A 72,089-nucleotide genomic window follows, 5' to 3' on the forward strand; every position below is an offset into this window, starting at 1 on the left:
CTCACATGCAAATTCAACTTATTTAAAGTAGGTACAGAAATAAAAATTATGTCAACACGATAGGTTGCAAACCTTAAGTCGTGTGCTAGTGACAAATTACAGGTCTTACTCTTGATTAAATCTTGAAACTCTTTCGGGATCTTTAAGGCTCCCACTGTCCCCTTGACATATAAGTTTCCCTAGTCAAGGACCATTCCTTGAAAAAACAAATATTCAAGGGATAATGCGGATTCTTATCAAGATAAACACTTCACACAATTGGTCTTAGTTGGTCTTTGTCTTGTCCAAGACATCACACTTACCAATTTCAAATGTACATGAGTAGAAAACATTTTACACTACATTTGATAAGTGTTTTAAACCTTACTTTATGTTGCTCAATGTTACAATCTTGGAGTATGACTCTAAGAATTGTTTTGGAACGAAGTATGACTCATCTTCTTGATTTTAACCAATGCAACAATTCATGACCTCTTTTCTTAGCCATAACAATGCACTAAGACGTCCTTAGAGTATGAATTCGTGATATGGTTTCATAATCATTAAGATGATCATGAAATATGATGCTAAAGTACTCTCCCATCTTTTCAGATTTGAGAAACTTTTATCTTTCTACCTAATTTGATTCTTCTCATTTGTTTTGTCATACATTGTAACCTTTCCAATGTAACAGAATTATACTTAACCTTATAAGTATAATCATACTTACTAATCATTAGTAAATCATGACAAATCAATCTTTGTGGTGGACCTTGACCAGCGCACACCCAGTGTACCTAATTCCTTAGTCCTTCAATTGACTCACATATACATGTGATCAAAGAATTAGTCTTAATTTTCAAAGATGAAAATTCTCATTCATCATACAATACAATTTGTATGATTCCAAGTTTCTGTCCAATTGAAACTTGGGTGACGAAAAAAACTTTCTTCATTTGGTAAATTCAGACACTACCACAAATGAAAGAATCAAATCTACTTTCCAATATTGCTATACTGGAAACATATAAGCAACAGTTTTCCACAGATGCCATTGTAAGGATATTTTTAAAATAAATAAAATTAAAACCCTTTTTTCTTTTATTTTAAAACTTTGCGGAAAAACTTATCCTTACAATCCACATGAAAACCTTGTTGTTATCTATTCATAAGCAATATATTATAACTCTTAAGCAACAACTCAAAATTCTAATTACCGAACCATGCGATCGAAACCCACCTTCGCAATCAGAATCAACATATACTTACTTTAAGCTTCCTATCTTACCTTTGATTCTTAAAACCATCAACATGTGACCCATTCACATTATGTAATAAGAATCTCCAAATAGGAACTTAATAGAGTTAGTCAGTGGACTTTAACTGAAGTAGAGTCAAACTTTTTGACTTAATCAATCATATGATCTTTCAGTTAAATATGGCAGCTTCGCAATCAGTGTCCCTCCCTTTGGCAACAAAACACATGGACCCTTTGGTAATGGCACATGAGACTATCTCAGACTTAGCCTTTCTCTTTACCATTTGGTCAACCGAGTTGACTATGGCCGATCCCTTTCCATTGGGAAGAGAAATGCTTTTCTAGATATCCAATGCTACCATTTCCAATGTCCATTTAAGGTTTGGGAAGTTGATCTTTTAATAAAATTTGCTTTACTAGTGTTCCGAATCATTGCTGAATCTGCAACACTGAGCAAATAGATAAGATCATTAAGGCTTGTGTCATAGTCTGTCTCATAGTAGTCCCAAAGAGACTCACTATGTTACTAAGAAAGTGATTAAACATCCAACTTTCACGATACTTTGACACCCAACTCTCCCAGCTTGTCAATATGTGACTTTATCTCCAAGATGTGAGCACACATAGACTATGCTTGCCAATAGGGATTAAGTGACTTTAAACTTTTCAAGAACTTATGGGTGAGGGAGAATAATTGGAGGAGGTGGAGTAAGTGAAGCATGATGTTGAGTGACACCATCTTCAAGAGATTTGGGAAGATCATAGTTGTCTAAACCAGACATCTATAATGGGCGAAAATCAAGTTAGTTGATTCAAAATCCTTAATATAACACCCAATATGAAATATTAAGGCTAGGACCCTATTGGATAAGGTGTCTAAGTCCATAACTATTTCTGGTATGTACTTGACCCGACCCGGCATGGTCCATTTGGGTTGCATGGCACCATGCAATTGGATAGACTAAATGAGAGAAATAACACTTGGAGATTATTAATATATTATAAGTTCTAATATATTAATAATATTATTTGATCAGTTTGATCAAGAATTAATTTAGAATTAATTAAGTGATCAAAAGATAACTAATTAAATATATGGGTTGATTATGTAAATCATCCATATCTTGTATAGTGGGCTAAAAGGCTCCATGGACTATCAAGTTGGGTTCCACCCTTAGGATGCTCCATGGATGCTCCATGGGAGTTACAAACCCATGGGTCATGGAAATGAAGAGTCATGACACATTAGGGTTTAACCCTAGATGTGTCAACACTATATAAGTAACATGTTCTCCACCTAAAATCGGCTACACTAAGAAACAAGAGGGCTTGGCCGATTTTGAGAATTGTGTGTTCTCTCATAAGTTCTTCCAAGAGCATTTGGTGTTGTGTGAAGCATTTGAGGCATCACACTTGGGGTGCTAGGCTCACAAGGTTTCAAGGGACACAAACAACAACAAGGTAAGTTATTCTATCTATACATTAAGTTAAAATTGTTCCCCATGTATGCTAGATAGGAATATAACCTTGGAATTCAACTTTGCATGACAATTAGACAAACATAGATCCAAGGTTATTAGGGTTGCATGTACACTTAGGAAGTGTTAGAATGCTCAAAACCCATCAGTGGTATCAGAGCCTAGGCTTGTTTGCTCTTATTTGTGCTTAAAAGTTGAAAACAGAATCGGAAATCTTGCTGTCTGTGAATGGACTCGTCGAGTCTATAGGGGGGACTCGTCGAGTTCATGAGTATCTTCAACCAACTCGGCGAGTGAGTTCATGCACTCGGCGAGTAGGGTCGACTGAGTGCAGAATTTCGATTTAGTTGCTGGAAATGAATTAGAAACATTACCCTAAACTGTTTTGGTAATTGAAAACTTGTTTTTGGTGGTGTAATGTCTTTGCTAATTCATTTACAAACAACTAGTTATCAAAATTACAAAGTTTTAAATGTAATTTTTTGATTGTGTTCATATTCATGTTCTTGTTCTTATGATGTTTTAGATGATCATAGGAATTATTTGTAACCTATTTGGTAGATTAATTCTTGATCATAATGTGTTTTAATGGAGTCCATAACTTATCCTTAAGTTATGGAAAACCAAGAGTCACACTTGAGTTAAAACCATTAAAACAAATACAAGAGTTAGAAAAATGAAGAGTCTTCATTTTATTACTCTATTAAACTCATAAGTTACAAGAAATGAAAAGTTTTGAAAGTTACAAAACTTGCCCTCAAGTTTTGGAACAAGTAAAGTTAAATTAAAACTTTAAGTTCCAACCCCTAGAATTTTAAAAGTTAAAATTCAACCCTTATACTTATATTATGATGATTTAATAATTATATATATATGTATAAGAATAAAGTCGTCTTACCGCTAGTACGCCTCATTCACGAAGCCGGTGTATAAGGTGGGTATAAGGTTGTTGCCTATAAAATGGTGACTTAATGGGTGTATATTCTCACCCACCGCTTGCTTGACTGGTGGAGGGTCGTTAGCCGAACGGGTAAGACAAGGACTTATAAATTCTCATTCAAAGTATGATGAATATAATAAAGTAACTAAATGTTTTATTAAATTCCCAATCTTAGTTACTTTAGGAAAATGTGAATAAGGTGCTAATCCATGAAATTACACTTTACACTTTGTCTAAGTCGTTGGTGGAGCGTGTGTGGTTAACCGGCACACTAACTTGGACTTAACAAGGTAGGTAAAGGGTGACTTAAGGTTTATTATAGTATCGGTGGAGCGTGTGTGGTTTACCGGCACATCGATTGAGTGATAAACTTTAAGGGTACCAAGTGATTTGCATGGTTACTTCACACCTCGTTTTGTGATCCTCGGTATCCCAGTCACAAAACTTGGAGGGCACTCTCGAGATTGAAACATGCCTTTGAAAAGTTCATTGGATCTCAAAGAATCTAGGAATTTCTAAAACCAATAAAAACTAAATATCTAATATTTCGGTTTTCGTGGTGGAAATTGGTGAATCGTCATTCACCTACCTTTCAAATATGGTATAGCTTAGATTACGGCATACCTCTTCTAAGTTATATTATATTGTGATTGGATCCTAGCCTTAATATTACATTTGGGTGTTTTATTAAGGACTCCCTTAAATCTATACTAAACTTGTTCTTCTCTTTCAGATGTCTTCAAATAATGCTTCTGGCTCGAATCCTAATGGCTCCTTTACTCTTATGAGTTTGTGTGGGAAAGTCACCTTTGATGGATCCAACTTCAATAAATGGATCAGAAACATCAGGATGATTACCCGCTACGAGGACAAAGAATATGTCCTTGACAAGGAGCTTAAGGAAATTGATGAGTCCACTGCAACTCCACAGGAGATCGTTGACTTTCATACTCATGAAAGAGATGCAACCAAGGTGGCTTGCATCATGTTGGCCACAATGACAGCTGAACTCCAAAAGTCTTATGAAGATTTCTACCCTTATGAAATGCACCAAGATTTGATGGAAAGATACCATCAAAGTGCACGACAAGAGAGGTACGAAGTCATCTGCTCCATGATAACAACCATGATGAAGGACGGAGAGTCCGTCACGAGCCACATGCAGAAAATGCAAAGGTATGTGGATCGTTTGCTGAAGCTCAATGTGAACTTCCCTGAGGAGCTTGCAATAGATATCATTTTGCACTCCTTACCATCGTGCTATGATCAATTCCGCATGACATATCACATGAACAAGGAAGAGGTCACCCTCAGCAAACTTCAGGGACTTCTCAAGACCGCAGAAACAGGTCTTAAGGGGAAGTCGGTTGCTATCACTGCTACTCCAGACTTAACTCCGGTCTTGGCAATCGGGCAAAGTCGAGGGAGGAAGAGAAAGAGATCTTCGAAGGGTACCAAGGCTCGGACCCTTGATGGCTCTTCTTCAAGTGGAACCAAGAAAGGTTTCATTAATCCTTCTTCTGACCCAAAAGAGGCTGAATGCTTCTATTGCCATGAAAAAGCTCATTGGAAGCGGAACTGCCCAAAGTACCAGCAGGATGTGAAGGATGGGAAAGTCAAACCCAACCATGCAGGTATTTACACTATCATTTCTAATAACTCACCCCATTCGAAATCTTGGGTCCTTGATACCGGTTGTGGTATTCATATTTGTTGTGACTTGCAGGGACTAGGAAGAAGTAAGAATGTGGAGCAAGGAAGAATAAACTTAATCATGGGGAATAGGAAAGTTACACCTGTCACCAAGATTGGAGTTTATACTTTATCGCTAAGTAGTGGGTTAAATTTAGATTTGAATAAATGTTGTTATTCGCCAGAAATGGCAAGAAATATTATTTCCTTTCATGCATTGTACAAACAAGGTTTCACCTTTTCGTTTGATAATGAAGTTGGTTCGATTAATGCTTTCTTTAATAATGTACTTTATTTTAAAGCATTACCTTGTGATGGTGTGTATGAAGCTTTATCTGTTGTAGATGACTTAGGAAATAATGTTTTGTGTATTGATTCTACTAATAATAATAACTTGGATAAAGCATCATTATGGCATTGTCGTCTTGGACAGATAAGCAAGAAACGCATAGGCCAACTCCAAAAGGATGGAGTCTTGGAGTCGTTTGACCTAAAGTCAAATGATAGTTGCGAATCATGCTTACTTGGAAAAATAACAAAGTCACCCTTCACAGGCTCGTGTGAAAGGGGTGAAGGTTTGTTGGACCTTATACACACGGATGTGTGTGGGCCATTCAAACACGCCACAAGGGATGCTAATCGTTATTATTTGACTTTTACTGATGATTACAGTAGATATGGATATGTCTACTTAATCAAGCATAAGTCAGAGACTTTCGAGAAGTTTAAGGAATTTAAACAGGAAGTCGAGAATCAATTGGGCAGGAACATTAAGATGCTTCGATCCGATCGAGGTGGTGAGTATCTTAGTTCAGAGTTCCTCGACTATCTAAGGGAATGTGGGATTGTCTCACAATTGACACCTCCCAGGACACCGCAGTTGAATGGTGTGGCTGAGAGGCGTAATCGAACCTTTTTGGACATGGTTCGTTCCATGATGAGTCGAGCTTCGCTACCAATCTCATTCTGGGGGTATGCCTTAGAGACTGCCGCCCATATCCTTAATCTAGTCCCTACAAAGAAAGTTGCCAAAACTCCTCACGAGATGTGGACTGGTAAAGTACCTAAACTAGACCACATCAAGATTTGGGGTTGCGAGGCTTTCGTGAGACGCGAGACTCATGATAAGCTCGAACCCCGAAGCGAGAGGTGTATTTTCATCGGCTACCCACAGCAATCCTTTGGTTACCTCTTCTACAGACCTAGTGACAATGTGGTCTTTGTAGCAAGAAGAGGAGTCTTTCGAGAAAGAGAGTTTATAAGCCAAGGAGACAGTGGGAGGCAAGTTGATCTTGAAGAAATTCAAGAGTCAAGTGGTGAATGAACTTCAAACTCTAGCCCTCAACTTGAGGAGGAAACTCCTGTTGAGCCAATTGACGAATCTGTACCTCTGAGGCGTTCCACGAGAGTTAGGAGTGCACCTGAGCATTACTATGGATTCCATATTACTGCAGAAGGTGAGACACTTATTAGTGATGAGACACTAGTAAGTCAAGATGACCCTAACAACTACGAGGAAGCCATGGCAGGCCCCGAGTCTGCTAAATGGAAAGAGGCTATGGATAGCGAGATACAATCCATGTATGACAATCAAGTTTGGAACTTGGTTGAGAATGTACCAGGTCGAAAGACTGTAGGCTAGATTGGTTGCAAAGGGCTTCTCTCAAATTCCTGGAGTGGATTATGATGAGACCTTTTCTCCGGTAGCCAAGATTAAGTCTATTCAGGTTCTGTTAGCCATAGCCGCATTTCATGACTATGAAATTTGGCAAATGGATGTCAAAACCGCTTTCCTTAATGGGAAGTTGGCTGAAGATGTTTACATGAGTCAGCCAGAGGGTTTTGTCAGCAACAAGTACCCTAATAGAGTGTGTAAGCTTGAGAAATCCATTTATGGATTAAAGCAAGCACCTCGCAGATGGAATCTTTGCTTTGATGAAAAGGTCAAGGAATTTGGCTTTTCTAGGAGTGAAGATGAATCTTGTGTATATGTCAAGGCTAGTGGGAGTATAGTTAGCTTTTTGGTATTGTATGTGGATGACATACTACTCATAGGAAACGACATTCCAACCCTGCAGGAAGTAACGTCCTGGCTTGGAAAGTGTTTCGCTATGAAGGACCTTGGTGAAGCTGCCTATATTTTGGGGATAAGGATCTTGAGAGATCGGAGTAAAAGACTAATTGGTCTTAGTCAAAGTACCTACTTGGAGAAGGTTCTGAAGAGATTCAGAATGCAAGACTCCAAGAAAGGAGAGTTGCCCATCCAGAGTAACGCCAAACTGAGTAAGACACAAAGCCCTAGCACTGAGGCTGAGATAGCACAAGTGAGTCGAGTACCTTATGCTTCGGCTGTAGGATCGATCATGTATGCTATGACGTGTACTCGACCTGATGTAGCTTTTGCCCTGAGCATGGTTAGCAGGTTTCAGGGGAACCCTGGCAAGGCACACTGGACTGCGGTAAAGAATATTCTCAAGTACCTACGAAGGACTAAGGACCGGGTCCTTACCCTCGGTGGGAGTGATGACTTGAGAGTTGTAGGGTATAGTGATGCCAGCTTCCAGACTGATAGGGATAACTTCCGCTCTCAGTCGGGCTGGGTCTTTACCCTAAATGGACGAGCAATTTCTTGGAAGAGTTCCAAGCAAGAGACAGAGGCAGATTCTACTTGTGAATCAGAGTATATTGCAGCTAGCGAGGCGGCAAAGGAGGCGTTATCGCTGAGGAACTTCATTCGAGACCTTGGAGTTGTACCAGCTATTAAAGAGCCAATGGAAATTTTCTGCGATAGTGAAAGTGTTGTTGCCTTAGCCCAGGAACCAAGGGATCACGGGAGATCCAGACACATCGACAGAAAATACCATTTCATCAGACATCGGATCGAAGAAGGACTCCTCGTGGCAAAGAGGGTATCATCAGATGAGAATCCGGCAGATCCCCTCACGAAGGGACTGACTCGGGTTAAGCATCTCCAGCATGCTCGGAGCATAGGGCTGAAGGATGATATTAGATTTAGTAGTTAGATAACCTCGAAATTTGTAAAGTGTAATTGACATTTGATGATGAATAAAAGTGTTTTATTTATGAGTAAAGTGTTACTATCTCTTGTCGATCGTTTACTATATTTCTTTTGCATGTTTTGACTTCCAGAATAATTTTGTTTGGTATAACATATTATTCAAACCTCCACAGTCGGTCATATGTCGGAAGTAGGTATGAATCAAGACTGTCATGTTTGGTTGTAGAGGTTTGGGACAAGGCTACAGCAATCATGAGTGCTCATAAGTTCTGAGCATTGGACTCAACCCACGCTCACTGGAATCACTTCATGGAATTCTATCTCGAGTGATCGTGAGACGGTAATATCATATAAGTCTTTAAACCTAGAGATATGATTTGTTACTTACAAGTTGGTTATGCATTGATTGTACGAAAAATGCATTGGTAACTCGATGTTATAAATCGCGCTCTTGTGTGTAATCCAATGAGTAGTAGAACAAACATATGAGTCGAAGTTTATCTGTTCCTTCTTGGATTAGAAGCTGATATCTGGGCCCCTCGATGATTTTGTTTTGACCTATGTACGGGGCCCGGTCAGAACTAAATTGATGTGTTCAATGAAGTTCTTTGTCAAACAAATCGGAAATATGGAAACAAATTGTTGGACAATAAGTAAGACATTGTTCCATGTATTTGTCCGACTGATATCTAGAACAGAGGATTATATGATCACTTATCTTAAATGGCGTACCATCATCTTCTCAGTTTCGAGAAACCTTGTAAAGAGCTACGATTGCCGATCGGTTCCTGAAGTCATACTTGCAGTAATAGTTATTAGACTTATCCAAGTGGGAGACTATTGGATAAGGTGTCTAAGTCCATAACTATTTCTGGTATGTACTTGACCCGACCCGGCATGGTCCATTTGGGTTGCATGGCACCATGCAATTGGATAGACTAAATGAGAGAAATAACACTTGGAGATTATTAATATATTATAAGTTCTAATATATTAATAATATTATTTGATTAGTTTGATCAAGAATTAATTTAGAATTAATTAAGTGATCAAAAGATAACTAATTAAATATATGGGTTGATTATGTAAATCATCCATATCTTGTATAGTGGGCTAAAAGGCTCCATGGACTATCAAGTTGGGTTCCACCCATAGGATGCTCCATGGATGCTCCATGGGAGTTACAAACCCATGGGTCATGGAAACGAAGAGTCATGACACATTAGGGTTTAACCCTAGATGTGTCAACACTATATAAGTAACATGTTCTCCACCTAAAATCGGCTACACTAAGAAACAAGAGGGCTTGGCCGATTTTGAGAAGTGTGTGTTCTCTCATAAGTTCTTCCAAGAGCATTTGGTGTTGTGTGAAACATTTGAGGCATCACACTTGGGGTGCTAGGCTCACAAGGTTTCAAGGGACACAAACAACAACAAGGTAAGTTATTCTATCTATACATTAAGTTAAAATTGTTCCCCATGTATGCTAGATAGGAATATAACCTTGGAATTCAACTTTGCATGACAATTAGATAAACATAGATCCAAGGTTATTAGGGTTGCATGTACACTTAGGAAGTGTTAGAATGCTCAAAACCCATCAGACCCAACACAATATTTTATAATTTGGAAGAAGGATGCCGTAATCCAAGCTATAAAATATTTGAAGGTAGGCGAATGACGATTCACCAATTTCCACCATGAAAAACGAAATAATTTATTAGGTTTTAATTGGATTTGAAATTCCTAGATCTTTTGAGATTCATTGAACTTTTCAATGGCATGTTTCAATCTTGAGTGTGCCCTCTCAAATTTTGTGACTGGGATGCCGAGGATCACAAAACAAGGTGTGAATAACCATACCAATTCACTTGGCACCCTTAATATTATCACGTAATCAATGTGCCGGTTAACCACACACGCTCCATTGATCTATGACAAACATTAAGTCACACTTCGTGGTCCTTACTAGTCCAAGTTAGTGTGTCGGTTAACCACACACGCTCCACCAACGACTTGGTAAGGTACAAAGTGTGAATTCCATGGGCTAGCACCAAATTCACATTTTTCCTAAAGTAACTAAGATTGGGAATTAAATAAAAATATTTAGTTACTTTATAATATTCATCATACTTTTAATGAGAATTTAAAGTCATTGTCCTACCCGTTCGGCTAACGACCCTCCACCGATCAAGCAAGCGGTGGGTGAGAGTGGACACCCATTAAGTCGCCATTTTATAGGCAACAACCTTATACCCACCTTATAGACCGACTTCGTGAATGGGGCCTACTAACGGTAAAAGGACTTGTTCTTATACATATATATATATATATATATATATATATATATATATATATAATTAACCATTAATGTTATAAATAGTATAAGTGTTGAATTTTAACTTTTAAAATTCTAAGTGTTGGAATTAAAGTTTATTAAAGTGTGTGAAACTTTTCCAAATTCCAAATCTTGAGGGCAAGTTTTGTAACTCTTCAAAACTTTTCATTTCATAACTTATGAATTAAAGGTTCATAAAATGAAGACTCTTCATTTTATGTAACTTATGTGTTTTTTTAATGTGTGTTAAAGAAAAGTGACCTTTGGATATCCATAACTTGAGGACAAATTATGGACTCCATTAAAACACATAAATGATCAAGAATTAATCCTAAACAATTCAGCAAATAATTCATATCATCTTCTAAATTCATAAGAACATGAACATGATTATCAAAGTTTCAAGAATTATATGAACACATACAAACATGAAATTTTGATATATGCTATTGTAAATGGATTAGAACAACCATTACACCAACTAAAATAAGTTTTAAAACATCAAAACAATTAAGGGTAAAGTTTCTAGTCCATTTCCAGCAGCAAAAGTCAAAAATCTGCATTCTGAACCTTCTACTCGCCGAGTGCACGAACCTACTCGCCGAGTAGGATGAACTTTGCCTTGGACACGGCGAGTCCCCCCATGGACTCGGCGAGTCCATCATGTAGACAACAAAAATTTCGACTTTTTCACTATTTTGCATCAAGTATCAAACAAGCAAGCCTAGGCTCTGATACCACTATTGGGTTTTGAGCAATCTAACACTTCCTAAGTGTGCATGCAACCCTAATCAGTCGCTTGAACAGGAACATGAAACTCAACTTCTTGATTGTCAACATTTGTCCTTATCTCCAGTGTTGGATTGGCACCATCATTGATATCATTGAAGATGTCATCAAGATCTTTATTTGAAAAGGTGTACTCGGGTCCAGTGAATTGTTCAGCAATATCATCTCTTTCAAAGCCAGATAGATCAACTCTTTCATTCTCTTCTCTTTCCTCTGTTTCTGTGAACTTTTCTGTGGAACCTCCATCAAAATCACTTTGAACTGTCACATTTGTTAAAATATGCTCCTCGGACACAATACTTGTTAGAGCAGCAACAGTTTCTTCCTCATGGTCTGAAACGTCGATTACATCATCATTTATATTTGTATGATCTGATGATGCATGATCAGTTGAAGTCTAGTCATGTGACCCACCGGATGCATAAGAGTCGGTCAGCTAGGCAAAATTTCCAAATTTCTCTAAAGGGTACTTTCCTTGGAACATGATTTTCCCTTTTTGATTTTGCTTCATCAGACTGATTGTAATTGGTCCAAAAGCCTTCATGTCAAGAATCTCTCCTTTCTTGGCAAGGTCTAGAAAAAGGCAGTTGAGAAAGATCTTGATGAACCGAGGGTAAAGCAGGAATTGGTCCTTCGCCTTCTTTTTGAGATTAGTGACCATTTCTTCTAAGATAAATCTTGAGAAGTTGAAGTTGATTCCTGCTATCAGTGCAATAATAGCTTGAGTATTCCTTGAAGAGATTTCGTCTGCTCCACCCTTACACCCTGAAATACAGTTAACAAACACATGCGCCAGAAACCTCCAGTATGGAGGTAGCAGCTTCTTGAGAGTCGGTGGGAAAACGCCTTCATATCCCATCTTTTCAAGGTACTCATCAACAACTCGCAGATCAATGTCGGTAGGACAAGTAGCCTTGTCATCAATCTGTTGGGTTTTGAGCAATCTAACACTTCCTAAGTGTGCATGAAACCCTAATGAACCTTGGATCTATGTTTGTCTAAATACACGCAAAATAATAATTTTTCCAAGGTTCATAACCTATCTAACATGGCATGGGGTACTTTTAAACATAAAAGAATTAGATGAGATTACATACCTTTTGATGATGAGTTTGATTCCTAAGGAGTTTGAGGGCCAAGCACCAATAGTGCGAATGCCTCAAATGGAATCACAAATCACCACAAACTCTTGGAAAACTTTGAGAGAGTGTATACACACTTATAAAATCGGCCACACATAAAAACACACACTAGTGACACTAGTGGCTATTTCTTGCAACATAAGCATGCTTATATAATGTACATGATTAGGGTGAAACCCTAATAACCCGTGTCTTTTCCTTTCCAAGGATCCATGGGTTAAAAGCTCCATGGATCATCCATGGACTTCCATATTAGCTTAGCCCATTAACTAATGAGTATTAGCCCACACCATATAAAACAATAGCCCACAATTTAATTAGTCTTCCTTTTAATCTCTAAATTAATTCATAATTAATTTAAGACTAAGACTAATTAAATAACTTCATATTAATATATTATAACTTACAATATATTAATAAACATATATGTATAACTCTCATAAAATTACCCATAAATAGTTTGGATGAAATGCAACCCAAATGGACCATGCCGGGTCGGGTCAAGTATATACCAAATAAGTTATGGACTTAGACACCTTATCCAACACAATCTTCAATGTATCTCTGATAAACTGCTTAGTGGTGACAAATTTACATCCTTTGATAGTTGCTTCGATTGTCTACGCTCCGTTGATTTCATTTCTGATGCTAGTTGAACTCCAGAACTCATTGATTAAATCCAAGTAGATTATGGGGTTCCATGTGAGTGCTGAGACAATGCAGCATTCACGCAACCTGAACATCATTGACTTGAATTCACTGTGCGCCATGGGAGGATCATCAAGCAAAATGGAAACATTGTGACTTTCTGCAACCTTGAAACTTGCCATTTTATCTGCACCTAACAGACCAGATGAGAAATCATTTGATTAAAATGCATTGATTTTATTTCCCAATTTTAATTCCTTTAGTTTGGCCATTTTAATTAATTTTATAAGTTAAAGATTAGGTTCTCGGTCAAGAAAGTCAAACCGAAAACGTAAGGACCAACGAACAAGTCAAGACCGAAAGCTAGATTTCACACCGAAAATTAGCTAAACCGAAAGCCAAGAAGAGCAAATCTCAGCTGGACCGAAACCCGTTTGAGCCGGCTTGACCGAAAACGGCTCGGCTTGAACCGAAAGCCGTCCGGACCGAAAACGCCGACAGTTCATATATTCTCGATTTCCCATTGATTTTACGGTCGTTTTGAAGAAAAAGATACATAGAAGTGATCGAAATAACAATACCTTTGATGATTTGAAGTCGATTGAACAAAAGAACACAACAAGTTTTTCGAGATTTTAGAGAGGAAAAAGAGATTTTCGGTATTCTTATGAGAGAAAGGGAACCGAAAATGATTTCATTTTGTTCTTTAAATACCCGGTTCAAGACCTGGTCCAAACCCGAATCCCAAACCCAATTTCCAAATCCTAATGGGCTGCAACATTTTTTTTATTTAAAATTGGTCCAATACCCAACACTTTTATCAAAAATAATACTCTTTGAGGATTAATTCAGAAAAATAAAATGAAATAAAATTTCCTAAGATTTATAAATCATAAAAGAATTAAAAATAGAATAAAATAAAAATTGAAATAAAATTTTAAATGCTAAATTTTTTAAATCACACCTAAAATTAAGTCTTTAACTAAGATTAATAATTTTCATGATTTTGGGATCATAGTTGTTAGACAATCAATTGCCATTTATCAGTACCTCTCCTTTCATGAATAGATCTGGTCGATCACCAGTATTGTGGTCCACTTAAACACGAAAAATTGTGACAAATTTTAGACATGCTATAAGTGACAAGACAAGTTGATCCTATATTCCTAGATAAAACTTCCTAAGGACCATTCATCTGACGACGACCAAGGATATTGTTGTCCACCTAAATTGAGCAGCGAGATCTACAGAGCATCTAGAATTGTTCAATTTTAGATGTACTAGAACGTGTTTCCCACTTCCTGATATACCCCAATAATCAAGAACTTTCGAGATACTCCTTACTTTAGGTGAGCAGACTATTATTCATAGAGATGATTGATTTAGATTATTATTAATTATAGTTATTAGAGGGATTCGGAAGTAGAAGGTTGCATATGTTGTGTACCAGGTCGGATTTGAAATCACACAAAGGAGACAACATATGGCTAACAGATAAGAAGAATTTCATAGATATAATATGCAGAGTAATAGATTTGTATATATTGCAGTCCAGGTCGGATCTCTTCCAATCACGTAAAGGAGGCAACATATGAGTAACAGTAAGAAAGAAAGAAAATAATTTTCTACAGACCTACTTTATCCAAATTCCCCACTCGCTCCGTCAATACCGGAATTAAGGACAGAATCCGTACATCGAGGAAAAGTAAAACCACAGTTCTTGATACGGGTTCTTTAATGTGACTAGTGGATTCTCATGTATCTCCCATCTCAACCTATCTGAGCGTCGTATTGTCAGGCTAAATGGATCTATCTAGGTCAAGATTTGTCAAGTCATTTGACTTCTTAAGTTCATCTTTGTTTAGTCAAGCCCATTACATTCTTCGTGCCTACCAACGCATCGAACACAAAGCCTAGACAATTCAGCTTTGGTACTTTACACAGACTTAGATTGCCCGTTATCACTTGTTGATATCACTTCCCAACACATCATCATACATACATATCTTTTTGGTTTTTCTGTTTGTCTAATTTTTTTTTTTTTTTTTTGTAATTTTTGTTTGGTTTTTGTTTATTTCTCCCCCTAAATTTGTGCATGGGTGAGAATGAAATTAAAATGCGCAAATTTAAACTATCCTAAAACAAAATTAATCCTCGAAGCGAATCATTTTTAAAAAATTGACCAGCACATCGAATCGAGCTTTGTTAAACGACTTGGTGAACATATCCGCCACATTATTAACAGTGGGGACCTGTTCTAGCCGAATGAGCGAGTGCTCATAACACTCTCGGATAAAATGCACTTTGATATCGATGTGCTTGGTCTTTGAGTGTTGGACCGGATTTTTAGCAATTTGGATCGCACCCTCATTATCAAAAAATATAGGGGTTTCTTGAAAATTCAAACTGTAGTCCAACAGTTGATATTGGATCCATGTAACTTGAGAACAACAAGTAGATGCAGTGACATACTCCGCTTCTGTTGTTGAGGTTGAGACGGTATGCTGCTTCTTGCACTGCCATGAGACCAGTCTATCTCCCAAAAATTGGCATCCTCCTAAAGTTGATTTTCTATCAAGCTCACACCCACCATCGGGATTTTTCGGATACCAAATACCCAGTTTTGGGCAACCTTTAAGATACCAAAAAATCCATTTAAAAGTAATAAGATGAGAAAGTTTAGGATTAGCCTGGTAGCATGCGCATTGACAGACCGCAAACATTACATCTGGGCGACTAGCACTCAGATACATGAGCGATCCGATCATTGATCAATAGTACGTCTGATCTACGGATTCACCTTCAAGATCAGGAGCAAGTAAAGGTCTCTCCGCCATGGGTGTAAGAGCAGGTTTCGCGTCTCGGAACCCGAACTTCTCCAGCATATCATCCACATACTTTGATTGGTGAATAAGGATTTCGGTTGAAGATTGTTTGGCCTGAAGCCCCAAAAACGTGGTCATCTCCCCAAGCGAACTCATCTCGAACCGCTTCTTCATCACGTCTTCGAATTCTTTGCAAAGTTGTTGGCTTTTCGACCCGAATATAATTTCATCCACATAGATTTGAACAAGAATCTGATCCAGACCAACATGTTTGATAAATAAGGTCTGATCAATGGTGCCTCGGGAATAGCCTTGATCGAGCAAATCTTGAGTTAGGGTAGCATACCAAGCTTTAGGAGCTTGATGCAGCCCATACAAAGCTTTGTCTAACTTGTACACATGGTTGGAAAGCTTTGAGTTAACGAAACCTGGGAGGTTGGTCAACTTAAATCTCCTCTTTGACCTTGATATACAAGAAAGTCGTCTTGACATCCATCTGGTATACTGTGAAGTTCATGTAGGAAGCATATGCGAGGAAGATACGAATAGCCTCCAGGCGCACCAACGGAGCATAAACTTCCGTATAATCAAGACCCTCAATTTGCCAAAACCTGCGAACCACTAATCTCACCTTGTTACACACGATAACACCCGAGTCTTCTTGCTTGTTCTGAAAGACCCATATGGTATCAAGAGATTTATTTCCTTTGGGCAACTCCACCAACTTCCAAACCCCGAGCTTCTCGAATTGATTAAGTTCGTCATGCATGGCGTCAACCCAGCTGGGCTCATTTAGAGCCATTTCGACATTCTTGGGCTCTATCTGAGAAATAAAGCAGGAGTAAAGACGCGTATTGACGGCTCCACCCTGACTCCGCGTTTGAACACTGTCACCCAGCTAGCCAATAACGTTCTTTATAGGATGGTCACGCTTAATGCGAGCAGGGATCTCATGGCTGATGTCATTGATAGAGACTGGAAGATTATGGATGTTAACCACTCCTTCATTTGCTGAATGATCCACGGTAGATGAACTAGGTTCGTTTTTAGGATCTGCTACAAACTCATCAGCGATTCTTTCCGGAAAGAGAAGTTCCATCTGATTTGAAGTTACAACGAAAGTCTCTTGGTTCATGTACTCTCTTTCCACCGGAGTTAGAGGAGTAGCATTAGAATCAGGAGAAGATTGTTGAGGAGGGGAGGACTCAGAAGAATCAATTTGAACATAAGACACCATCGGAGGATCAGAAGAAACCAATGGTGGTTTGTAGACAACTTCTTCCTCTTCGTCTTAATTATGATTTTCGAACTAGACATAGACCCTACTTGATTATCGTACGACACATTGAATGATTTGAAAAGAGGTGTGTAATCAAATAGCCATTCTAGACCCACTCTAGCGTCTGTCTCATTCTCTCCAAGCCAACGAACATCGAAAGACTCCACAATCTGTTTCGTCCTCTTGTTATAAACCCTGTATGCAGTACGAGCAGTATATCCAACAAAATAGCAGTCACTGGCTTTTGCATTGAATTTGGGGTTAGATTCCAAGTGGAGAAGAGTGCAAGGGTAGCCAAATACTCTGAAATGGCTGATAGATGGCTTGTGTCCGTATAGAATTTCATACGGTATTTTCATTTTGTCTTTGTTGATCAGCACGCGATTTTGAACATAGCACGTCGTGTTAATCGCCTCCGCCCAAAAGAACACAGGAAATTTGGAGTCACACAGCATCGTCCTTGCGGCGTCTTTAAGAGTCCGATTCCTCCGTTCGGAAAAACCGTTTTGTTGTGGTGTGCGAACGGAGCTGAATTGAAGCACAATCCCTTTCTCAGGACAAAAATGATCAAGAACAGCGTTCTTGAACTCCGTTCCAATGTCAGTATGCAGCGCTTTCACTCAATTGTTAGTCTGATTCTCTATCATCACAATGAACTTCTTGATGAGGTCAGCGATCCTAGCTTTGTTGGACACAAAGAAAACCCAAGTGAAATGAGAGTAATCATCTATCACAACGAGGCAGTATGAATTGTGGTTGATACTGAGAACGTTAACCGGACCAAATAAATCCATGTGTAACAACTGAAGCACTTCATTGATGGAGTTAACCTGCTTTTGAAAGTGTGGTTTTCAATGATGTTTTCCTTGAGCACATGAAACACACTTTTCAAACGTAATAAAATCTCTAATAGGCAATCCTCGGACCATTTCGTTCTTTGCAAGCCGATTCATATTCTTTGCATTAGCGTGACTGATACGATGATGTCACAACATCGCATTTTGTTCTGAGACTTTGGAAAATAGGCAAGTGACTTCATCAGGAATATTACTGCTCATGTCTATGGTGTAGGCATTCCCATCCCGCTTAGATTTTACAAGAATCCACTTCTCCGGAATGACAATGTTCGGCTTTAAAATAAGATATTCTTTGTCGGTAAAGTGCGTCGAGTACCCTTTGTCACAAATCTGAGAGACGCTCAACAGACTGTGCTTCAATTTAGGAGCATAGTTGACATTTTCAAAACTAAGCATTTCGTTCGTCACTTTTCCTTTCTGAGTTATTTTTCCACGTTCACCGCCCATAAATGAGACATAGCCCCCCTTAAATGTTTGAATATCGTGCAGTTGGGAGATATCTCTTGTCATGTGCCGGGAGCAGCCACTATCAACATACCAAGGTCTGACGATATTCCCTTTCATTAGGTTTAGAGGTTAGTGGTGACTGATTTTAATTCAATTTTGGTACCCACGTAAAGTTAGGTTTTGAAACTTTGTTAGTTTGCTTTGAGCCGGTAGATTATCCACTCAAAGAGTTTGAAGATTCGATCGTGCCCTTTGACAAAATCGACTTAGACTTAGCATGAGTTGATTTTGGCAAACTATTATTGAATTTATGGAAAACCTGTTTATTCTTTTGAAAATTGGCCGGTTTCTTATTTGGATTTATGTTCAAGTCACCATTTCGAGAACGAATTATGGGGGATTTTCTAGTTAAAGATCGTCCCTGAAATTCATTCTCTCCTCTTTTTGATGTGTGAGATACAAATATCCGGTTTAAACAGTTTCTTGCAATGTGTCCAGCAGTGCCATAGTTAAAACAAATTTGTTTATTATCATTGGTTTTGACACTGCTTTTGACATATTTCTTTCTTTTTGTTTTTATTTCTAACACTTTCACATTTGCAAGAACAATCACTGGATTTTGAAGCAAATGTGGAAGGTGCAGAAGCATTAGAATTAGAAAAAGATACATTTTCAGATAAAACATTATCAGTTGCAATCTTATCATCGGAAAAAACAATACCACCAGACACAAAATTGTTTAAATTCGAATTTAATGTAGACTCATTACAAAGACTGACACCAAACTTTGACACATCATCATTATTAGACTTAAGAACATCAGACTTTTCATCTCTCTGCTCCCCGTAAGCTATGGACTTATCTGTACTCAAATTTGAAACGTTAGTATCCAAAACTTTTTCGTTTGAACGTGTAAATTGTTCAGAAGCACGTTTTCCATATACAAGAAGCACGTTTTCCATATACAAGAAAAGGTTATCGGTCTATTTCTTCCTGAGATAATGGAACAACAGTGTAATTATGATTCAAGGGAGGGGGACACTCTGAAATCCTAGTCCAACTTTTATCTGATTTCCATGAGTAATATTTCTCCAGTGCATTTGTCCCTCGATCATTTTTGCAACAGTTTCACTTGACCCATCGAATTTTTTAAAATTAAATTCAGCATTTTCAAAACGTGTTTTCAATGAGTTAATTTCAGCGGTCACAGCTTCAAATTTTCGTTTGATATGGTCATAGTTCTCACATTTGTTGCTGTAATCCTCTTGTAATTTCCTAAAGTCCTTTATTTTATTTTCTAGTTGAGTCTTTAAGGGCTTTTGGTTTTTCCTAAGTGTGTATCCCTCATATTTTAAGTCCTCGTTCTCTCTATTGATTAAATCTATTGATTCTCGCAAAAATTTCATAGTTTTAGCACAAGATGGAAAGCAACCAAACTCACTTACCTCTGGCTTAGATGGCTCAGAAGTGGTTTGCACCATGAAGGAAAACTGAAGGTTCACCATATCTTCTTCATAATTTATTTCTGCCTCTTTCTCTTTGCAATCCTCGACCTGGGCCAAATAAGTATTTTTAGGTCCTGAAATATTTAGGGCCTGAATTTGATCTTCCCAATCAAAGGATTGAGCCACCATTGCCAGATTCGCAGGTTGATTGGTTCCCTGGTCTCGAATCGGCAGGCTTTGCCCGCTTGGTTGCTAGTTGGGACTGAGCCGGTCATCGATCCCTCCCCTGAGACTCCGCCTCCTCCCTAGCCTGAGTCTCGAGCTCGATCTCACTCTTCCGGGTATTCTCCTGAAGCTCGGCGAATGTCTGGTACATCGAGTTCACCACAAACTCGCGAATGTCCCTCCTCAGTATGCTTAAATATCGGCTCATGCGTGCCTGCTCAGAAGACACATGCTCAGGGAAAAACATCGCCCTCTTGTGAAACATCCTGGTAATCGTAGTAACAGACTCAATACCCTGCTTGAGGGTCAAGAACTCCTGGGCCAACCGTTCCCTTTCCACCGGGGGAACGTACTCATCATGAAACATAGCGGTCAACCTCTCCTAGGTCACTGCGGTAAGCTCTGCAGAAGTGAAATCTGTAATCATGAACTTTCACCAGCCCTTCGCTCCCAAGCGAAGCTGGTTCAACGCAAACCGTACCCTTAGATGCTCCGGACATGAGCACGTGTAGAAGCACCCCTCAATGTCAGAGATATATCTCATCGCAACTATCAGATCCTGAGTCCCATTAAACTCTAGTGGCTTCGTGTTGTTGAACTCTCGGTACATCAACGAGTCACCCCCCTGCGACCTGGCAGTGGCGACGGTCGTGGTGGCCGCAGCAACAGCAACATCAATAAGAGCAGTGTACCGTTCATCAAATGTCTCAATCAGTGTGGTCTTGATAGACCCAAATATCTCCGGTATCTCAGCTCAGATGGCCGCAGCCACCTCCTCATGAATCATCCTACGAATCTCCTCGTCGCCGATACTGCTGCTCTCTGGAGTGTGGCGCGTACTCACCATGATGTCTTTGAAACACAACACAAAAAAATCAGAGACCCACTCGAGTATCCTCGCACTCGGTCACTCAACCCTACTTGTTCCCTAGTAGCCTAAGGATTCTTACTTGGAATGCTCACTGATCTGGTGTTTCTAGTAGTACGGACCCTATACTACCTTCCACAACGCATCAGCATTCACCCCAAGTCCTCCTCCTAGGATCCCAGATCACAAGTACTCTATATCTCGCTACGCACAGGCTACTCTTCAGTAGGCCACTCATAAGCTTCTCACTCCTACCTACTCGCTCTCGAATTATCTCATAGTAGCAGTAATCTCCTAGGCTAAGGCATCGCAAATCAGGCCACTCTACTCCCAGATATGAATACCTAGCCTACTCTAGCATGCATAGCATATCATATAATATCTCATAGCACATAATGTAAGGGTATTTTGGGAAATCACCATTCGGGCGCTGGTTGATCGTACGCACTGCTCTTTTCTGCTCTTCTCAAAGTCTTTTACTCTTTAGAAAATTTGTTCTTTTTTATGAAAAACTTTCTCAAATCCTCAGTTTGAGTTCAGATACGCCCAAAAGTGCATCCGAATCCCTCAAACTAAGGCTCTCATACCAACTTGTAACGACGTGAAAATTTAAAACACTTTTTCATTTTTTAAACAACATAAAACTCATTTAATATTCTCAAATATCATGTTCAACAGATTTCATCATAATAAAACATATCCCAAGATCACAAAATACAATCCTCTGTCAGTGTGTATGGATCATGTCGGCGCCTTCCCGTGATCCTCGCAAGTACTTGAAACACATAACACATAACACTGTAAGCATAAATGCTTAGTGAGTTCCCCAAAATACCACATACACACATATTAGCTACTCGAGGCTATAACTCTATATGACCCTCTTGTCAATGTGTCTCAGTGGGACCCTCCAGTCCCATAACTCTATGGACCCTCTGGTCCTAACTCTGTGGACCTTCCGGTCCTAACTCTGTAAACTCTGAATCATACATAGCACAAATCACATAGAAATCACATCATACAAAAGCATACATGATACTCTGTCACATAACTCTAATTATCACTCTAGGTAAAGTATAGTGAGAAGACTCACCTCGGAAATTTCAAAAAGTCTCATACTCGAAATGCTGATCTAGCCTTCGCCTAATCACATGAAGTATTTTACCTCTAATTAACCACGATTCTCAAAAGCTATACTAAACCCTTTCTATAATCTCTCAGAAGGGGGAAAAGACCATTTTACCCCTTCAATAGTCCAATTGTTGACCAACCCTAAAAGTCAACGAAAGCCAACAGAGGGCAGTACGCGGCGCGTACCAGCTCTTATACGCGGGGCGTACTCCGGCGATCCAGAATCAGGGTCTCAAACCCTTACACGGAGCGTTCTGAGATTTACGCCCAACGTAAGTGTAAGTTTCATGCTCTTATTGATTTTTGGTCTTAAACGGTTAAGACATAAGCTCAAATTCTAGATCTGACTATTCTAAGGCCACTTAATTCGTAAATTCGAAACCTTTAAGCCTTTGCATGGTTGTAAAGGTCTCCAATCACTCTAAACACCTTTCTTCTTTCCTCATTAAGTCTATATCTCATGCGTGACTTAATATTCACGTCCAAGATTAGATTTTTATGAACCTACAACACATATTACACTGGAATAGGGCAGATATAAGCTTATGGAGACCCTTTGCTCATAAAGTCTCCACCTTGGAACCAAAAACCCTAAAAATGGGTCCATAAAGCACAAATCAACAATGGAAAGGAAAGATTTGAGCTTTTTACCTCCAAATGAAGCTCCAACCTCTGTAGAACTCGGATCTAAGCTTGTCCTCCAACTTCTAGCTCCCACAATGGTCTCCACTTGTCCTTCACCACCACAAAATGGCACTTTCAAACTTAAGAACATACACACAAGATTATAACGGTTTTTTGCTCTCTTAGGGTTTCACTCACTGTAATATGGTGGCTGGGGTAAGGCCCTTATCATTCCTTTTATACTCCTCAAGTCTCATTTAGGGTTTTGCATCTGAGCCAGTTATGCCCAGCGTAACTTTGGTATGCCCAACATACCTAATTGAGTCTGCATCCAATATAAGCACATGAGTATGCGCAGCGTACTCTTCGGTACACCCAGCGTACTCATTTGCAACATTTCACTTAAGGGCTAAACTTGACAACTTGGTAAAGTAGAAGGGTAAAATGGATGTACCTGAATTTTGGGATTTTACATAAAGTTAGCATTATAGGCCCCTTTCTAATTAATGTTCATGTTACTAGGATGTTATGCGACGTTCTTCTACTGTTTCGACGCCTACTAGAAGTAATGACATCTGGTACTCTTAACGCCTTAGCTGATACTGTTGTGAGTTATTGTACATTTTTATGTGTTTTATTTATTATTGTCCGGTACTTTGCAGATGTACCCCTTTAAAAATAAATTTGGTACTTTGTAGATGTACCCCATATATATAACTCTGGTACTTTGTAGATATACCCCATATACATATAAATCATGACATATTGTAGATGCACCATATATATATATATATATATATATATATATATATATATATATATATATATATATATCCTTATACCACTTTTATTATCATCTTTTGTTTAGAAAAATGAGTTAATGATACTTTCCCTTCCTAGGTTACTGGGAATTATTAGTATAAGTGTGTTAATCATGATTTGTTTTTCTGTTTGTAGCATATCGTATGTTCCTTCATGTTTCTCTTTATAGTATGTTCCTCCCTGTCCTAGTTATAGTATGTACTGAACCCCTAAACTATACATATTATAGTTTACTAGTATGCTTGTTTGGAGCTGTTACGGACTTGAATAAAAGACTCATTTATCTACTTAGTTATGATTGTACTTTAAAACCGGTGTTTTGTAAACTATAAAGTAACATAACTTTAAAAGAGATTTTGAAATGTTTTGATCACTTATAAATACATAAGCAATCCTTTAGAAGATGTTTATAACAAAAAATTTACACAATTAACATTGTGTCCAACTTGTATTCCCCCCCCCCCCCTAAAAGCATTTAAAACAGTTTAAAATGTTGATTATAGGGGTATGAACTCACCTTATGTGAGTGATTCAATTGCAGATGCGTGTAAGGATGAGAAGTTCCACATATGAAATCCCAAGACACAAACGAGTCCTAAATGAAATATATTAGCATATATAGGCATGGATTTAGTGTTTTAAACAACTAAAATGCTAGGAAACACCCTTAGGGACTTGGACTAAGTGTTAGAATCACATGTGATTCATCAAAGGGGTGTTTACGGCCACCACTTGGTGTTTACGGCCATGGAGTGTACAACCATAAACTCATGGTAAAATGTGCACAAGAGGGTGATTAAATGATAGGGAAGCTTGTGGGACTATTGCTCAACAAGAATAGGAACTAGATTCTCACTTTGGAGGCCCTTTTTGGGGTGTTTGAGGTGTGTATGGTCATGCAAGGGTGCACGGCCGTACACTCCTTTTGTTCCAGCCAAATGTCGTTTTTAAGGTGTTTAACAAGAGATCCTAACGTGTACTAGGCATAAGGGAAGGATACTTACGATTTGGAGGCTTGAAGGAGGGTTGACGGCCACCAAGAACAAGTGTGTGTTCTTGGTGAAAAATGAAGATCTTGAAGATCTACCCAAAAATATGATTTCCATGGATGAAATCAAAGGATGATGCATGATTAAGAAGGATAACAACTCACAGATGGAAGAAACACTTACGTTTTTGAAGATCTAGGACGAAGAACTCGATGATACTTGAGAGAGAATCAATTTTCTAGACTTGGAAGTGTGAGAAGTGGTGAAAAGCGAAGGAAAAGCATGTATATGGGTGGAGTTTACAGCCGCAAACCCCTTGTGTGTGGTCGTAAACTCCTTGTGATGGAGTTCCGGTTCGATTGCAACCCGATGAACTTAAGCTGTCAAACCTACACCCAATCCTTAAATGTACTACGCTTAGAACCCTCAAACAGACCCCTAACAATGCTAAAAGATAGCATAAACAAGTCTAGCATTTGATTGGATTGATTGACTTTACTGGATGGAAATTTTTGGGTTGTCACAAATATAAATTTATAATTCTAAAATTTATACAAGGCGGGTTATAAACGGAGCGGATCAATGATTATCCATACCCGACCCTTTTAATAAAAGTGTTAGCGGGTACGGGTCGTTAACGGGTAAACGGATCAAAAACTATGCTCCAAACTCATATAATTATTAAGGGTTTGAATCGAATTAGGGTCAAAATCCGCTCCATTGTCAGGCCTACCCCTCCTACCCAATAAATGAAAGCTTTTTGCCACATGTCATCACCTAATTCAATATGCCACATGATATTTTTTTAATTTTTTCAATTTCATTTATATCCACTTGCAAATTGTTGTTTTTTTGGATTTGTTATTAAATTATAAAAAAAAAAAAATAATCTAAAAATATAATAAAAAAAATAAGAAAATTTAAATATCTCCATAAATTCTCATGTAACTTATCAATTAATGTATTAAATTCAATTTAAATTCAAACCAACATTCTTAATTGAAAAATATCATTTTCGGTCAATTCATTCTAAATTCATAATAATTTACAAAAACCTTGCAAAAATTGGTTTATTCACAGCTACTATTGGTATTATTTTTAAATTTAGTTGTGTAAATTATTAAAATAGTAATGTTTAACCAAATATATTTAAAAAAAAAAAAAAAAAAAAAAAAAACCGTAAATATGATAAAAATAGGAAAAGGAAAACTAAAAGGTAAGGTACGGCGAGTGACTGAACAATGAACAAACAGTGTCCAGAGTCGGGAAATATGCTGTCCAGCAACTTCTACGTTACGACAGCAACCAACAAAATTCCTATTTGCACGCAATTTGTTATTCATTTCATTTGAGAAGCCCTTTTTCGATCTCCCCTTCAACCTCGATCATGGCGGAGGTTTCCTATCTCCATCTTCATGAAAATGATGATGAAGATGGTGAATACAACGACAGGGACGAGGTCGTGGTGTCTTTTTCTTCCCACAATAACTGGTCTCACGGTGTCGATGCTTTCGATGTTTACCCTTCGGATCTAGATTGTCCTTCCTTCGACGATTTCTTTTGCCACACCGATCGAAACAACGATTCGGTGCTGTTCGACAGAGAATACCAGGTGAATTTTGTAATAGACATGTTTCATCAGCGAGTTGAACAGTCGCAGTCGCAATCGCATTTGGCTATAGGGAACGGCTTCTGTAATCCTGATCGGAGTACTCGGCAAGGGAATGAGGAGATGGATGCGAACGATTTAGAGCTGGAGTTTGGGTTAGGGTTAGATTTTCCTGTTGAAGTTAATGATAATCGTAATGATGGTGACGATAATTTAGGGTTTATGCTTGGCGATTGTGGCGATGATTTCATCGTACCCAGGAGAACAACGGGAGATCCGTCTAGTCGTTCAGGTGGTCCGGAACATTTGATGGTGCCTGATTTGGGGTCGGATTCCTATGTCGACGGGGGAAACGCACTTGATTTCGGGATCAACGAATCTAACCTTCGGTTAGAAGATTTTCAGCTAGAAGATGACAACGAAAGAGGTGAAACCAATCCAAATGAAGATTTCGAATGGGAGGAAGTAGATGGCCGGATCGACGACCGGGAAGTACTGAATATGATGTTCGAATCAGAACCCGACGATGACACATCTGATCTTCCAAGAACTCATCCCGATAGCCATGAATATGAAGAAGAACAGCCGCATCAGTGGGAAGTTTTGTTGAATGTCCACAATCCAGATTTAGAACCAGGTACATATGATGATGAATCGAATTACACAGAGTACGAGATGTTTATAGACCCATCTTCTTTTGGCCGGCCACCTGCTTCCATGACGGTGGTGAAGAATCTTTTATCGGTGGTGATAACCGATCAAGATTTTGAAAAGAATAACATCCGGTGTGCAGTTTGTAAAGATGAAATTGGTGTTGGGGTAATGGCAAAGCAGCTCCCCTGTGGCCATCGTTACCATGGCGATTGCATTCTTCCATGGTTGTGCATCCGGAATACTTGTCCTGTTTGTCGCCATGAGTTGCCGACTGATGATCCCGAGTATGAACGTAGGAAGGCAGAAAGAGGTGTCAGTGATCAGTAATTGATGGAATCATGGAAAAGGTGAGATATGATTTTGGAGTTGTACTAATTATTAGGGTGTAAATTGTACAGATTGGTCATGTGTCTTTGTGTGAATTAATTATTTGATTGTTTGATTGGTAGGTTTTGTCTTTGAATTGAAATCTGGATCAAAGATGATGGAGATTTGTAGTGTAAAAATATATATGTATATGATTTTTTTTGTACATTATGAATAATAGTGTTAACACTCAACACTATTGGTATTATACTTTTTGAATTTTAGAAGTTGTTACCTGTTAATAAGTCAATTAAGAGACTATATCTTTTCAAAGGAGCCAAGCGTGAGAGAAGGAGAAGGACATCACTATGCAATTGCAAAGTCCTTTTATTTGTATTGACCTTGTATAAAACATAAAAAAATATATATCTTAAACTTAAATTACTTTTGAAGCATTTGTAAGAAAATTTCTAATTTTTATCATTCATAACTTTTTCCAACATTTATAGGTTGCCACCAGCAGTCCAACACCACCTGAATATGTTTTACAATAAATATTACAAAAACTGAAGATAAATAAATCTAGTCAAAATGATACATCATCAACAGCCAACACCCTTTCACAGGTAGCAAGATTTAGATGTAGCAAACATTAAACTAGAAAGTAGAAACCCAACCCAACACTGGTAACTATAGAAGTGAAAAGTGTAGTATAAGTTATAATTTAATGGGAGAATTTTGCAATCAACTTATCAACATGAATAACAATGTCATTTATGCGAGGTCGAACTGTGGCTTGAGGCTGCAGCATCCATGACACAAATTGATGAAGAGCATCCGGATATGATTGTTTAGGATTAAGTGTTGTTGTTGGCCACTTGATCTGTGCATTCATCACAGCCAACTGCAAGCTTCCTCCTGACTCCCCTAGTGCATACTCAAATGGAGAAACACCATACCTGTTCCATATATATATTATATTATATAAAAGAAACAATGACTTAATAGATTAAAGGAGAAAAGAAACAGGGCTTAACTCAAATAACTTACATTATAGCATACAGAGTGCAACCCAAAGACCATACATCAGTCCTTTCATCAATGTCAGCTTGACTTGGGCAATCCCACAATTCAGGAGATCTAAAAGGAGCTGAAACATGTTCAGCTGCCCATTCCTAACAAACAGATCATAATTCAAAATTTCAAATACTTCCAAAACATAAAAAGAAGAGGGGTAAAATAGGTAATAGAAATTAGAAAGAACCTGCAGCTGGAGGGCCTCTGATCGAGATCGGATCTGCTTTATAGCAGGACGAGCACTTCCAAAATCCATCAAAACAGCCAATGGTGGCTTCCCTTTACGATGTGTTAGAAGGACATTTCCCGGTTTCACATCATTATGTGCATATGGAGTTTCAAGACTATGCATATGCTCAAGTCCTGCACAAAGCTGCAACCCAACTTTTTTTTTTCAGACTCTGTACTTGATTTACATCTGACATGATAGCCTTTGGGATAGAATAACCCTTTTGGGGAAACATACCAAATAGATAGTATTGGGTCTTAATGTATAAAGATCTTGAGTTACCTGACGAAAAATTTGGAGAACATCAGAGGTGGAAAAGAACTCCTTCTTGAATTTCATGGTTTTTGCATTGTCCAGCAATGTTCCATCCATATGGACTGGAAATAGCAGATACGCTTCATGTGTCCAATTCTGTTCTGGTGTGCCCTAGCCAAGTACACAAAGTAAAACCCCTTAAGCCGATACAATCTTTTAACAAATTATGTAAGATCAATGATAATGGAGATTATGATATTGTTTGGAAGTAAAAAGATTTAGTGTGATGTAAGATCTGAGATGTGATCCGCATATACCTTTACTGAAATAATGGCGTGATCAAGTAAGGGAAGCAGATTTGGGTGGTTAAACAAGGACGAGATACGGATCTCCTCTTTCACGAACTGCAACTGCTCGTTATTCTGAATCAGGACTTTCTTCATAGCATAAGTTCCATCATCTGCAGGTAAAAATCATTTCCTTTACAAGCTCACAAGTCACAATTAAATTTCATGATATCCCTACATTTTCCCTGCTTAACAATTAATTCGCCACATTTTACTTGATTATATGAATCTATGATTAAGAAACCACAGAATCGCAATGGGCAGATTGTAGAAAACATAAACGGAAGTATCAATTGGGGATCTATGATCATACCAGAGATGTGAGAAGGATCTTTGAATTTCTTAGAGACGCCACCATCGGAAGTGTCATTAACAACTTCCTTAACTAGATACACAAAGGCAAATCCACCTTCACCGAGCTGCCGGATAACTTTGAAGCGATTTTCGTTGATCCAAACATCGCCAGCAGTAGAATCGTATAAGGCGTTGAGTCCCGAGAAAGAGCACCCCATTTTCTACCCTTGTCAATGGCAATGCTCTCTGTAATGCAAATCCCCTTCTCTCACACACAGTTCTCTCTCTAGATTGTTTTTCTTGTAGAATGAATGAATTTTTTGGCGAAACGGATCTGCCACTAATATCGGGAACGAAATTGATGAGTAGAGTGTTTCTATCTCTAGAAATATGGTCAGCTTAAAGGGGAATTCTGTAAATCTTAGACGATCGTAACCATGGCTGAGATTTGTAGAAGAGAAAAAAGAACAACACAAGATCCAAGATTAAGCTCGATTTAAGCCCCGTAGCAGCTGATCCCCTTGAACCAAGCAAATGTCAACTCTGCATCTGGGCACCGACTAAAATGAAAGTGTGAATCACGTAAAATGTTATATGTTACAATTTTCATTTTTAGTCCTTCACATTTAGTTTTTACTGAAAATATCCTAAAATGAAACTGTTCATGCAATTTCGTCACACACACGTTTTCTTTCTCTTATCAAATGGTAACAGCATCAGTCAAAAGTCAAAAGACGTTTATGTGACTGTAGAATAACTTTATTTGAACGTTTGTTGTTAACTTTTTTCAAATTTTCACCCTTATTTTTTTTAGAATTTCCATTGCTTGTGTTAAATTTCCGAAGTAACTTTACTTACGGGATATATGCAAGCAAAAGTTAATTTTTCGAACAAAATTTAGTCCGTGAACAAATGTGGTGCTTAATCTCTAATGGTCTTCCGCAAGAGTTAACTTGTCAATCTCTTCTTATTCTAAGAGGAGACAATGTCGATGCAGGGATACGGGAAAGTTGGTGCGGGAAGCACGGTACCGTCGGGATGGTGGTCCCGATATTGAGCCTTTGCAGCTTCCCCTTGCTTAGCTTGCTTTGTAAGCGTTGGGCAACAATCCAATTTTTCAAACCACTCGCAACTATTACTTTTGTTTTGTTTTAATATTAAAAACACAATGTCATATTCATCTTCTCATTTTATCACACAACCACCTTCCTCACTTTTTCATTCATCCTCCCAGTTTATACCGAATGGTTCTAATACGTGTTAAAGCTAAAAGTACGGGTACAAACCAAAAGACAACTCACATTCTGGGTTCATAGGATCCACATACTCCCAACACTCGGTTCCCCTAACTCAATATCTATAATACCTGCATTATCAAAGTCATTTTTTCAATTTTCACAATTACTACAATTCTCGATACAACTTCAGGTTCACAATATCTACATACTCCCAACACTCAATTCCCACAACTCAATATCCACAATACTAGCAATATAAAAGCCAAATTTTGTAATTACTGCAATTCTCGATACAACTTCGTGTAACATTCATAAAATTCTCAAAAAATTTAAACTTTTGAAATTTACTTAAAACCATCATTGTTTACAAATTGTTTCCAAAATAAGTTCAACACCAAAGAAACCCCCCACATCGTGAAATAAAAACATGAGGACGTGCACGATCACACATTCGGCTTTTCACGATCCTCTGAAGTACATGAAACATAATCCAAAACTGTAAGCCTAAAGCTTAGTGAGTTTCCCCCAAAATACCTACACAACACAAAACCAGAATAATACAATAAATAGCATACATACAGAGCATTCAGTCTGACTGGAACGCCCCACTAGCCTACAGTTTATCTCGTACGCTCAGAGAACCTACAGGATGATTGGTACACCACCACGAGCCTTCAGCCTATGTGGAACATTCCCCGGGCCTTCAGCCTGACTAGTACGTGATGAGTTTGAGCCAAAAGAACATCCTATGTGCTCATGCAAACTGTAACACCCGTAGATCCGGGCTAGACAATTTAGAGGTAATATGGGTCGAAAACGAATTTTCGAATGACAATTTATGTAGAACTGTATCAAAACTGTATCAAATCACATTTATGAAAAAATAAAAACATCTCCCAGGACAACTGAAACTGTGGTGTATGCGATGCCATCAACCCGAGCTCTTCCCTTTGCTTGCGGAAGTACCTGAAACCAAAACTGAAACTGTAAGCACGAAGCATAGTGAGCTCCCCCAAACTACCACATACCATACAATACATATAAACACATACTGGGCCTTGCCCACTGCATCGGACCGAAGTCCGGAACTAACCAGTGCCTTACCCTCTGCATCGGATCGAAGTCCGGAACTACTGAGGCCTTGCCTCCTGCATCGGACCGAAATCCGGAACTAACTGCATCGGATCGAAGTCCGGAACTAACTGCATCGGACCGAAGTCCGGAACTGACTGCATCGGACCGAAGTCCGGAACTGATTGCATCGGACAAAAGTCCGGAACTACTGAACATAGCATAACATAAACATATCAACTAGCATGAACACATAAACTGCATACTGCATCGGGCTGTAACCCAGAACACATAACACATAAATCCTATCTGAGCCACGAAGGCATCAAACATACTAAAATCTGCATCGGACCGAAGTCCGGAAACTACTACTAGCTAAACGGGTCGGCATTGTGGCCTTAGACCCGTTCCTACTGGAAGGAAACTCACCTCGTGATCTGGCTGCTGAGTGTATGGCTCTGGAAGCTATCTGCTGCTACTCCGGTATCTCCCCGGCTACAATTCCACAAATACACTCAATCAAATACTAATAATTGCATTGGGGTAAAATGACTCTTTTACCCCTGGCTAAAGTCAACTCTCCTGGTCAAAGTCGACTTACAGTTGACCTGACTCGCCGAGTTGGGCCGCCAACTCGCCGAGTCCCTACTCTCATTTCTCAACCCTGCTTGCTGCTACTCGTCGAGTATGGCATAAACTCGACGAGTTCCCATTCGCTTCTATAACTCAGGCCATCTGCATCCGACTCACCGAGTTGTATGAACAACTCGACGATTTGTTCTTGAATCTAAGAAGATTGTCTTAGACTCGCCAAGTTGTATGAACAACTCGTCGAGTCCCTCCATTACTGAGTCTAACCTCCGACTCACTAAGTCCATTTTACTACTCACTGGTCCCCACTCGGAATCACTCAAAGGGGAAAAATCGGGGACTCGCGACCCGACTCGCCGAGTCCGAAGAACGACTCGTCGATTCACATGCATGCAGTTACTAAAAACTCGATTCTCCTCAAAACCACTGCATATAATTTATAGATCTGAGTTTCTAAGGCTGGTTTACCATGTAAAGTTTCCAACTTTACGTGTACATATGCATGAAAAAGGATATAAAGGCTAAAAAGGCACTTAGAAGAGTAGATCTAGGGCTATCATGCAAAATGGCTCCATAAAGGTGATAGATCTATGTTTTTGGAACTGAAACATGGCTAGATCCGAAGGCTAATCAATCTAATGTGATCTCTCTACTATGAACAAGCTAAGGAATGGATAAAATGGCCTAAATATGCTTATGAAAGAGAATCAATCATAGAAACAGAAGGAATCTGATTATTACCTCAATAAACTCTGAAATGGGTGCAAGACCTTGGATCTTCTTCTTCTCCTTTGGATCTAGCCTCCTTCTTCTCTTCGAAACTTCAAGATTCACACAAGAAATGCTCAAATACTCAAGGGAATGGTTAGGGTTTGCTAAATGATGCTCTGAGGGTGAAGGAGACGAGTTTGGGGCTCATATGATGGTTTAAATAGGGTGCAAACCCGGGGATTTAGGGTTTCTACCTGGCAGGCGGAGTCGTCGAGTCCTGAATATGGACTCGCCGAGTCGTCGATCTAAACGCTGCTCAAGATCCCGTCTCTACTCGACGAGTCGGGCAATAGACTCGCCGAGTCCCTCTGCAAACTTCTAAATAAATAATATAAAAAAACATACCATAGACGGGTCGTTACACAGAGCCGATTTTGCACCGGTTATTGAGGTGCAACAGTTAGTGAGGGGGTTTTAGGATCTTACTCAGACTACAGAGACAGTGGCAGAGATTACCGCCAAGTTCAAGGAGAGGGCTCTTCTTGTTCCTCACTACGCAGTTGATGAGGAAATGAAGAAGGCTCATTATCATGAGATGTTTCGGAGTGATATCCACCAGTTTGTGAGTCGGTCCAGCTGTAAAACGCTGGATGACATGATTGCTAGGGATCGTAAGAGAGATTGATTTAGAGATGGAGAATAAGAGGAAGCCAGAGGCGGCATCTAGCACTGGGAGTTCAAGAAGAAAGCCCAAGGTATCCGATCATAGATCCAGGGGTCAGCAGAGCCACAGTCGGTGTGGCAAGTGTGGGAGATTGCACGATGGAGTGTGCAAGGCAGGAAGTTCAGGCTGCTACAAGTGTGGTTAGACAGGGCACATGCACAAGGATTGTACAATTATTACCAGTACGACTCCCACCTCAGCAGCTGATCTGATTTGCTTTCATTGCAATCAGAGGGGACATAAAAAGTCCCAGTGCCCGAGTTTAGCAGCAGTGAGGAAGGTGGCGGCAGCTGCCCCTGCTACTTTGAGGATTACAGACGCCCGACAGGGTCGGGCTGAGACGCCAGTGGCAAGAGTATAACTTTCCAGATGAAAGCATAGGAGGCTCGAGCGACTCCTGATGTGGTGACGGGTATGTATTTTCCTCTTACCTTATATTTGTTATGAATTGTTTCTTATGGTTATATGTTTTATATAGGGTCGTTCTTAGTGAACGGCATTTCAACTACAATATTGTTTGACTCAGAGGCTACCCAATCATTTGTATCGCTTACGCTTAGCAAGAGGTTGAGCAGAGCTCCGGGGGAGCTGGATTGTCCACTTGAGGTTGAGATAGCTGATGACAGGACCGTCAGGGTTGCAAGAGTTCATAAAGGGTGTTCTCTTCGGTTATTCAATGAGCAGTTTTTGGTAATTCTGGTTCCTATTCCCCTGCGAGGGAACAAGGTTATAGTGGGTATGGATTGGCTGAGCCCTAATGGGGCGATGATTGATTGTGAGCTACAGTTAGTGAGGGTTCGCACTCCCAGTGGGGGAGAGTTAATGATTCAAGGCGAGGGGCCATAGCGCGAGCTGATTCTTTGTTCAGCAGCGAGAGTGAGGTGCTACTTTCAGTAGGGTTGCGCGGGGTACGTCGCCTATGTTTTAGATGCCCAGGAAAAGGGAAAGGCGACAGTCGACAATGTACCGGTAGTGCGAGACTACCCGGATGTATTTCCATAGGATTTGCCTGGGATACCTCCTGAGAGACAGGTGGAGTTCAGGATTGATCTAGTCCCTGGTGGAGCTCCGATAGCCAAGGCACCATACCGATTGGCTCCTCTAGAGATGTAGGAGTTGTCTACGCAGGTGCAGGAGCTGTTGGACAAGGGTTTTATCAGGCCGAGCAGTTCACCATGGGGATCCCCGACCCTGTTTTGAAGAAGAAGGACGGGTCGTACCGTATGTGTATAGATTAACGGGAGTTGAATAAGGTAACGGTGAAGAATCGTTACCCACTTCCGAGGATAAACGACTTGTTTGATCACCTTCAGGGAGCATCTTGGTTCTCCAAGATTGATTTGCGCTCCGGGTATCATCAGATGCGGGTCAGAGGAGAGGATGTGCAGAAGACTGCTTTTAGGACCCGCTATGGTCATTATGAGTTTGTGGTGATGCTATTTGGGCTCACCAACGCTCCAACCGTGTTCATGGATCTCATGAACCGCATATGCAGGCTGATGTTGAATCGGTCTGTGATAGTGTTTATCGACGACATCTTGGTCTATTCTAAGACTCAGAAGCAACACGAGGAGCACCTGAGGGAGGTGCTAGAGACTTTGAGGAAGGAAAGACTTTTCGCGAAGTTCTCCAAGTGTGAGTTCTGGTTGCGCGAAGTGCAGTTGCTTGGGCACCTCGTCAATTAGAAGGGTATACTAGTAGATCCGACCAAGATAGAGGCTGTGATACAGTGGGAGGTCCCGAGGTCTCCATCTGAGATTCGAAGCTTCCTAGGTTTGGCAGGGTACTACAGGAGATTCATCCAGGATTTCTCCAAGATAGCAGTTCCGCTCACCCGACTGACTAGGGAGTCGGTGGTGTTTCATTGGGGGCTTGATCAATAGGCAGCATTTGAGACCCTCAGACAACGATTGTGTGAGGCACCGATTCTTACCCTACTAGAGGGAGTTTTGAACTTTTCAAAAACACATAGGATCAAATAGCAAATAATTTGAAATTAACATTTAATTTAATGATTATCTAAATTTGGCATATTCCATTTTATTCACAAGATAATTAATCAAATAATTTAAATAATCAAATTTTATCACATAAAGAATTTATTATTCATTTAATTGGTAATTATCTTTTGTTTTGGTAAGGATAATCATATAATAATGATGAAATTCAGAATTTATTAGTCAAAAACAGTTTTGGTAATTATCCTTCAGCAAAACAACAAGAAATCCCGATTTTCCCTCCATCTGACTCCACGACTTGCCGAGTCACTAACTAGACTCGCCAAGTTGGGTCGATTCGCCGAGTCAGGTCGGGCAGAGGGCAGAAAAACGATTTTCAGCAAAGATGAACATACAAGGCATCAATACAGTAGAAACCAATTAAGGCTCTGATACCATTAATGAGTTTGAGCCAAAAGAACATCCTATGTGCTCATGCAAACCCTAAAGCTTGGATCTAGGTTTATTTATTGTACATGCAATTCATCCAAGACTTATGAACCTTAGATCTAGCATACATATTTCGAAATTATCATAAGAAAACAGATCTATATGATTACCTCTTCAAAAATGGCTTGAATCTTCTTGTCTTGGAGCTTAGAGTCACAAATATCACTCCTCTAATGGCTTACAAACACCACACAAGCAAGAGGATGGTATTCGAGAGAGGAGCGAGGCACAATTTCGGCTATGAAGACTTCTAGGGTTTCATGTGGCCGAAAACTAATGCCATAGAGGTTCTATTTATACTTGTGCTGCTAGGGTTTCAGTCAAAACCCTAATGGACAGCTTAGGCCTTAAGCAATCCAAGAAAGCTTCTAGAATAGGGCCCTTATGGTCGAAATTAAGATGGACACATCCTTAATTTCATCCATGCCTAGTCCATAAGGCTTCTCAGCCCAATATTCAACTATCACACATTTTACAGTTTAAGTCCCCTTTATTAATTAATGTCTTTTAGCCACATAATTAATCCTCAATTAATTATTGTCTAATACTCCATGATTTCTCCTTTAATATATTATTCGTACAATATATTAATAGACCATAATAACCTCTCTTTCTCCATAAATCACCCTGTCAAGTTGCTCTGGTGAAGGCAACCCAAAAGGACCATGCATAACCGGGTCAAGTACATACCAAATATAGTTACGGGCTTAGACACTAATCCAATAGTACGCCCCACTGGCCTTCAGTCTATCTGGGACGCCTTAGGTCTGTTGGCCTTCAACACAAAGCAGGACTGCCGCAACCCAACCACACATAACAGATCGACATATACATTACACATAAACATATAACAAAGAAGCAGACAAACAGGCATATCTTACAGATCACTAAGCATAACATCATCCTATTTACCAGGATACAAATCTAACAGATCACAACAATACTCAATCATGCAATAATCAGAATAATAATTCAAAAGGGTCGGCCTTAGTGCCTTCGACCCAACAAGTATAGTGAGGAACACTCACGTTTCAAGTAGTGCAGAACTGATAAGTTCTGACTCCGAATCTCAGCTCCCGACTCAAATGCCTACAACCACCATGTGACCAATTCCATCAAAATCCAAAAATACCCTTAGAAGTCAAAGTTGGTCAACCATGGTCAAAGTCAAAGTAAAAGATCAAGGTCAACAGTCCATGTTGACCCCAACTCGTCGAGCTCCTACCATAATCAGAAGGTCGGGAATATCCCAGCCAACACGCTGAGTTGGCTCGCAAACTTGCCGAGTTTGCCCGAGCTTAAAACATTCGACTGATCCTACGATTTTAGGGACTCCAAGACTCAGATCTAACCTCCAAGCCTATCCCACACGTAAAGTTGCAAACTTTACGTGTAGAGAAGGAGATCTAAGCAAAACATGTCAAAAACTAGGGTTTAAGGCAAAAAGACTCCATGACCCACTCAAGGGCTGATACTTTATGCTTCTCCAGGCCATAACACACTTGGATCTGAAGTAGCAACTCCAGATCCGGCTTCTAACTTAAAATAATAACATTATGGCTAAAGAGCCCCAACAACCACACATAGATCTAGGTGCAAAAAGGGTCCAGGAACTAATTTATTACCTCCAAGTGCTTAGAATGAACTCACAATCCCAGATCTATAGCTCCTTCTTGCTCCTCCAAGTTCCTTCTTCCTTTTCCAAGCTTTAATGCACCTTCCAAGGCTCAACTAGGAGATGTGGCGGCTAGGGTTTGATACCCAGGGCTAAAGAGGCAGTAAGGAACCCTAGGAAGAAGATTAAGACATTTATATAGGCTCCAAGTCCCAAATTTAGGGTTTTCCACGCACATACCAGGCTCGCCGAGTCACCTTGACCGACTCGCCGAGTCGGTCACTTACACCTCGACCCGGATCTCGCTCGGACTCGCCGAGTCCCTCCTTGGACTCGCCGAGTCGGCCCTTAAATTAGGGCTTTCCTTTCCTTTCTTGGCCTTTGAAACTTGGGTGTTACAACGATTGATCCAAAAATGAGAAAAAGAGAACTGTGATCGAGTTTAGAAGAAGGAGAAGGAGGGCACGACTTTGGGTGACTGTGTTTGTCTATTGGATTTTGAGAATTGAAGAAGGGGGGTCCGATTTCTAGTGTGAAACCCTTATCGTCGATCTAACCCTTGTTGGTGTTTCAAGGTTAGGTTTTGTCGATCTAACCCATCCTGGAGCTGCCTGTTAAAGCAAACCCTAACATCATCGAAACCGTTTCATCGATGAGTATATTTGAAAGGGGCGATGAATCCGATGGGATACCTTGTATTGTAGATGAAGCATCAATTTTGGGATCCAAAATCGAAAGTTGAACAGAAGGACTAAGTCTTGAATCTGATGAGATACCTTGTATTGTTGATGAAATCGACCTTGCATGAGCATGAATTAGAGGAAATTGGGGGAAAACGAGGCTAGATCTGTTCGATTATGAGTTAAATTGGATTGCAAACTATGATGTGATATCTTACCCATGTATTTTATTCTTGAATTGATCTCCCATTTCATATAGAGTTGCTATGAAGGTGCTATAATAGGAAATCGTCGGAGAAAATGTCTTGGAGGTCTTAAGATGCTGATGGAGCCACGTATATGTGTGTTTGAGAGAGAGAGAGAGAGAGAGAGAGAGAGAGAGAGAGAGAGAGAGAGGAGTATTTTATTTTTTTATTTTTTCTTTTAATTATAAAATAATTTAAACCAAAAAACAAAAAAAACAAAAACCAAGGGTAAGATCGTTATTATTAAAAAATTTAAAGTAAACTGGACCAAAGTGACAAGAAAATGAAAACCTTTAGACCATGAATATTAATACAAACATTTTTGCCCTGAAGTAATAATTTCCACCAAACCATAAGAACCATTCTTGTAATTTTGTCTATGTGTAAAAGGAATATTGGATTTAATATCAATTCCATGATATATTTCGAGGAAAGGAATATTGGATTTAATATCAATTCCATGATATATTTCGCGGAAAGGAATATTGGATTTAATATCAATTCCATGATATATTTCGGGAAAAGGAATATTGGATTTAGTATCAATTCCATGATACATTTCTTAAACATTTGTTCTCATGTTTGCTTTCGAGTTTACATGAATGGTCCTTTAGGGTTTTTTTTTTTTTCCCTAAAGTAGTTCCTACGAATGTTTTTTCCCTCAAATGGTACCTACGGACGTTAAGTTGCACGCGAATAGTCCCCGAGTTGGATGCCCGTCCATTCCAACGTTAACATGCCCCCATGTGACTTGCACATGAGGGTATTTATGTCATTTACCCTAAAGGACCTTTTCTGAACATATTATTAACGCATATATTAGTTTTCTTCTTCTTCTTCCCCCCGATTCAATCGAATACTTCTACTGTTAGAGAAAGTTGCAGAAAATATCAATATGTGCTTCTGGAAATTATGATCTAACCATCGTCACTTCCTGGTCAGGTCGCAACCTTGGAAGACAATCCATAAATCGCATCAGCAAGGTTGGAATCACCGATTCCTGCTACAGGTGGAAATACATTTACAAAGCTTACAATTGTAGGTTTAAGTCCAGACTTCAAGATCTTTATGACATGGGTAACAACTTCCACAAAAAGCCCCATCTTCACATACCAGGAAATGAGAATGTTCGATGAAATGACATTCCTTTTTGGAATTGATTCAAACATACTTTTTACATCGTCATACAAGCAACTGACATACATGTTCAAAAGTGAATTATATACTATTTTGCTAGGATACAAATGGGACCGAGTAATATGACTATGAACGGCTTTACCTATCTGAAGACTTCGAGTTTGGACGTAGGCTTTTGAGGATCGAAGAGTATGTATAGGAATCAGATGGAAAAGAGTTAGATTTCATTTGGGAGTATAGCTTCATGAGGCATGTTATTACAGATGAATTAATGATGATTGTGTTCCAAACCACGATTGTTGGAATGGGAATTTCGTCGAACAGTTGGCGGGCAAGATGGGGTTGACCTTCCCGACATAATTAGCTTAGACGCTATCGAACTGTTTTAGGTTTGGGATGTTGGTGCAACTCATCTTTGTTTAGGTAATTGTAATGAAGAAGCATGTAGTGGTTGACGAGTGGGGGATGAAGAAGAAAAAGAGTTCATGGAGAAAGAAAGAAGGAGAGGAGACGATGACACTGTAAGGTGAATACGTATTGAGTTATCTGACAATCAAAGAAACATTTGCCTTTACCTATAGTCATCGAGTTACCTGCAACTTTCTTTCTCTTCTCTAACAGTATAAGTGTTCGACTGAACTGGGAAGAAGACGACGACTAATATAGGCGTTAATAATATGTTGAGAAAAGGTCTTTTAAGGTAAAATGACATAAATACCCTCATGTTCAAGTCAAACTGGGGCAGGTTAACGTTGGAATGGACGGACATCCAACTCGGGGACTAATCGTGTGCAACTTAACATCCGTAGGTACCATTTGAGGGAAAAAACCTTCGTAGGGACTACTTTAAGGAAAAAAACAAAACATAAAGGACCATTCGCATAATTTGTTCTTGGATTTAATATCAATTCCATGATATATTTTGCGGAAAGGAATATTGGATTTAATATCAATTCCATGATATATTTCGGGAAAGGAATATTGGATTTAGTATCATATCTTAAAAATTTGTTCTCATGTTTGCTTTTGAGTTTATCATAGATAGTTTGTGGTTATCTTTTTGTACTTTCTAGGAATCATGTTCTCGAATATTAAGTTTCAATTGTTTTTTAAAAAAAGTACTAAAAGTCTAAAACATCTTGATTTAAAAAGTTAAAACTTCATAATCTGTTTAGTAACAAGGTTTTAATAACTTATTAGACAATATTTAATTACGCATTTAAATCATGCATTAATCATGATAAGCTTAAAAAGAAAAATGACATGTTTTGTGCAAGAAAGATATGAGAAAAATGACATGTTTTGTGCAAGAAAGATATGATACAAATTATTTTCAATTTGTATTTGGAGATGTTGCACGACTACATAGTTATATATATATGATAGAGTCAATAGTAGTATATTTGATAGATATAAAATATAAAAATTAAAACTCCCAAGTCAAATAAAAAACACTACATAAAATAATTTTTATGCAGTGTAAATTAAAATTTAATTTTGTATTTTCGAATAAAATTAGTTTTTTAATCGAATTTTTTATTCTTTTTTAGTTTGAGTTAAAACAAAAAAGTTTACTTAAATATAAATTAAAATTAAAATCTACATTAATAAATGAAAATATTTTTGTCATATGTTACATTTTTATTGATTTGGTCACATGTCATTTTGTGTTTATTTTCGTTTAAATTTTTTCCATATGATATTTTATGGTGATTCATTTTTATTAAGTTTCATATAATATTTAATTAAATGTATTAATTGCAATAAGTTTGCTTTTCAAATGCTATAAATACTCTCTCATTTTCCAATTCCAACCCCCGATTTGATTTTTTTTTCTTTTTTTGTTTTGTTGTTGTTTTTAATTCTTATTATTATTATTATTATTATTATTATAAATTTCGATAAAAATATAAAATCCGGACCACATTAAAAATTTGGACAACATTATAAAATTATAAAATTCAAACGACTATATAAAACGGAACAAAAACAAAGTTTATCTTTATTTATCACATATATTAATTAATTTAGTATTACATTTGTGTGATGCGTTATGCGGACTGAAAACATTTAGTTGAGCAATTGTATAGTCATGCTGCCGAATATTTTGATTTGTATATACAGAGAAGTTGTCACACCCCCAAACCAGAATGGCGGAAACATTCGGGGGTGGATGACTTCACGTAGTATCACAACAATTGAATATTGTAAAGAAAGTAACACAACCATCATATATATATAAAATGAAAACGTATATTGTTGCGTTATACATGTTATCAAAAGAATATTACAATATGATGATAAATGTTCAATAATAAAAACATTCTTTGTGTTCCTTCTCCCAAAAGCTGGTAGTTACCTGTATCACTGATTCCCTAAAAAATACAAGTGGTTTTGAAAAGTGTCAACAATTAAGTTGGTGAGTTCATGAGTGTTTCGAGTTGAAAAGTACATCCTTTTTGGTAGTAAATTGGTAAACGAGGTTTTTAGAAAGTCCAATATTTTCTTGTAAGATGATTCAAAAGTTTCCAAAGTTGGAATGTGTTAGTATCTTTTATACTCAAATGATAAAAACAACTTTGTATGAAAAATAATGTAGAAAACTGCAATGCACATATGAATCTCGTAAATCAATCTTGTTTTATACTTTTTATGTGAGTTTTATAACCATACTATTGACACTGACGGCTTGTAACAACATTCTTCAAGTGTTGCAGTGTTATGACATTTGTCACCCCAGACCTGCCGGTCTAACTATAGCTAGTAGTTTAGGTGCGGGATTGTCAATCCCGTATAGATCTATACACAAGTATCACGCTCTCCCTCCAAGAGATTATGGTATATAATACAGGACTTGAAATGCATACAAAAATGTACGTTGAAGTTTGAATATCTCACATTGCCTAGTATAAGTAGATTTACAATGAAATGACCTTACTTCTTTGAAAGTGTTTCGTTTTTCAAGATGTATATGTAAAATGTAGTACTGACTTGTTAACTATACCCATTATAGTTTTTCAGATAGTATGTTCCATTTAGTAGAAATAACTTAGTGACATAATCGCTCTTGTATACATAAGATGTTTGTATCGATATTCGAAGATAGAAATTTCATTTATGTTTATAAAACGATACATTAACGTGTAATGTACTTGTATTCCCCCCCTAAAACATGAAAAAGAATTGAAAAGTAGGGGTATGAACTCACTCGTTAAGTTTGAAGAGAGGGACTAGAGTTAAGTAGAACTTCGATCGCGGATAGTTGCGTCGTCGGGCTCTTTGGGGATCTCTGCAATGTAAATCTTTCGTCGGGGGCTCGAGTGCGGAAACCGAGGTGAGGGGAGGGTCTCTGGAGCTTAGAAGTATGAGATAATGACTGAGGGATTGTGATTTGTGTGCAAAAACTCGAGCTTATGCCTTCTATTTATAGGGATAGAAACCCTCGTACGCGGCGCGTACCTCCGACGTACGCGGGGTGTACTTAGGTTACGTGGGGCATAACAATGCGTCATGGCTTACGACTCCTGGCTAGCTAAGCGTAGCTTGGGCGGGCCGATGGGACTCGACTCTGGGTCTAGTACGCGGGGCGTACTCCCAGAGAACGCGGGGCGTAATCCGCCCTGTCTTCTTCTAAATTCCGTAACTTTCGCGTACGAGCTCCGTTTTTCGTGTTCCTTATATCCACGCGTAGGTGAGATTATGCTCTACAACTTTCATTTAGACTCCGTCGGCTAGTTTTGTCTTTATTTTTAGGTCGGGCCTCCTAAAGTTCGTTTAAAAACTCATAGGTTCTTTATTCGACGTCGGTTTTTGTTTGTCTTCTCATCCATTTGTTCCTATTGCGGAGATCTTCAACTCTCATTTGGATTGCGTTAGCTAATTTACACTCGATCTTAAATTCGAGTTTTTAGCCCTCTACTACTGTTACGAAGCTTCGAAAATTCGTAACTTCTTCATACGAGGTCCAATTTGGGCGATCTTTTTATGCACGCTCACCTTTTAACGAGATCTACGATTTATGTTTAGATACTTAAGGCTAAAATGCACATTATTGAGATTTTACTTTTTACGTCAAATAATGTTTTAACGGCGTGTCGTAAATATACGAGTGGTTATAATTTCTTCAATATAACCCGGTTTTGAGCGTTCTTTATGTTTTCGGAAACCTTGACACGTTAATTAGTATTTGATACATCCCAACTTAGATATTTGAATACTTTATTTTCAAGGTTAATTTAGTTGTATTTGACTTTTGAGCGTTACAATGCTTTTGGAAAATATAGGGTTGTCACAGAAGTTTGGACAAAACATCAAACATTGGATATGCTCATTGTAATCAAACATTACATAATGGTTATGATGAATTATAATTTATCAATAAACGATAATGGTATCGATTTGTTTATAAAATAAAGACAAATTTTGCTTTGTTCAATCTTATATAGTCGTTCAAATTTTATAATGTTGTCCGAATTATAAAATGTCATCCGAATTTTATATGGTTATTGAAATTTATAATAATAATAATAATAATAACAAGATTAAAATATAAAGTAAAAGAAAAAAAAAAAAACAAAATGAGAGAAACAAAAAAAAAACAAAAGAAATGATATCAAATTAAAAGTAAATAATTGATTGGGAAGGTAAAATTGGTTAATGAGGTAGTTACAACACAACCATTTCATTAATTAACTTTCTTTGTAATTTCAAAATTTATAAATTAAGTTTATTAGTTTTATTTTTTTATTTATCTAAATTTAAAAGAGAAAAAACAATTTTATTTTAGTAATTAAATATTTTTTATAAATTCAATCTTCTTAAATATTTAAAATTTCATATTTTTTAAAATCAACCTATATAGTAGATTTAGACATTTAGTTATACTATCTATCAAAGGATTTGAAAGGATGCTATTTTCCCATAAATTAGAAAAAAAAAATTTATCTCAATTTATGGGTAAATGTTCCGGTCATCCACTTGAAATATATATCTACCGCCAGACGTCTTATTTAGCAACCAACGATCTCGCGTCCCTTCATCATCATCGTCCCTCTGTAAATTGACTCATACTTTCATCGTCAACCATCAAAGGTCTCATTCTCATTCTCATTCTCACCACCTGCTTATCTTCAACCCTACACTCCTACCCCATCAACGTCTTTCGCTACTTTAACAACCCCTTCTAGATCACTCGCCCCCATTTTTAATTCAACTTTCTAGGACCTATTGACACCTTTCTAACCATTCCCAGAAAAAGTGCAGGGATCTTTCGAGAGTTTTTTTTTTTTTTTATGTTTGTTATCCTTTACATGAAATCTTAATTGGTTAATTAGGGAAAAATCTATTTCAGGTTACTTGAATTGCTTATGAGTCTAAATTAATTGTTTACTTTTCCTTCCATCTAATTGATTGTTGATTCATTGAATTTGGGGGAAAAATCTATTTCCGTTTATTCCTACTTATTTTGGTTTGATTTTTGCAGCATAAAGTTGAAAAAAGATGTCCCAGGAGAATTCTTCCACTGTTGAATCGCCTAGAAGACGATCTGGTCTGCTAAGAGATCAAGTTCAGTTGATTAAAAAGAAGGATTCATCTCGATACGAGATTGCCCCAATCCAAGATCCTCTATCATTCGAGAAGGGTTTCTTCGTAGTCATCCGAGCATGCCAATTACTAGTTCAGAAAAACGAAGGCATTCTATTAGTCGGAGTAGCAGGTCCATCAGGAGCTGGGAAGACTGTATTCACCGATAAAGTCCTCAACTTCATGCCCAGCATCGCCGTCATAACAATGGACAATTACAATGATGCAACGCGTATTGTTGATGGCAATTTTGATGGTAATTACTCTTATTTTCTTCCATTCTGGTTGTCTCCTTAAGCTTCTCCGACTTCCATGGCAGTTATCTGACTGCCGTTTTCTTTGCTTCAGATCCAAGGCTGACGGATTATGACACATTACTTGATAATATCCGTGGGTTGAAGGAAGGGAACGCTGTCGATGTTCCCATTTACGATTTTAAGTCCAGCTCACGAATTGGCTACAGAAAAGTCGAAGTTCCTTCTTCTCGGATAGTCATTATTGAAGGGATTTACGCACTGAGTGAAAAGCTACGACCATTGCTGGATCTTCGTGTCTCTGTAACTGGTGGAGTACACTTTGATCTTGTCAAGAGGGTTTTAAGGGACATCCAACGTGTTGGTCAAGAACCTGAAGAAATCATTCATCAAATCTCTGAAACCGTATATTTCAGTTTGATTATCTTTATAATCGACTAATCATATATCTTTTCGAGTTTTGTTCTCTATATGATTCAAGCTATCCTTACACTCAGGTATATCCTATGTACAAAGCTTTCATCGAGCCTGATCTACAAACTGCACATATAAAAATTATCAACAAGTTCAATCCTTTCTCCGGATTCCAGAATCCCAGTTATATTTTGAAGGTTAGCTCCTCATTTACTGTTGAAAAGGGAATTTACATACAATGCTCATTTAAAATGACTGGTTTTTGTTTGATTACATAGTCTAAAAAGACAGTGACACCAGAGCAAATGAAAGCAGTTCTTTCTCCAGATCATCAAGAAAGAAAAGAAGAAACTTATGACATTTATCTTCTTCCACCTGGTGAAGATCCTGAAGCTTGTCAATCATATCTCAGGATGAGAAACAGAGATGGAAAGTACAATCTTATGTTTGAGGTATGCATGTATCTTTTACAAAGTCTTGATTTTTTTTATTTTGTATGGATAAAGTAAATTGTTATTTGTAATTTTTTTAGGAATGGGTGTCTGATAGTCCATTCATTATATCACCTAGAATCACCTTTGAAGTGAGTGTGCGTCTTCTTGGAGGACTAATGGCATTAGGCTACACAATTGCTGCCATTCTCAAAAGAAGTAGCCATGTTTTCTTTGATGAAAAGGTCTGCGTGAAAACCGATTGGTTAGAGCAACTTAATCGCACCTATGTTCAGGTATCTTATTTTAAACACCAACTTGTTAATATGGCAAAAAAGTTTTTATTTTTATTTTTATTTTTTCATGTTCCTTTGTTTTGATTGGCTAAGGTGCAAGGAAGGGATCGTTTGTACGTCAAATATATTGCGGAGCAACTAGATTTAGATGGTACGTATGTTCCTCGCACATACATTGAACAAATACAGCTCGAAAAAGCCGTAAATGATGTCATGGTATGTTGTTTCCTACCAAACTTTTACACAATGTGCCTGATAATATTGACATTATCAGACACTTTGTGGCTGATACGTATGTAATTCATACATATCAGCCACACATGCACACATCAGGCCCAATATGTTATTGGGTCGGAGATATGTGTGGAATGTGCATTTATAGTTATGGTCTTGATGTAGTCAAATCTATAGGCATTGCCAGATGATTTGAAGACAAAGCTTAGCATAGATGATGATTTGGTTTCAAGCCCTAAAGAAGCGTTATCTCGTGCCTCTGCTGATAGGAGATCCAAATACCTTAACCGGTACTTCTCATTATCGTATTAAAAAAAATACAAATTTTGTCACGTTGACATCAGTATAGGTCTCAATCCAATGCACACCAAACACAACAATTGTTTTGAGTTTTGATTTTTGTGCAACCACAGGGGTGGTGCGCATTCACTTTCGACACGCGAAAGGAATTTCTCAAAGCTAACAAAACTTTCTATTAATAGTAGGAGATTTGATGGACGGACACCCGATTCACCAGCACCGGTTGCAAATCAAGTAAATTTTAAAATCCATTTTTTTTAAAAAGTTTTTGTTGCGAGTTATTTAGCAGTTGTTTTGGTTGTTTTTAGGGAGTGATTACGCACTTATCGGAACAAATTTCTACTCTGAATGAAAGAATGGACGACTTTACATCTCGTATTGAAGAACTAACTTCAAAATTTTCTGAAAAAAGAGTACCGAGTCATCAAAATATAGCCGGGCAGACTGAACCGTGCAACGGGTCAGCAACTTCACTGTTCATGGCCGGTTTAGGAAACGGTCAAATGCTGCCCAATTCTGCATCTTCTAATCAGTTGGCTCGGGACCCACCTCTCATGGAAGAGGTGTACAATTCATACTTTTTAACTACCTTTCGTTTGAGTTTCAGATCTGACATGATTTTTTTTTTTTTTGTTTGAAAAGGTTTTAATGATAGCGAGGGGACAACGACAGGTGATGCATCAGCTTGACAACTTAAGCAACTTGTTACGTGAGTACATGACCGAAAAGGGTCAGGCTGACCGAGCAGAAAAGGGCAGCAGCAGATTGACCGGATTTGAGTCGGTTGGATTGCCCTTTGTGGTGACATTGACAATTGGTGGATTGGGTTTCTTATTGTGCAAGACTTTGTATTCCCAAAAGTAAACCCTTCTTGAAAATTTCCATTCTTAAGATAACTAAATAAACATGAAACATAAAGCTGAGATCAAAAATCTTATGTATCGTCTAACAGTGTAAAGAATCGGGTGAATGTTGCCCCAACAATTATACGAAGATATATGATATATATCAATTATCAATAGAAAAAACATTATTCCAAATACATTTGAGGTTTGTTTGGAGTTTGGACATGTAAACCCTGGCCTATCATCTATTTGCTGCGTACTTAAATTTAATCTGTCTTGCCAGGGTGCGTAGATGGGGGTTCTATGCCAGTACACTCATATCACTTACCAGATATTGATATCTATGTAGTGTATAATATAAGAGAACTACTGTTATAAAATTAATAAACTTTCATATTAAAAATTCAAAATTAGTATTCAACTATTTTAACTAAATTATTAATTAAGAGATATTACTTTTAATTATATAAAATTGTAACTGTTGATTTAGATTAATATGTGAAATTATATTATCTTATAATTTGTATTAATTTTATTTTAGTTTTATTCTAATGTTATTAATTTAATTTAATCTAATAAAAGTGAGAAATTTAAAATGAAGAATTAAATATTGACAAGTAATGTGACATTAATTAGAAGACTTGTTAGGAGAAAAATAAGCTATTTTTTATTAGAGTATATGGAGATGGAGATTGTTAATAGTTAATACAATGAATAATAATAATAATTTTATTTTAAAGTTATTCGTCATTTCAAAGTATTCCTGGGTAAATAAACTTTTTCTTGGGTTATTATTATATAGTTGGAGTGGATTTTAAACAGAAAAATCAATAACGGAGCTTGCACGATGTCCAATCGTTTATGATATAATTTTTTTATTTATGTTGATTTGACATTGATATGATGTTTTTGTAAGTTTTTTTATTTATATTTAGTTTTATATATTTTAAAGATTGTTACTATATTGATATTTTTTATTCTAATTATATTAAAATAAATAAAGATCAAGTGGACGTGATGTATTAGGTCACACTGGATGTAATTTAGTGTTATCAAAATGAACAATAATGTTAGCATTTTATTATGTTTTACTTCACGCTTAATTTTATTACGTTTTTTTTTTTTGACAAAAAAATCCATTTTAGTATCATTTCAGACTCAAATTTTGGATTCCAACTCAGAAAAAAAAAATCATTCTGAAATTTCAAAAATATGTTTGAAATCAGAAATTTCAAAAAGATGTTTGTTTTTTTTATTGAAATTTAACAGAAGTTCAAAAAATCTTAACAATAACGATACAAAAAGAGCATAAAATGTAACATTTTGTTGAAAATTTTGTGATATTTGACATTAAAAAATAGTCATTTCAAACATTGGTAGAGTTTTTAACAAGTGTTTTGTGCAAATGAGAAAAAAAAAATTCTAATAAATAAAGATTTTTTTTGCTACATGTTATAATTTTGTTTAATTTAATAAATATTATTTTGTGGATATTTTAAATTAATTTTTTTCACATATCATATCATAGGTTTTCTTATTTTATTAAATTCCACAAATAATAATTACAATAAATATAGTAATAAATAAACATCAATTTCATTAATAGACTTACCTTTTAATTTAAAAATTCTCAAATTAAAACCCATTAGTTTTTTTTTGTTTATTTATTTAAATTATTTGTTTAAATTTAAATAATAAAAAAACATTTCAATTTTAATAATTCATTAATTTTCTTATTTTCTTATAAACTCAAAATTCTCAACCTTTATACTTAATTTTTTTAAATTAACTCATATAATATACAAATCTCACAACTATTACTCATATTATACTCGTTAAAGCCCCATGCTAAGTGCAAGAATGATGGTTAATATTGCAAATGCCCAAAAATTGTCCTTTTTTTAATCTTTGTGTGAATATCTGTAAATAATATGTAACATGTGAGCTTATGAGAACATGATTACAATAGTAATAAACATTATTAGATATGGTAAAAAAAAATTATTGATTAAATTAAAAATATATTAGTATATACATAGTATTTGAGATAAATTACAAAAAAATGGATCATTAGACTAACTGGATCCAGCTAGTTTCTCCTCGAATGATACTCTGTGGACTGAATTCAACTATAAATGATGAGAGACATGTAAAATCTTGGTTAAATAATTTCACATTTGTTGTTCCTATAATAACACCATTCTAGTTCTATGATGACTAGTACTTGAATAATGAACTGCTTTAGAAAAATAGCATAAGTTGAAGTCTTTTTGGCTACAAAAAACAGATTTATGTGCTTGGTTTTGGTCATGAATATTTAAAATAGGGAGATAGCTAAGGTTGGTGATAAATTTAAACAACTGATACTAATACTGATAAATTCAAGTGCATAAATAAAGAAAGATACAAACAATTGTGTTCTCAAAACATAGATGCAGCAAGTGAAGTAATTTCTGTAGCAACTTCATCATATTCAGTTTTCAATTTTTGCTGGATTTCCTCTCCAAGTTCTCCCTTTGTTGGTTTTGGGAGCACCAAAACGCAGCATGTTGGCCTCTTTGTAGCACCTGCATTTGCTAGATCCTGCAACCACCATAAGATTTTTCTCATGTCAATGTCCATGGCCAAGTCTAGATAAAAACCAAGGGGATGTAAAATAAAAATTACTTCTTTTGATGTAACATAAACATATGGTATCTCTGCTTCTTCACATAGTATTGGAACATGAGTTATCACATCGATCGGAGTTATGTTTCCAGCAATTACACACACCCTGCATTCATCCATGGATTCACCTTGATGTTAACATGTATATTTCTAGATTAAATAACCAACTAACGATCTATAACTCATCAACATAGATGGGATCTAATTTCATACAATCAATTTGCATAAACAAATCTCGCTAACTTACCCTTTATTACCGCGTCTGATGCTCTTCACGACCTCCTTCACTCCTCTTTTCAAGCATTTGTGTTCGGCAGCTAAATAACATCAAAACATGAACATATAAAGCTAAGTTTCACCATGTTCGTTGAGATTAAATATGAAAAATCAATGGAGAAAAGTGTGCGAGATTTGATTGATTGTACCTTTGCGGACGAGTTTGAGGGTGCGTTTGGAGAGTTTTTTGCCAGCAAGGGGTTTAGCGATTGGAGCTAAGGCCTGAAGCTTCTTCTTTTCCTTCTCCTTGTGTGCTGATTTCTCTACTTCACTATCGCTTCCTCCCATCTCTTCTGTATGAATCGTGAAATCAAGGGGGCAAAACTAAAGCAGCAGAAGTAGGGTTTATTTTCGCAACTTTTGATTTTAGGGTTTAAGGAGGTGGTAGGCTACTGAATTTTAATAATGTAACGACAAACTATACTCCCATTTAAATTTATAGTGTGTTAATTATTTTTGGTTGTAATATAATTCTTTTTGAAAGCTATTCTTTGTGGACGAATTAGACCAACAATATAATATATGTACAGTTTATACCCCCAACACACACACATTTTTTTTTCTTACTTTTTACATCATATCTACTATAATAAATGAAGATTTTTTTGCCACATATTATCTTCTCATTTATTTGGACACATGATATTTTCTAACATTTTTAAATTTTCTATTTTTCACTTGTTATTTTATTGTATTTTTCAATTTATTAAATTAAAATTCCACATTTAATGTGTAAGATAATATATATATAAAGTATTTATTAGAAAAAGTTTATATATGTAATGTATTCAACACATTAAAGTCTTATTAATTTTAATAATTCAAATTTTTCTTATTTTTCTTATAAATTCAAACTTTTCAAATTATTAAAAATTTATATTTATTTTTTTTAATTAAACCCATGTAATACATGGGTCTCACATCTAGTATATATATATATATATATATATATATATATATATATATATATATATATATATATATATATATATATATATCCTCAATCTAATACTCATTTTTTTCATTGGTTATTTGGAATTAATATATTTATTTTGATAATAGAAGATAAATGAATAAAATGAAATAAATAAAAAGAATGAGAAAAGGGTAAGTGAAGTGAAGTGAAGATATTCATACACATACACAACGAATCAAATTTCATACATTGTGAACATATTAATAACCAGATGACGTTATGTTGTATTTTTGTTGTATTTTACAACTTTTTTTTTTTTTTATATTTAAAATAGTACACATGCATATGCAGAAGGATTATAGCAAAGAGTTTGAAACAATGAAGTCTTGAGTTAATAGCGGGGCATCACCAGAATGATGAATTTCATCAAAAACATCACCAAAATGGTCAAGACATAAATCTAAAAGGAAAAAAGTTTCACCTGTTCATCAAGAACTTAACAAAGCTTCACTTATAGTAAAAAAAATATGAAATTTAAAGAAGTGTAACTATCAAAAGGAAAGGCTTCACCTACATATCCGGTTTCTCTTAAATTTGATTTTTTTTAAGGGCAGCGACTTCATTTAAAAACAAAATCCAACGGACAACTAGACCAAATACGAAAAAAAAAAGTATAAAAAGCTAAAAAATAGACTAAAAGATATTATAATTTCAAGAATAAGACGAAACACTAAAACCTAAGGTGAATTCACCAATTTTGAGATGAGACATTTTATAGCAACTAGGTGAATTCTACCATTAGTATTATTTTATTGTTGTTTTATATTCATTATTAATATTTTTTTATGTTATTTGTATTTGTATTTTATATTTATATTTGTCTATATCTATCATTGCTTTATTATTATTATTATTATTATTATTATTATTATTATTATTATTATTATTATTATTATTATTAATTAATTAATTAATTAATTAATTAATTAATTACAAAAAAATATAAACCAAACAAGAAATCTTAAAGTATTATATTATCATCCTTAACAAATGAATGTTTTTTTGTCACATGTCAATCTCTCATGAATTTTGATAGTTGTCATTTTGTGGTATTTTTAAAATAAATATTATCCACTTGTCAAATTTTGGTTTGTTTTATTTTTTAAAAATTAAAGTCATATAATTATATATGCAAAGTATTAAATATGATATATATGATATTAAATTGCAATAAATATGTTTCTTTCTTTCTTATTTTAAATTTGTACATTAAAAAATATTTTATGTTTACACTTTAATTTATTGTTTATTTTTTTTTAAATCAACTCGTGTAATAAATAGGTTTCACATCTAGTATTAATCATACCAAGTGTAAGGTTCATATATTACACGAGTTGATTAAAAAATATTAAATAAAAAAATATAAACAATAATATTTTTAAAATAAAATAAGAAATAAGAAATAAAGAAAGTTATTAATTGCAATTTATTATCACATTCATTACATTTAATAGTTTACATATATAACTATAAGTATTATGTGGTTTTTTAATTTATAAAATTTATAAAAATTAAAATTGACATGTGGATATTATTTATTTTAAAATATCATAAAATCATAAGTATCAAAATTCATAAAAGATTGACATATGAAAAAAAGAATCTTCATTTATTATAATAGTAGATTGATTGATTAATTTGAAAAATGGTCTACCATTTAATTGCAATTTCAATACATATCTAAGAAAAAAATCATAGTGAACTAAATTACAAATTTATTTTATTTCATGTCAACAAAACTAGACCCCTGCATCAACTATACTAAATTCCATTTCGATCCCTTTAAATTTAAATTATTTTGAGTTTTGACCATTCTAATCCTTAAATATCGACTCATGATTCTCATTTTCCCAACTAACGAGATATGTCATGTGTGTCGCAAGGCATGTTTGGACTCTTTTGGGGAGCATGCAGTTCACTGTAAAGAACTCTCAGGGTTCAAATACAGGCACGATATGGTTAGGGATATCGTGTTTGATATATTTAAGCGTATCGGGGTTTCCGTTAAGAAAGAGGCACCTGTTAATTTATTGACTGACCCGACAGAAGGAACGTCAACCCTCAGATCGGCTGACATTCTGATTTTTAGATGTGTCGGAGGGAAACACGCATGTGTGGATCTTACAGGGGTATCCCCTCTCGTGGGCCTGAGGGCTGGAGGTTTCACAGCGGGACATGCTGCTTCAAAAGCAGCCACAAACAAAGTCACCAAAAATGAGAGATCGTGCCTGAAAAATCAACACGTGTTCATACCATATGCATTTGATACATTTGGTTGTCTCGCACCGGATGCGATAGAGCTTCTTAAAAGAGTACAACGAATTATGCATAGTAATGTTATATCCCCTAGATCTTCGGATATAGTCTTTAAAAGAATTAGTTTTATCATTCAAAAAGGCTTAGCGATACAGCTTGTTGAACGTTTGCCATCTCACTCATTGTACGATGATAATTAAAAAACTATTATTATTTGAATTTTTAAATCCTTAAAAGGTATTTGCAAATCTTAAGTTTGCAAATTCATCATTTCATTAAAAAAAAATTCCTATGAAGATACTCCATGTTTACCAGCGAGCTTTTGAGAGGTTTTAAAAAATTTTGGATAAATTTTTTTTTTTTATCAAAATGGTTCGTACGGTAATTTGAGCTTTAAACTATTATTTGAAATTAGAAGTTCTTGATTCAAGAGCCAACTCAAGTAGATATTAAGAGATTTATGTTGTTTTTTTTTTTACCCGGGTCGATCCGGCCGGTTCAACCGGTTGAACCGTGATCCAGGGTAGAAAACGGGTCAATTGAGAACGATTTTTTGTAAAAATACAGACCGGATCGAACCGGTTGGGTTTCCCCTAAACCGCGGTTCAACCGCTTATGTTGAATCGGTTAAAACCGAATTGGCCCGTTTTAATAGGGATTTGATAGTTGGATACAAGTAGCGAACGCAAAAACAACGAGCCGTTTGCGGTTTTTTCAAATTATTGGTTGTATATGTTTATGCATTATGAAGGAAAGTAAAAATATATAAAAATAGAAAAATACCATAAACCGGGTTGACCCGGCGGTTAAACCGGTTGACCAGTGAACCGGTAATCACACCAGATCAACTAAAAACCCAGTTTTAAAACATTGACCACATGTCCATTTTCATGTTTCACTTTATCCCTTGACCTATCATCTCATTCCCATTTAGTCCTTTGATTTTATTATTATTTTTTTAATTTACCACCAAAAGTACTCCAAACTTTTGCCAACATTTTTACAATAATTAACCTAAAGTTAACAAAATTCCCGTATAACCATCAATTTTCATTGTGAAATGCTTATAATTTTTTCATTTTTAAAAAAAGTACTTTGAAATTCACTGTGTACTTTTGGAAAGAAAGAAAAAAAGAAGAAAAAAAAGCTATAAGAAAGATAACACTATTTGTCTCTCTTTTATAATCCATCTCTAATAACCAATTACTTACACTGTCATAACCATAATAACAAGAAATTTACTTTTTTCTACAGTTCATAACAATTTATGACCTGAGCAACAAGTTGTTGGTCTATTTTTTGCTGACTTGGCATTTGATTTAACGTCTAAATATCTACATGGCTGCCACATCCGATTAAACAAGCGTACTCTTTTATTAAAAAGTTTGAACATAAGTACATATCATAGTGAACAACATCCCAAATTACAATTTACCCTTTTGTCCAGTTTGAGTCAACTTCTGTCTCAAAACCCTTCTCATCACCTTGTTTGATGCAGTCCTAGGAAGCGATGCAAATGGCACCACATCAGAAACCTAAACAAAAACCCAAAACTCAAAATTAGAGAATTTATAACATTTCAACAAAATATTTCCAAAATGATGATACCTTAAACAAAGGGTTCAGATTCTTCTGTAAAGCCGAATTCAATGTCACCCTCAACTTTTGTAAGTCACTTGTGGAACCATCCTCGTTTTTGAAAACAACCACAATCACCAACCGCTCGGGCCCACCGCCAGGTGGCGTAACCCCAATGGCGGCTGTCTCGAGGATTCCATCATCAACCGAGTTGCATATCTGTTCAATTTCAACTGAACTTACCTGTAAAACCAACCATACTCCTTTTTTAAAACGGTTTCCAAAATAGTATGAAAAGGGCATTCACATCTTTTGCACAGACCCATTGACATCATAATCATTATCATTATCAGTCTCACTCCCAGTCCAAGTCCAAACACAGTACAACCTGATCTGTCATTATCCTACGTGATTAAGTTTTCAATTTGAGGCCAAATAGGTGAATCTTGATATCAATGAAATGAATTCTTTGGAACTTGTGTAAAAGAGATATGAATATCAAAAATGCAAAATCATGCCTTGATGCCACCAAGATTCATGGTATCATCTGCACGACCATGAGCACGATAGTATCCTCTAGATGTGAGCTCAAATACATCTCCGTGTCTTCTTAGAACCTATTATAAAAAAAACATTTAATAAAACATGAGTTCAAACCCTAATTCATTTATTCTATAAGTAACATCACCTTTCACTTACCTTCCCATTCCAAGAAGGCATGCCTTTGAAATAAACATCGTAGTGGTTAGCATTTAGCAGTGTGCTTGATGCTCCAAACATTAAGGGATTAAGAGCTAGTTCACCAACTCCAGACACATTTGGTGGCTATAAACATCAAATAGATTTACACCTAATCCGTATTAATCCATGATTGACCATAAAAACTAATAAATTGCAATTTTTGTCCCATTGACATCAGTCTGAGTCTGATGCATGTCAAATGCAGTACAATCTGTCGTGTCCTGTGTAACAAACAAACGATTGTGCTTACCATGGGGATACCGTTTTGGTCAAGAATGAAGAGATTACATCCCAAACTTGGTGTGCTGAATGCAGACAGACATTGGGGCTGTAGTAATGATCCGGTGATAAAACCACCACCAATCTCAGTTCCCCCACAATACTCAATGACTGGTTTGTATTTAGCTCTTCCCATCAACCAAAGGTATTCATCCACACTAGACGCCTCTCCCGTTGACCCAAAGCAACTAACAAAGTTGAAAATAAGCTCATCTTAGAAGATAAAAACACAAAGATTATAATCTCTTCATCTCTCGTCTATGCAAAAGACGAAAATACCCTCTTTGTCATCAAAAACTCACCGGATGGTTGACCAGTCGAAGCCAGCTGTACAATTGTTTGTTCTCCATGCCCTTACAATACTTGGGATCACTCCCAACATTGTCACTTTTGCATCCTGAAAAGTTTGCGCAAATAAGGGTAAATTTGGAAAATGTTAGGACTTACCAGATTAAGTTCTGTCCCCAATAAGTAAAAGAGATACAACATGGATTTAAAAGGCAAAAAATACGTACAAGTTATGAAACAACCTGAACAAACTTGGCAAACCCAGAACCAAGTGGAGCTCCATTATATAAAGCAAGTGAGGCCCCGTTTAATAAGGAAGCATAAACTAACCATGGACCCATCATCCACCCAAGATTTGTGGGCCATGCCACCACATCACCCTTGCGGATGTCCATGTGGCACCAACCATCTGCACCAGCCTTGAAAGGTGTTGCAAGAGTCCATGGGATTGCCTTTGGTTCCCCTGTGTAAATTTCCTTTATATTAGTTAACAGAAGCAATAGGTTTGATAATAAAAATGCTTAGATTCAATTTGGAGACATTATCTTTTAATGTTGTCTACCTGTAGTTCCTGAAGAAAAGAGGATATTTGAAAACTCTTCAACTGGTCGTTCAACAGCAACAAACTCGACATTCCTGTATATTTTGATTTGTGAATTGACTGAATTCAGAAACAGAAACAGGTTATAAACATTTAGAGTGTTGTTTTGCTTTGTTACTTAATCGGCTTAATGGGTTAAGCACTTTACCCATACAGGATTTAATACATAATATATTAATATATGGTAAAGCTATACACAAAGAAGCAAACATACTTGTAACTTTTAACTTGTTCTAGAAAATCATGCCAAGAAATGTCACCATCACGTAATTTCATACTAAATCCCGAGCCTCTTGTAGGAATGACAATTGCCATTGGTGATTGAGCATCAACAACTCGGCTGCAGAATTTATTTGAGAATTGTGTTATTTGAAAAAAATAATAATAAAAAAAGAAGCTAAAAAGGGTATGAAGGTCATTTTCAATGAGGGAATTGAATACAACACCTGTATAAAGGAATGCTTCTGTCCCCACGAATGATTAAATCCTGAGGAACAACATTTATTGATAAGAGATATGGATATTGTAAAAGCGGGCCCACACTGTCCCACCCGAAAACAAATGTAAATCAGGTACACAGTGGTCTGCCAAGTGGCTGACATGTCACCACAAGGGGACAATCCACATTGGAATTGAAACTTTTGCAAATACCTGTGTGAAAATTGCTTTTGCTTTTGATAGTACAAGTCTTGTAGAAATTTCGGTTGGAGCAAAACTATCTGCAATAGATACAACCACATGGCCTGAAAGGACAATTGCCAGATATATCACTACAGAATTGACATCCATAGGCATATCAATCGCAATTGCAGATCCTTTTTCTAATCCCAGAGTTCCAAGAGCATATGCGACTAACCTAATCATAATCCCAAAAAAAATCACAATAATTAGAGTAAAAATGCCAACTAAATGTCAGAAAAAGGTGTTGATATGAGCAATTTAGCTTACCAAACCTCTGAACGCAATTTCTCGAATGTCATTGTGTTCACTGGTGTTTCATCGTCACCTTCATCACGCCATATCACTGCTATATCACTTGAAATCCTTTTGCTACTCAAACTTAAACAATTTCCAGCAGGATTTACATAAGCTCCAGGAAGCCATCGACCTCCTGGATGCAATAACTGGGTTTCTTCAGATGGATCATCGACTAATATTGATTTTGGAGGCACAGAAAATGCTATGTTCATTTCAACCAGTATCGTTTTCCAAAACACCTGGCATAACGATGATTATGATCCATCGGAATGAAAAATTTAATGGTTTGAAAAGGGTGAGATGTAGATGTACCTCAAGATTTGAGGCTGAAAACTCATGAAAAGTAGAGTAACTCGAAATGGGGTCTTTATAATTGGGACCCAGGAACTCCTTCCCTCTTCTCTCTAATAAACTACCTATGTTCGTTAACAACGCCTCCTCCCTAATCATGCCAGGAAAAAAATCGAACAATGTAAGCATAGAGAAACAATCAACGTCAACTACCAAATGCAAAATTGATATCCGTAGTGCTTGTTATGAAGTTTATTGTTGATCATCAACTTTTTGCACGGACAAATTCATAGAATACACATGATTTTTTCACTTGAAATTATTCGTTTGAATGTTTTCGCGAGCGAGAAATTTGAAGTAAATTTGTGCTACCCAAAACTAGCTTCGATGAACACTAATTGCAACAATTTTCAAAGGGGAAGTCGGAGCTTACGGGTCAGGTAACCAGGCGGGAGGATCGGGTCCGAAATCTTTGTAGCATCCATAATACATCATCTGATGAAAAGAGAAAGGAAGGTCCGGATTGAGAAGTCGGGTGGAGATTTGATTCCATGTCTGAGGAGTAGCAGGGCCGTAACTCTGGATGATTTGAGTGAGCTCCTGATGAAGTTGCGTGGCAGTTTCCGATGGGATACCCAGCTCTACTATGTCCGAAGAGTCAATAGAGTCGAGGGATTTGTACACCATTGTTGATTCTCTGAGATTTCTTCGATGGCTTTCAAAGTCTCTGTAGTTTCTACAAATTGTTAACGATCTTCCAAGAGAGAGAGAGAGAGAGAGATAGATAAGGCTTATAAATAGACAGTAGATGATTAGATAATATCGTTTCTAAATCCTATCAAAATTAATTGTTTTCGATTAATTACGAGAAAACTGTCAAGATGCGGCCCTCGTAAAAATCAGGGAAAATTATTTAATATGGTAACATAATACCCCGTAGCCGAATTATCCACTTGGTTTTTTCGGACATCGGATAAATTTTTTCGGATAATTGGGTAACCTGATTTTTCTTAGGTCGGGTGTAGGGTATGTTTGTTGGGTTTCGGGTATACTTGAATTACCAAAATTATTTTAAAAATTCATTTTTTTCTTAGAGTTTGTACTATTGCAACTAACAAACGGATTATCATGACGAAACTTTAGAATATGACAAAACTTATGGTTACAATTATCTTAAATATTTTAAAATTTTAAACTAAGATCTTTAAGTATTTGTTTTTTAACATCTTATTAAATTAGATTAAGTTGTTAAAAGATTACCTGAATTACCCAAACTCGAATTACCCGAATTTAATTTGGATCGGATAACGGGTATTATTTTTAGCATGAAAAACCTGAATTACCCAAAATTCGAAAAAAATTGCACGATCAACACCCCTAGGTAATATAGTTTTGTTATATTAAGTTAGGTCTTTAACTTTTCTTGTAAAACAAACAATTATACTTGATTTTTTTGTAATCATGAAATCTTTTTGACCGGCTATACTCGGTATACTGACCATATACGATTTTCCATTTATTTTGGTGAAACAAATTACACATGTGGCGTCCACATGACAATTTATGTGGATAGGTACATATTACACCGCTATTAAGATGATAACAAGCAATTAGGGCTCATTTATTGAGCCGAGATTCCTCCATTATACCACTCATAGCCCTCATTCCTCCCAAGCTTCTTGAATCACAATCACATTCGAAAATAGTAGAAGATGGAAATCCAACCGTTGATGTACACTATAATGAGACGTTCACATCTACCATATTGGTGTATTTTGATGCAAACTGTAACATCCCAACAAATTTTAGATAAAAATTCCATTTTTAATTCATTCTAAAGTATCAAATAATCATATCAAATCAATCAAAAGTATGTCATAGTGAAAAGTCATCAGAGTACAAAATCCCAAAATATGGAAAAAAAAAAAAAACATGGGCAGATATGGTGTGATCATGTCAGGCTCTTCCCTTTCGAGCTGGAAGTACTTGAAACATAAACTTAAATCATAAACACAAAGCTTAGTGATCTCCCTCAAAATACTTCACACTATACATACATAACAACCAAAACATAATTGAGTCTATTTCACTCCCTTCGGCCTCTTTCAACCGGTACTAGGTATATTTCACCCCATTCGGTCTCTTTCGACCGGTATTGAGTCTATTTCACTGTAACATCCCAAAATTCAAGCCCAATTTTTTTTTGTTATTTAAGTATTGCATAAAACCGATCAATATAAAAACTTTCATAATAATATCTCATGTCAAAACCAAAGTGTCAATAATCAAAACATAGTATCATAAAACCATATCAGAGTAAAATCTCAAAGATCCCGTGTGCGGAAAACATAGTGTGATGCGCTGCGACCAAACCGACTCCCTTCCTTTGTAACAAAGTACCTGAAACACATAACACATAACACATAACACATAACACGATAAGCACGCATGTTTAGTGAGTTCCCCCAAAATACCACGCACATATAATTAGCCACTCGAGGCTAAAACTTAACGAGACCTTCCGGCCAATGTGTCTCAGTGGGACCTTCCGGTCCCACAACTCCGGTAGACCTTTCGGTCCTACTCTGTTGACCTTCCGGTTCATACTCTGATGACCTTCCGGTCCAAACCCTGCAAGCTCATAGGATCTACATATCACATAGATAAGAACATATGTCACATAAACAAAATGCATAATACCACATAGACAAATGCATAATATCATATATTTTTTATGTGAAAACCCTAATTTCACTTGGGTTTATTGTTGGGCCTTGATGATTGGGTTATTAATGGGCCATCCAAGATCAAGCAAATGTACTAGAATAATTAATGGGCTTTGATGTAAGGCTCGTATGAGGAGTTGGGCCCAATTTGGAAAATTGGGCCATAAATGGGTCATAGTTTTGGCCTTTATGATTATGTGGTATTGGGTCATTAGAATAACAACTGTTAGACTGGACTTTTTGGTTGGGCCTTAGAATAAGACCATATGGGGGTATGGGCCCAATTTGGAAAATTGGGCCATATGTTGGGCCTTGATTCCTAGTTTGACTTTGGGCCTTGTGCTTGAATAAAGCCAAGCAATGGGTAATGTAGTAATTACCCAAAATATGTACTTATGGTTACGTAGTGGAACCCAATTATTAATTAGGTCTTATTTTGGTGTTGACAGTTCGGGAATCTGTCATCCAACAGTTGGGGTTGAGTCAGCGGGATGAGTTACCTTCCAGTAGGGGTGGGTCTAAGGCCACAATGCCGACCCACCGACAGGAGTAATTGGTAGATAATTGTATTGGTGATAATTATCTTAGTACGCTTATACGTGATATGTGATATATGTTTTATTTTATATTCCATGTTAGGAGTTTTGCCTGGTTCGGACCGAAAGGTCGACAGGGTTTGGACCGGAAGGACACCAGAGCAGGACCGGAAGGTCAACAGAGTTGGGCCGGAAAGTCAACAGAGTAGGACCAAAAGGTCTACAAAATCAGAGCCGAAAGATCTTATGAGCTTACATGAGTTATGTGATATTATGTAATTTGTTAATGAGATATTGCATGCATCATGGTGGCTACTATGACTCCCGAACTGCAAAGGTTCTATAAGTATTATTGACCTTATGATATATGTAAGGACTTGATGGAGAAGTACCATCAACAAGCCCATCAAGACAGGTACGAAATAGTCAAGTCACTCATAACCAGCAAGATGAAGGATAGAGAGTCTGTCACGACCCACTTGCAACTCATGCAACGTTATGTGAATCATCTATTGAAGCTCACTGTTAAATTTGATGAGGAATTGACTATTGACAAAGTCTCGCACTTGCTGCCTAGCGGTTTTGATCAGTTTGTTATGACTGATCATCTGAACAAGGAAGAAATTACATTGAGTCAAATCCAAAGCTTGCTGAGAACTGCCAAAAGTGGGATGAAGGGAAAGAGTATTGCCTCCACTTTTTCTGCTTCTGATCCCGTCATGACTATAGGGAATGGGAAAGGGAAGAAGCGGAAAGATTCCTCGAAACATAACTGGATGGGAAAGTGTCAAGTTGGGTCGTTAAGTAATGGCCCTAAAGGCAAATCTAGTTCTGAAGCTCCCTCTGCCTCTGATCCGAAGGAGGCTACTTGCTTTTACTGCCATGACAAAGGGCATTGGAAGAGAAGTTGCCCCGAGTACTTGCAAGATTAAGATGCTCAGATCTGATAGAGATGATGAGTATCTTAGTCTGTTTCCTCCATTTGGCGATCCAACATCATCTAGATCATCATTTGTACTCCGGTCATTGTGATTGGCTCAGGTGCAACTTCTACTATAGGTACCCGCTCCACCACTTGGGGTTGAGGTTGCTGATTTCTGTTTGCATTTTCGGCTTCACTTCGGGTTTTCGCCATTATTATCTATACATCAAATTAGGCAAATTTAGATCTTCATTCACAATGAATATTTAAATTCTCCTTATCTCTCCGAAACATTACATGATAGTTCTAATATCGTAGTTTTACGCTTAGAATCCTGAACACATAAGGTTTCCAGATCCGGTCGGCAACAGACCATAAATCCGAACAAATAATGACATCTATGGAAAGCGTATATCATTAAGCACATAAAAGCATTTTAGGCATCTTTTCTAAAATATACTTGTGCTCATGTTTAAAACATGGTAGACACTCATCTCACAATCATCACTTAGCATTCTAAATTTAAGTCTAGAAATCCTACAAATTCCTAGTTCACTTAAACTAATGCACTTATACCAAGTGTGACATTCCCTAATTTCTCGTCCAGAAAATACAGATTTAGTTTATGCTTTAAAATAAAATCAGAGAAATCTCTCTGATAAAAATATGGTGGAATTTGTCCCAACACGAAATATGATAAAATTTTATCAAAGCATTTCTTAAAAAATGTATTTTCATTATATAACAAAACCACGGGATGTCATGTTCCAATACAGACCAAAAGCATAAACAATATATTATAGACCTTACAACAGATATTTACATCTAATGGCCTATAATCCAAAAATCTCTCTCCATCATCCAACTATGCTCTGAGTCCACTACCTGTAATATGAAAAGCTGAGTGGGTCAGGCTTGGGAGCCTAGTGAGCATATAGGTTTTCAACCCACAAATAATAAATTTATTAATTTCATTAACCAACCATAAATTTATTAATTTCATCAACCAATAATAACCCTGATTACCCGTTCTCATTATCATCACTTTACGTCCCTAAACACCTATCATAAAGGACCTAGCCTAAGGATCATCATCGGGATGAACACTACTACTAAGGGGATTCCTCAGCCATACATGTCCTTATGGCAATCATGAGGGGGGGGGGGGGTGGAATACACAGGTGAACACATCGTTCATAAACACCTATAGGTTGCGAGCCTTCCAGGGTTCCACTAGACTGTCTAGAAAGGTCTGTGGTCATCATCTATACTCCACTAGATGACTAGAACAACAACAACAACAACATCGAGGCCTCTCATCATTTTAACACACATCAACTATTTCATCTACCCATGTTATACCTAACATATTTGTAGTTAAAAATACATATACAGTTTAAATCATTTTAAAACCTGTATAAAACATTCATTCAACACCCATCTCAAATAAACAAACACGGAATATACACATAACACGTATTTTATAAAAAATACTTCATATCTATGTGTAAGATGAAAGTGACTATACACTCACATGTTTTAATGATAATTAGGCAACACCTCGACTCTTAAAATAATATTTTCTGATGAAACCGGGATGTTTTCTCAAAAACCGAGCTTCATGCGGGTAGAGTTTCGTCTCGAAAAACTCTTCTCTCGGGATCTTCAGGCTCTCCGAGACTTGCTTACGATGCTAGGATGATATATTAGGCTTAGGGGTATTTAGTGTAGCTTGGAAGAGAGTAGAAGGTGAAAGAAGTAAAATTTTGTAACCAAAAATCGGTTGGCTTCAGATCCTATTTATAGAAGACCGAAGCTCCTCATTACACGGTGTGTAATTCCAGGTACGCGGGGCGTACTGCCTCACACTTCTTTTCGTTGGGCGTACGAAGTGGATTAGTTCAGACGCGTCAAGGCTGTGACACGTGGTTCTCATGCGAATGAGTAGGGGTGACTGACTCCAGATCACATACACGAGTACGCTAGGCGCACTCCCTCGGACTAGCCTCGAAGTTTGTGCCCTAAACTTCAAAAATTCGTAACTTTTGCATACAAACTTTGTTTTTTTCATTCTTTATATCCACGCATAGGTGAAATTATGTTCTACAACTTTCGTTTTGACTCTGTCGGTTAATTTTGACTTTATTTTTGAAGTTATATTTTTAACAGGACGTGACAGGAAAAGTTCGTTAAAAATTCATAACTTCTTCATCTGACGTTCGTTTTCATCTTTCGTTTTACCGTTGAACTACTATCAACAAGATCTTCGATTCTCGTTTAGGTTGTGTCAGCTAAAAATCACTTAATCTAAAATTCGAGTTTCGAACTGCATACTGTTATGCCAAATCATAGAAAATTCATAACTTCCTCATACGAAGACAGGTTTGGATATTCGTTTTATGCATGCTCTCTGTTTAATGTATACTAAGACTTTCTCTAAGATCTCTAAGGCTAAAAAGCACTTTATCGTAAATTCACTTTTTACGTCATACACCGTCGTGTCGGTTCTGTCGCGAAACTTCGACATGTCATAACTTCTTCGTTATAACTCGAATTTCGGTATTCTTTATATCTCCGGAATCCTTGTTTCAACCACTACAACTTCCTTCACAGATATCGGGTTTGTCTTATAATTATTTTCGATGCTTATTTTTTTTATCCTTAATTCATTAAATCATAATAATTAAGTATAAACACATAATACTCAAATAATACATCTTTATTATTTCAAAACAATTTACAAAGATTGATCTCGACTATTACATCATCATTAATGCTTAGCCTAGAAACACGGGCGTTACATAGACATAATAAAAGTTTGTTGCAACGTTCAAGAATGATAATGAAATAAGATTTGAGTATTGGATTAAACCCACGCTTACTTGTATCACTTCATGGAATTTATCACGAGTGATCGTAAGATGATAATATCATATAGTCTTTAAACCTAGATATATGGTTTATTGTTTGCGAGTTGGTTAAGCATTGATAATGCGTAAACACATCAGTAACTTGATGTTATAAGATGCATTGTTGTGTATGATTTAATGAGTGAATAGTAAATGTAAAAACTCGAAGTTTATCTGTTCCTTTTATCCTAAGAGGGTAAAAGCGATATCTGGGCCCCTCGATGATTTGGTTTGACTTATGTGTCGGGCTCGGTCAGGACTGAGTTGATGTGTTCAATTAAGTTCCATGTCAGACAAATTAGAGACCGAGATACAAACTATTGGACAATAAGTATGACTATGTTCCATGTAATTATCCGCACGATATCTTGAGAACGGAGGACTATACGATCCCTTATCTAAAGGATGAGTCAAAGTTTGATAGCGGCTTTTGATAGTTACGATTGCTAATCGGATTTTGAAGTCATACTTGCATGTATAGTTGTTAGACTTATCCAAGTGGGAGACTATTGGATTAGTATCTAAGTCAATAGCTATATTTGGTATGTACTTGACCTGGTTGTAGCATGCTCCTTTTGGGTTGCCTTCACCGGAGCAACTTGACTGGATGATTAGTGGAGAAAGATGATATTATTGTTTATTAATATATTATATGAATAATATATTAAAAGAGAAACCATATTGATTAATTAATATTGGTCAAGAATTAATTAAGAAATTAATATTATGATAAAAAGATATTAATTAAACTTAGGGGACTAGAATTGTAATTATAAGATAATTGGATTTTGGGCTGTGGATCATATGGATAAAGGGGTGGACGAAATTAAGGTGGAAGCCCACCTTGAAATCATTCAACGCCTTATTCCAGAAGGTTCCATTGGACTGGTTAAGGCCTAAGCTATCTAATTTGGGTTTTCACTAAAACCCTAACAGCTCCACTATATAAGGACCCCTATGGTTTCACAAATCGGCCACCAAAAACCCTAAGAAGTCTTAGAGCCGATTTTAAGCCTCTCATCCCCTCTCTCCAATATCATCCAATTAGCTTTGGTGTTTGTGATCCATTATAGGCATCACATGTGAGGTGCTAGGTTCTCATAAGCTAAAGATCTTCAAGCAACAAGCAATGTAACATTCTTATTGGTTATTTATGTTATTTTTCAAGTTTTGTTGTATGTTAGAGGGTTTGTAAGCTTTGGATGATTTGCATCTACAATAGAGAAACCTAGATCCAAAGCTTTAGGGTTTGCATGTGCACCATAGGATTGATGTATTGCTCAAAACCCATCAACATATAAATAAGGTAAAATCATGTCATATTATTGCATCTAGCACATATATCAAGAACATGAATGCTAAGTACATATAACATTTAATTATCTAAATATTTTGCATCTATGTGTAAGATGAAAGTAATTATGCACTCACTTTATAAAAGTGGATGACTTGCGATTAGGTCAGTGCTTCGCCTAACACCTTGGCTTTTCCTTTCAAAATACCACCTATATATGAATATCACTAGGTTTTAGTCTTATATATCTCGCAACAACAATAATGATAGTCTAGATCCCTCAATAATCCCAATGATTACTTCAAAATCTATCAAATAAGGAATAACCAGGTAAGATCATTTCGGAGGTAGGGTTCGTTTGGTATACATAGTATATTGTTTGGAAATTTCACTTTAAACACATCACTAAATCTAGTCTTGACATCACTCCCGTAAGTACATCAGTCAGTATTATTACATGAAATCACTGATAAATCTTATTTATATGTTAATAATAATGATTATGAATATAAATATAAGTTACACTTAAAGCATAGTAAGTGTAACTTAACTTTCAGAGTTTTCAAGAAAAAGTCTGGAAAGTTTGCATGCAAAACTCTGACCAGAGCCACAGAGCCGTGCTAAAATACCCTAATAACTAGAAAATTTTGAACTTAAATTTCAGAAGAATTCAAAGAGGATTTGATTTGAATGTGAGTAAATGAGATGCTTGTGTAGCTACTTATAGGCGGTTTTGGGAAAAGCGTGGCACACCTTGCCCTGACTTGGTCGACAATGTCTCCACCGAAAACATGACACATGACGCTCAGTTTGTGGTGCTATGTACCGTTATGTAAATTTCTCATTTTTGTCTTGTTCTAAAGCATAATTGAGGTATGCTTTGTTATTGTTGTCATTTCTTGCACAAATATAATTTCAAACATATAAATTTCATTCTTAAAGATATTTTGATTTTTTAAATGATTTTCACTTCAAATTTACATTAACAAATACTTGGCAAAAATTCCAATTTTGTATCCATTTTACCCCTTTTGAGGACTTTCTCATTTCTAACAAAATACATATGCTTAATCTATTAAATTAAGTACTAGTATAAGACCTATGTATTATATAAATTTATTTAAAAGAAAAAACTTAATATAAAATCTTAAACATTTGAAAAGTTTAATTTTATAAGAAAAATATTGAATTATAAAAATTAAAGTGTTTTTTTCTCTAAATTTAAACAAATAATTTGGATAAATAAATAAAAGAATAATGAAGCTTTAGTTTAGTAATTTTGAAATTAAAAGTAAAAGTTCAATAAGAGAATTAATATGCATTTATTATTTCATTTACATACTATGTGGAATTAATAAAATAGAAAAATCATAAAATGACACATGGAAAGTAACCATACAATGATATTTAACAAATTAAATGAGAGTGTGAAAAGTAACAAAAAAAAAACCTAGATCATTTATTATAATAGATATTTTAACACACTGCCCGTGATTTTGAGGATTTTACATTAAATAACATCAATAAGAAGGCCAAAAATCTCATCAAAGTTAAAAGTATTTTTGGCAAGTTCGAAATTTAGAACTAGCTCTTTTAGAAAAGCATGTTCAAAATTCATAAAATACAGTTTCAAAATTAGATTTTTTGAAAATAATAACTTGTTTTTTGTCAGAGAAACAAAACTTCAATAATAAAAAACGTTCAAATTTTGATATTTTCAAGAACGTTTGAATATTTTTTAAGTGGATAGCTCATAATATATGTTTATGAAAAATGCTAATTTTGTTAATTTTCTTTATTTTGTATTATAATCTATGCCCATGAGTGACATGCTCCTTTTTTTTTTTCATAATTTGTTATTGACTTTTAAGATGTGTTCAAAAGAACTATAAGTTTGTGATGATATGCTTAATTAAACATTCTTTTGTGGTTTCTAACTGAACTAATAACGATTTGGAGCGAACATAATGAATAAGTTCTAAGAATAAGATGAAAGAGAGATTTGACTAAATAGGCTCCTACCCTTTAAGAACATTAGAGGATGCCAATTGCCAAATACCATTAAATTCAATGCATCTCTTTTTCCTGATAGCTTCATCAACATCAACTTTGCAAATGTTTTTTTAGAAATATTAAAAGCAACATTGTATATGTGAAGGGCCCAGACCAAATACTTTTGATTTTGAAAAGTGGATAAATCTTCTTTAAAAATCCCGCACATAAATAATAAACCTCTATACTTCAGTTTATTTATAACATGACATGTCATTTTGATGTCACATTATTATCACGAGTCTCATACAAAACAAGTTTGGTTCCTTTGCATTAATTATTATTATTATTATTATTATTATTATTAAATATGAAAGCTTAAAAAACTATTTTAAATAAGTGGTGAAGCCAGATGGGGCATTGGGGGTACCACAACACCCAAAAAAATTATTTTATGTATATTAAAAAAATATTTGTAAACAAGTTTTATGTTATTATACTCACAGCTAAAAAGATTATATCATGTTTTTTAATGCCCCTTGATATGATAACTACATAAAATATTTATTGATAATGTTTGTATCCCTATATAAAAATTTCTGGTTCCGCAACTGTTTTAAATGGTTTTAGAATTTTTTTAGCCTTTTAAAGCTTTAAAATTTCAGTTTTTATATGATTTTATATTTTTAAAAGCTTCTAGAGTACAGCTTGGTCAAATATGCATATAGTCTCTTACAACGTAACTATATATTATTAGTGTAAACGTTATTTATTACATCTATATATTAAATTAGTTTGTTCACTTACTTTATTGTTTTTTCTTATATAAATTTGTGGACTAGAAATATTTAGTTCATGATTACATTATAAGTTATTAAATGGTAGTCTAACAAGGATAATTTGGTTATTAAATTATATATTTTATTTCTTAATTTGTACAAGATAATAACTTTATCTTATAATTTTTATACTTTGTTGAAATATATATATATATATATATATATATATATATATATATATATATATATATATATATATATATATATATATATATATATATCTCATAAAATAAAAGTTTATACTAATTTGAACACATATAATAAGAAACATAGATATATATCATTCATTCATTTGTAATGTTTTTTATATAGTTTAAACTGTTTAAAAGTTGGATTCTTCAGAGTAAATTAAAAAAATATTTTTTAAAAGTCTCATCTATTCATCACTGACTTCAAAATTTATTGTGAAACTAAAAAAAAAAATTAATGCCCTACAAATGCAAAGTTGTCCATAATTTAGAAAAAATAATATTTGTTTATCAGAAAAGCACAAGTTTTTGATTTTTGGTAGCCATCTTTAAATAAACCATTTTCGTAGTCGGTACTGTAATTAATTAAAACATGCATTACAATTTCTGAAACAATTGTCAAATAATAGTCAATACTATTTACAAAATAGAAATTGTTATATTTATTTTTTTAACGAACAAATCTATTCTACTTCTAAACCACTTATAAATTCAGATATCTCTTTAACCGAACTTGAATCCTAAACCTTAAAAAATGAGAAAACATCTGACAACCGGAAGCTAAAAACCCATTACTAGATTTAACACAAAGAAAATACTTTTTAATATCTAATACCATACCGTTTGAAAGGTAACATAATATTTTTTTATGTTACCAATCCATAACACATTGTGCATTATTTAGAAGGACCACTTCACATCATATGCGTGTTTCATGTGAAAATAAAAAACATTATTTTGCATTACAGTTTAGTATATTTATTTATTAAATTATTCTAGTATTCCATTGAAATGATAGCAACATCCAACTCTAGGAATGCATGATTACTTTTAATTTGCTTAGCTCTATTCATTAATAGAGGGGATACTCACATAAAAAACCAACTTATGATATTGTAGGATAAAGGAAACCATTAAAGTTTAAGCCGTTTTCATATAAAATACAACCATGAACTCTAATTTGATCCATTTTAAATTATATTGTAATTATTCGTATACTTAATATTTTTCAAGATGTGACTTAAAATTTTCAGATTTTGATATTTCTAAATAAGTATTTAGAAAATACATTTCAAATGTATTTTTCGGACATAGATCACATTAAAAGTGTTTCGGACTGATATTTTGGTCTCATGTTTTGCACTCATATTTCAAATTTTATTTTTTTACGTGCATATGCGTTGATTAAGATTTAAATATACTTATCTTTAATACAACAAATACAATTTATCTCTAGCTAAAAACGAGTTCAAACAACAGAATCCATAAATAAAGTTTTGCTAGTTTGTCTTCTACAATTTCACTCTTGAAAAAAAACAATTTCAGAATAGTAGATACTGAAGTTCAAATAACTTGTAGATTAGAACGTA

At 36.2% G+C, this 72,089-nt stretch overlaps 5 protein-coding genes and 1 long non-coding RNA gene across 8 annotated transcripts; 2 read left to right on the plus strand and 4 right to left on the minus strand.

Moving 5' to 3' along the window:
- Positions 1-26,021: 26,021 nt before the first annotated feature.
- LOC145008737 (uncharacterized) lies at positions 26,022-27,758 on the plus strand. The gene is made up of 2 exons (XM_078967372.1): positions 26,022-27,405; positions 27,508-27,758. The coding sequence occupies exon 1, from the start codon at positions 26,183-26,185 to the stop codon at positions 27,383-27,385; it is 1,203 nt and encodes a 400-aa protein (XP_078823498.1). The 5' UTR covers positions 26,022-26,182; the 3' UTR covers positions 27,386-27,405; positions 27,508-27,758.
- Positions 27,759-27,819: 61 nt separating this feature from the next.
- On the minus strand, positions 27,820-30,135 carry LOC145008822 (uncharacterized). Its single transcript, XM_078967464.1, has 6 exons — positions 29,586-30,135; positions 29,243-29,385; positions 28,953-29,096; positions 28,629-28,814; positions 28,415-28,539; positions 27,820-28,323 (listed from the first exon to the last, which is right to left on the minus strand). The coding sequence occupies exons 1-6, from the start codon at positions 29,782-29,784 to the stop codon at positions 28,089-28,091; spliced, it is 1,032 nt and encodes a 343-aa protein (XP_078823590.1). The 5' UTR covers positions 29,785-30,135; the 3' UTR covers positions 27,820-28,088.
- A 986-nt stretch (positions 30,136-31,121) lies between these two features.
- Positions 31,122-32,363, minus strand: LOC145048255 (uncharacterized). Its single transcript, XR_013682787.1, has 2 exons — positions 32,305-32,363; positions 31,122-31,770 (listed from the first exon to the last, which is right to left on the minus strand). It is a non-coding gene; the product is annotated as an uncharacterized LOC145048255 (long non-coding RNA).
- A 12,625-nt stretch (positions 32,364-44,988) lies between these two features.
- On the plus strand, positions 44,989-48,579 carry LOC145008906 (Phosphoribulokinase / Uridine kinase family). 3 transcript variants are annotated; one of them, XM_078967706.1, is made up of 11 exons: positions 44,989-45,116; positions 45,508-45,864; positions 45,957-46,267; positions 46,360-46,473; positions 46,555-46,728; positions 46,809-47,003; positions 47,097-47,219; positions 47,415-47,527; positions 47,720-47,771; positions 47,846-48,100; positions 48,180-48,579. In XM_078967706.1, exons 2-11 carry the CDS (start codon positions 45,525-45,527, stop codon positions 48,399-48,401), a joined length of 1,899 nt encoding a protein of 632 aa, XP_078823832.1. In that variant the 5' UTR covers positions 44,989-45,116; positions 45,508-45,524; the 3' UTR covers positions 48,402-48,579. The 3 variants fall into 3 exon arrangements, with proteins under 3 accessions (XP_078823832.1, XP_078823691.1, XP_078823763.1); XM_078967565.1 differs by having other exon boundaries at positions 44,990-45,116; positions 47,651-47,771; XM_078967637.1 differs by lacking the exon at positions 44,989-45,116 and adding an exon at positions 45,123-45,375 and having other exon boundaries at positions 47,651-47,771.
- Positions 48,580-50,722: 2,143 nt separating this feature from the next.
- Positions 50,723-51,734, minus strand: LOC145009103 (H/ACA ribonucleoprotein complex subunit 2-like protein). Its single transcript, XM_078967796.1, has 4 exons — positions 51,475-51,734; positions 51,297-51,366; positions 51,050-51,155; positions 50,723-50,965 (listed from the first exon to the last, which is right to left on the minus strand). The coding sequence occupies exons 1-4, from the start codon at positions 51,611-51,613 to the stop codon at positions 50,804-50,806; spliced, it is 477 nt and encodes a 158-aa protein (XP_078823922.1). The 5' UTR covers positions 51,614-51,734; the 3' UTR covers positions 50,723-50,803.
- A 4,178-nt stretch (positions 51,735-55,912) lies between these two features.
- Positions 55,913-60,096, minus strand: AAE17 (acyl-activating enzyme 17). The gene is made up of 14 exons (XM_078967895.1): positions 59,747-60,096; positions 59,335-59,464; positions 58,993-59,261; positions 58,696-58,900; positions 58,491-58,531; positions 58,259-58,384; positions 58,006-58,079; positions 57,686-57,906; positions 57,458-57,552; positions 57,127-57,343; positions 56,835-56,960; positions 56,654-56,752; positions 56,166-56,378; positions 55,913-56,092 (listed from the first exon to the last, which is right to left on the minus strand). The coding sequence occupies exons 1-14, from the start codon at positions 59,998-60,000 to the stop codon at positions 55,982-55,984; spliced, it is 2,181 nt and encodes a 726-aa protein (XP_078824021.1). The 5' UTR covers positions 60,001-60,096; the 3' UTR covers positions 55,913-55,981.
- Positions 60,097-72,089: the final 11,993 nt, after the last annotated feature.

Source organism: Lactuca saligna, chromosome 1 (genome assembly GCF_052625555.1).
Source record: "Lactuca saligna cultivar CGN05327 chromosome 1, ASM5262555v1, whole genome shotgun sequence".
Classification (NCBI taxonomy): Eukaryota; Viridiplantae; Streptophyta; class Magnoliopsida; order Asterales; family Asteraceae; genus Lactuca; species Lactuca saligna.

Excerpts from the sequence above, each read along its gene's own strand:
- LOC145008737 (XM_078967372.1), top strand. The coding sequence starts at position 26,183 with ATGGCGGAGGTTTCCTATCTCCATCTTCATGAAAATGATGATGAAGAT.
- LOC145008822 (XM_078967464.1), bottom strand. The coding sequence starts at position 29,784 with ATGGGGTGCTCTTTCTCGGGACTCAACGCCTTATACGATTCTACTGCT. Across the intron at positions 29,386-29,585 it reads AGATCCTTCTCACATCTCTG|ATGATGGAACTTATGCTATG; the intron begins GTATGATCATAG and ends TTTTACCTGCAG. Across the intron at positions 29,097-29,242 it reads ACGCCATTATTTCAGTAAAG|GGCACACCAGAACAGAATTG; the intron begins GTATATGCGGAT and ends GTACTTGGCTAG.
- LOC145008906 (XM_078967565.1), top strand. The coding sequence starts at position 45,525 with ATGTCCCAGGAGAATTCTTCCACTGTTGAATCGCCTAGAAGACGATCT. Across the intron at positions 47,004-47,096 it reads TTAATCGCACCTATGTTCAG|GTGCAAGGAAGGGATCGTTT; the intron begins GTATCTTATTTT and ends TGATTGGCTAAG. Across the intron at positions 47,528-47,650 it reads AGATCCAAATACCTTAACCG|GGGTGGTGCGCATTCACTTT; the intron begins GTACTTCTCATT and ends GTGCAACCACAG.
- LOC145009103 (XM_078967796.1), bottom strand. The coding sequence starts at position 51,613 with ATGGGAGGAAGCGATAGTGAAGTAGAGAAATCAGCACACAAGGAGAAG. Across the intron at positions 51,367-51,474 it reads CCTCAAACTCGTCCGCAAAG|CTGCCGAACACAAATGCTTG; the intron begins GTACAATCAATC and ends GATGTTATTTAG. Across the intron at positions 50,966-51,049 it reads TTTATGTTACATCAAAAGAA|GATCTAGCAAATGCAGGTGC; the intron begins GTAATTTTTATT and ends TGGTGGTTGCAG.
- AAE17 (XM_078967895.1), bottom strand. The coding sequence starts at position 60,000 with ATGGTGTACAAATCCCTCGACTCTATTGACTCTTCGGACATAGTAGAG. Across the intron at positions 57,553-57,685 it reads GGTTTGCCAAGTTTGTTCAG|GATGCAAAAGTGACAATGTT; the intron begins GTTGTTTCATAA and ends CAAACTTTTCAG. Across the intron at positions 57,344-57,457 it reads TTCGACTGGTCAACCATCCG|TTGCTTTGGGTCAACGGGAG; the intron begins GTGAGTTTTTGA and ends CAACTTTGTTAG.